General features: G+C 37.2%; 1 pseudogene; it reads right to left on the bottom strand.

Moving 5' to 3' along the window:
- Positions 1-7,711: 7,711 nt before the first annotated feature.
- Positions 7,712-9,721, bottom strand: LOC101145039 (ATP-binding cassette sub-family F member 2-like; annotated as a pseudogene).
- Positions 9,722-66,180: the final 56,459 nt, after the last annotated feature.

Here is a 66,180-nt window from a genome sequence, read left to right as displayed (position 1 = left end):
CAAAGCAATTTTTGGTTATAATATATTTTACACAGCAAATCAATAATACTATTCCCACAACAGAGATTTTTACACATGGCATAAAAGAATCTTTAGTTTTACTGATCCAGTAAAAAGTCTTTAGTTAAAAGAAAATTGAAGTTTTACCATGAACAACTGTCAAAATTTTAGAACTATTTATTATAAAGCTGTTGGACAGACAATACAAATAGGCTTTTGACTCAGTTATAGGACAGTATAACACAGGCAATATTTCTACATCATAAAAATAATAGTAAAGAACAATGATTAAAATCCAGAATATTTAAATCCTTATTTATATTTTTAAATAAAATTAAAACACATTTAGGGAAAGTACATACATACTTTTAAGGATATAATATCGATATCATTTATCCACCTGGATTTTGTGAAATTCTTACTCTTCATTGTCATATTAAGCCTTAAAAATTAGCTTTCTTTATTTCAGGGGGATTAAGTAGAAATCTGTCTTCACTGTTTCATTCCCTCTAGTGGTAGACACTAAATCTCCTTCTTGGAATTAAATGTCTTACGAATATGTAAAAAAAGAAAAAATATTTTTGGTGAACATTTTCTTGAATAACTTTGTGTTTCTAATGTAATAATCTGTATGTTATCTTTAAACCACTTTGGGCTGAAATTATCTTTGGGCTGAAAAAGGAAGATGGACAAAGATCTGTTTCAGTTCTGAAATGCTATGATATCACACTTCAAGTCTTTTTCTTAAATAGCCTTAAGAGCTCTTAACATACTTTATTCCCTAAAGTCAATGGAGATGTGATATCTTTTATCCATTGAGAATGTTTTTAAATTACCCGCTAGTTATCCAATACCAAACTTTATGCTAATTGCCAGTAACCAATTCATTGTCAATTTTAGACACATATGATGTGAGAAAACATGAAATAAAACTCTTCTTCCAGACCTCATAATCTGCCTTTAAAGGCAAATGCTGAGGGTGCTCTAAATTTGTTTTGTAAAATGTAATATTATTGGAATATTCACACAAAGTTACTACTTTAAAGACAAAAAAAAAATAGCATGGTCTATAAATTATGTACATTTGTTAAAATAAATATTGCCGCTGTAGAAAGAAGGTAGAATCACTAGTGGAAACAAGGGTGAGAAAGAACACAGGAGAAAGAAAGAGAGAAATCTGCACTGCATTCAAAACCCAATTCTACAACCTGCTAGTTGCCTTACCTCACAAAGTTCCATACCTTTCAAGCATCATTCTTCTCTCATATATTTGTTGTGAGAATGACAAAGAAACATATGAAAAACACTTATTATTACTGGGTTCTTTTACCTTAACACTGAAATAAACAATAATACTGATCCCATTTTTATTGAAGCTTACTACATACACACATTTTCAGGATTGTTTGTGTTTTTTTTTTTCAGTTTTTAAATTCTTTATAAAGAAGCTACATGGACTCATCTGTTTAGCAGCCAGTACCTAGAAAGTTGGTCATGTATCTTGAGTATGGGTTACTTTCTGTGCTAGTGAATCATAAATCTATATTAAAGTGAGTCCAAAGTAAAAACTGTCCGTATTAATGTACTGGTTAAAGATTTACAAAGTTTTGGGGAGAGCCGCCTCCATACGGTTTTGATTCTCCACTTCTTTATGTCTATGCCTCTCCGTGGAGCTTGCCCTCGTCTTCCTTCAAAACTCACCAAAGTGAAAATAAATCTCCCTTCTGAAACTGTAAGATCGCACTGAGCAAAACTCAGCTAGTGACTTTGAAACAAACTGGTACCAAGTAATTTAAGGAGGTAGGTCACAGATTTCTGTTGAGCTATCTCTTGTTTCTGCTGCATGACCCAGCCAGATCTAATAGTTCTGCTGCTTCTAAGCCATGCTTAGGGGCCATAGGAATCTTTGTTGACACTGCTCTTGATCCCTCCTGCCAAGCCATTCTACCCTTTGATCTTGCAAACTCTCCAGCAATGCTAATTGATACAAAGAGTAGATTGTTGCAAATCTCACTACCTTGAAATTTCTTCCTCAGCTCCTTCCCCAAACTTCTAAATAATGGGGAAATTTTTCCAGTGTGGAAGGGAAACACCACTCTACAGTACAACGTGTTCAACATATTTTGTCTATACCCTTGAATCACCTTTTTTTTTAACTCTTCCATCATTTCTTCAAATTCTTCTAGACTTCCGCTTTCAGAAAACAAAATCCAGACAGACTTGGAGTCTCCTTTGCATTCTGTCCATACCTGGTTTGGTGTCCACAGTGGAAAAATGCCTCCTAAACAGACCAAAGTAAAAGGAAAACAGAACATAGAAAAACATACACAGATTAACATTGTAAAATTGTATTAATCCACAAAGGTATCATTGCACCTTTTTTAAATTTCACTGAAATCATTGGAAGTATATGAAGCCTCTTAAGAACTCCTTACTGTTCTTATCCCAATGTATTGTTTTTGCTTTTGTAAGTAATTATTTTAGAACCAGCTGTGATACCCTTTATTAAAGTCTGTGATAAAAACGGCCCCTGGCTTAGCTGTTTTTTGCTTTACCAAATTCCACATTACAGAAAACTGGGTAGAGAAGCAAGTAACATGGTGAGAAAAGCCTGCCTTTTGCCTCAACTAGTCTTACCTCAAACAGAACTGCAAAGGATGCTCAATCCATTCTTTACTTGAAGTTCAAATTGTATATAATTCCTATACTTACAAGCCCATGGGTTTCACGTATTTCCACACCTAAGTATATTACTGTACATTGTGACTGTTCCTCCTGTATCTTCAACCCCTCTTTTTCCCCTGATTCCCTCTGTTTAGTATGTGAACTTGAAGTACAAGTCTTCCCTTCACCCTTAAGCCCTGTATTAGTCCATTTTGACACTGCTATAATGATACTATCTGATACTGTGAAATTTGTAAACAAAAGAGGTTTATTTGACTCACAGTTCCACACGACTGGAGAGACCTCAAAAAACTTACAATCATGGTAGAGGCGAAGCAGAAGCAGGCACCTTCTTCACAAAGCGGCAGGAGAGAGACAGAGTGAAGGCAGAACTGCCAAACACTTTGAAAGCCATCAGCTCTCATGAGAACTCACTTGCTATCATGAGAACAGCATGGGTGAAACCATCCCCATGTTCCAATCACCTCCCACCAGGTTCCCCTTCGATGCGTGGGGATTACAATTCAAGATGAGATCTGGGCATAGATACAGAACCAAACCATATCACACCCCATTCACCTTCAACCTTCACAGCAAAACTTAATGAAAATGTGTATAGTCTGTCTCCAAAATCTCTCCACCCCTCTTTCTTCAAGCCATCACAATAACTAATACTTTAAAGAAGCAGCTCCTACCACGGCAACTTCCTCATTGCTATATCCAGTGTAAGCTCTTCCATTCTCATTTCGTTTCTAACTTACTGTTTTCTGGTCTGTGTCCTCTACTCAACTATTGGCTCTACAAGGGCACCTATGTATAGTGACATGTAATGGTACTCCAAAACCCATTGTCTAATGAATGCACAATAGAAAGGAACAGAAAGCAGTATTCCTATATAACTCATAATTTCCAGGAAGAAAAATACATTATCTTGTAGAAAAAAAAAATAATTTAGACCTCAGCCTTAAAGTAATTCACATATGACTAGTATTTTAGTTTGTCTTATTTTTGGTTTTGTTTTCTTTTGCTGCTTTGCTATTGCTACTGCTCCTTGTTGATATTGCAAAATATTTCTTTCTGGACCTTAGGGAGGACTTTTCAAATATTCTCATCAAACTTCCATACCCAATATTCTCGGGAACTAATTCCCCTGTAAGAAGAACAGAACACCCTATCAAATCATTCAAAATATTTAGCTGTAACTACTGTTTGTCAGGCTCATCACGAAACAATCCTGATACTATAAAATTTCAAGCTATTTTTATCTTGGTGATTATATTACTTTTGCTTTTACAGTACAGAATTCTCATGGTATGGTAATGTCTCATGTTCCATTTCATAATACAAGTATTTATTTTTATAATAATTCAATGGATAGTACACATTTAATGGAACCAAACTGGTGCATATACATAGATACATATATATACGTATACTCAAGAAAGGAATCCAAGCTGGCAAAACTTTGTTTTTCATATCTATGAATATTATTTTTATATTTGTTTTCTGGTTACCCTTTTCATAAATAAAACTTTCACCATGTCACCATTAATTTGATAACATTTCAAAAGTAATTAAAAATAAATGTAATAAAGTATAATATTTAGGAGGAAGGAAGAAGATACTACAACAAAAGAGAGGGAATTTCAAATTCTAAAGAAAGAAAGATGCATTTTTTTAACTTCTGATTTGGAAATATAAGAACCACAATGATCAATTTTGTCTCTCAGATAAAAAGATCACCAAAATAATTTTAAAATAATATATTGACAGTAAATAAATAAATGTTTACAAATAAATTCATTGTTTCAGTTAAACTCTTTAATTCTAATTCCACCATGATCTTCTATTATCTCCCCAAGTTAGTGTTGGGGTGGATAGGGAGTGAGGTGGGAGAGAATTGTCTCCATCTGTGTAATCACTGTTGACCTCACAAAATGTGGAGAGAGAGAAAGTGAAGGAAGCAGGTTCATATAATTCATGAAATTAATATCATTCATAACTTTCCTTAAACAATTCCTTTTTATGATTTTCAACTCCAAAAAATACATAAATTTGATCATCTCATTTCTGTCGCTAGTGCCCCACTGTCTATAGGGAATCACAGCCCGAATTACAGACCCCAGGAGGGTTAGGCTGTACCTCCCTCTCCTATCCATATCCAGGGCTGCAGCAGTTTTAAAACATCTGCCTGGCTGCTTCAGGCCCTCTCACATTTTCCTGCGTCTCCACAGAGTAGAACTATTCAAGACATCTACCTTTCCTAGGAAGGCTTCTAGCCCTCACAAGCACTCCCTCTTCTCTGCATCCTTGCCAGACCTCTGTTATCCCACAGATCATGTTGCAAGACAAATGTTTATTTCCTGTCACTTAATTTCAGACCGCTGAAGGGAAAAAAAAGAGTGAAAAATGAATCATCTGTGTATCCTTGTGATCAACTGCAGTGTCCTGTGTAACCCAATAATATTAAAAGAATGAAGATAGCAAGTTTATGATCTACCTCACTTCACAATTAAGCTGATATGATCTAAACCAAACATTTATTAATAATTGAAATGTCAGTAGTCATAGATATAAATAACACTCAAATGTGAAGTGTAAATGATAAAAGGAAGCAGGTCATTGATAGAGAGGGCACAACGCTTCTCCTGCCTTTGGTCCCATATCCACTGTGATCTCCCCCTTAGCTTTTTTTCTTCTTTGTTACCCCTCAGAACAGCGTAATACTGTGTTTTCATGTGACCCTGAGCCTTCATTGAGCCACTGGTGAGCACTGTGTTAGAAGCCTCTTCCTAGACTCTATCATCACCTCGCTGGGCATTCACCACCACTGAGTAAGGCAACTTTTGGAACCAAAAACCCTGAGAAATAAGTCATAATATAACCTTTCAATTGTATTAAGTCCTCTTCACACTTTATTCAGATGTTGAAGAAATCAAAAAACCTAGAGTCTGAAAAAGCGACACTAGGACTTAGAGACTTTCATCCCTAGACTTAGAGAGTGATATGGTATCCCCAAGCCTCCTGTGTGATCCAACAAGGCAGATTCATATTCTAGTTCTCCATGCAGGAGGACTCAGCAGGGAGGCTTCATCTGACAGCCTGACACACTTTTGGTTACCTTTGTCCTCTAAATCTTACCTGTAGGTGTAAAAACAAAGGTCTTATACATTTTCTCAGAAGTCTGTATCCACGTGTTCTCTGCCTGAATGTATTTTCTCAGTCTGGCCCTAGATCCTCACCTCTCATTATGTCTCTTGACTAGCTGGATGGTAGAATAGATTCAGCTTTGCGTGAAGCACCATGAACAGCCTAACCCTAAACACCCCACTCACAAAGCTCCTCCAATTATGTGGACCAGGGCAATTTCTAAATAATCTCTGGGCTTACACAACACCACCACATCAGTGACCAATCAAGGCTATGCCACGTTTCCCAGACAACACATTCTGTAGTTATCTATTACCTTGTCTCGCCTGATTATCTATAACGTCCACATTGGCTTGGAAGCTCCCTTTGCTTTCTATGTCTCTTTCTGCTGAATGTGATTTTATTATTTTGTGCATTTAAGCAACTCCGACCCTTCTTGATTCTCTGTGGGGTGCAGAAGCATCACCAATGCCTCCCTTCACTACCAAGAGCATAGACCTCGCACCTTTACTACTCTTGTGATTGTAATTCACCAAACTTCGACATTTACTCAGTTAACCCTCAATTGTCTGAGCTTAGGGAAAGTGTGGGAGTAAGGTAAAGGTGTTCCTTTACATCAGTTCTTTCTTTTCCTGTATATACATACTTTCTTTTTTACTGTGATAAAATACATGTGGCCAGGTGCTGTGGCTCACGCCTGTAATCCCAGCACTTTGGGAGGCCAAGGCGGGCAGATCACTTGAGGTCAAGAGTTCGAGACCAGCCCGGTCAACATGGCAAAACCCTGTCTCTACTAAAAAGACAAAAAAATTAGCCAGATGTCGTGGCACACACCTATAATACCAGCTACTTGGGAAGCTGTGGCAGGAGAATCGCTTGAACCCAGGAAGCGGAGGTTGCAGTGAGCTGAGACAGCACCACTGCACTCCAGCCTGGGCAACAACAACACTCAGCCTAATATATAAATATATATTTTACATATATATGTGTATATATATATATGTATTAATAACATAAAATTGACCATTTTAACCATTTGTAAGTGTACAGTTCAGTGACATTAAGTACATTCACATTGTGCAACCACCACTGCTACCTGCAGGATTCTTTTTATCTTCCCAACTGAAACTCCATACCTGTGAAACAATAATTCTCCCTCACCCTCTTTTCCAAACCCATGGCAAACACCATCTGACTTTGTTTCTCTGAAGTTCACAACTCTAGGTACCTCATATAAGTGAAATCATACAGCATTTATATGATTAATTCACTTAGCAGAATGTCATCGTCTCATCCGTGTTGTAATATATACCAGAATTTTCTTTCTCCTTAAGGTTGAATAATATTTTATTGTATGCACAACCCACATTTTGCTTATCCATTTATCCATCTATGGGCACTTGGGTTGTTTCCAGCTTTTAGCTATTACGAATAATGCTGCTATAAATTATAACTATACCTATATCTGTTGGAGTCCCTGATTTTTTTTTCTTTTTTAGGGACCATGGCTTCCTCTTTCTTTATTGGGTGCTTTGTAGCTGTCATGCAGGTATAAAAGTTACACTGTTAAATAATTATTTAAAAACTGACCGGTATGAAAGTCCTTGTCCAGAGCTCCAAACCAGAAGCAAAAAGGAATGGGGCAGTGGAATGGGGGGTATTCCTCCAACATCACCAAAACCCAGAAAATGAGGATCCTAAGCTCCTCCACGGGCCAAATCTAGGGCTTGGGGCCTTGGGCTAACCCGCAGGTGCCTCTGACTGCATCACATTCAGAGTAAGGTAACCAGCAAGGGGCTGGAGGGAACGGCCAGCCGAGTCCAGACATGGACAGATGTAACTGGAAGGAGGACAGGAAATGGACAAGTACTGTCCAGCTGTAGGTAAGAGAGTGCAACTAAGGCAGGTTGAGGTGCAGGGGAGAGGCTGGAGGGGCGATATTGCAGCAATGCAGGATGCATAGCCCTAGGGTCCAGTCCTGAGCAGCTGGTCAGGGTAGCAGCTGTTAGTTCCCAGATGGAGATCCTGACGCGAGCCCAGGTAGAGGTCTCACACACTGTGGGTCCTCTTGGTGAGTTGGGGCTCCTCATCCACCAGCTTGGACTTGAGGTGCAACTTGTAAGCCAGGATGTCTCCAGGCCACTTGGTGATTGTCTGCTTCTCACACACCCAAATTTCCTGTGCAACCTGCTGAATGAGTCTGAAGTCATGGCTGACCAGCATCATACTACCCTCAAACTCATTGATGGCATCTGCCAGGGCGTTGATGGTCTCAATATCCAGGTGATTGGTGGGCTCATCCAGGAAGAGCATGTGGGGGTTCTGCCAGGCCAGCCAGGCCAGACACACTTGGTACTTCTGCCCATTTGACAAGTTCTGGATTGGGCTCACCTGTTGTTTCCCAGTGAGGCCATATGGCCCAGTGATCTTCCTCATTTCTTCCTTCTCCTTGATCTCTGGGTAGCACTTCATGTACTCCAAAGTCAAGAGATCTAAGTCCAGCTGCTCTTGTAAATGCTGATGGTAACGCCCTATCTTGACATGAGAGTGTTTTCAGATCATGCCATCTGGGGGTAGTAGCTCTCTAGTTAACAGCTTCAGAAGAGTTGACTTCCTTGCTCCATGGGGCCCTACCAGAGTCACTCGTGTGTCAAGGTCAATTCCAAATTCTAGATCATTGCAGATGCAAGGCCCATCTTTTGTACACTTGAAGCTCACATTTTGCACCATAATGACAGGTGGAGGGTTCTTGCCACATGGTGGGAAATAAAATGACAGTGTCTTGTCACTCACGACCCTCTCTGTCAGTCCTGATGACATCATTTTCTGTAGCATCTTCTCCTTGCTCTGGGCCTGCCAGACCAACTTGGCACTGCCATGACCAAACCTCGCAATGTAGTTCTTCATGTGTGCAATCTGATCTTGCTCCCAGTGAAACCTCTTCATCTGGTTCTCTCCTCCAGCTCTAGCCACATCTTCACATACTGATCATAATTACCCATATAATACTTCAGTTTCTTGTTGTGCATGTGAATGATGTTGGTACAGACACCATTCAGAAAATCCTGGGAATGCGAGGCAAGGACCAAGATATGCTGAAAAGTTTTTAGTTCTTCTTCCAACCACATGCAAGCATCTAGGTCCGGGTGGTTGGTGGGCTCATCCAGGAGGAGCATGAAGGGCCTTGCTCTGGCAAGGGGAACCCTCATCCTACAGCCCCCACTGAAGTCTTTTAGCTTCTTGCACTGCATGGCAGGTGTGAAACCCAGTCTGTGCAAGATCTGTGAGGCCCTCATCTCTACCTTATCGGCATCCAGCTCCTCCAGGTGCTCGTAGAGTTCCACAAGCTTCTCACACTCCACATCTTCATGAGCCAGTCACTCTGCCTCCCTCTCCAGCATGGCCTGCTCTCTGTCGACTTCCATCACGCTCTGCAAGGGTGTCTTGTCACTAGGGGGCATCTCTCGAGTCAGATGGTAGATGTCGATGTGCTCAGGGATGGGCACTCCACGTTTCCCAACAGCAGAGAGCAGCATGGAATTTTCAGTTCCATTTAAGCCAATGAGGCCATAATGACGGCCTGAGTTCAATTCCAGTTTGGTGTCACTGGGCAGCTCTTGACCGTGAAAGGTGAGTGAGAGGTTGATAATGTGAACGTCAGTACTGCAGGGATGGGAGGCCAGGATGCCAGTGACAGCTCGAGCAGCAGCTTTCTTCATTTCAAAGTCCTCTAGTTCCTTGGTCAGCAAATCCACTTCTGTGGTGTCTCTGCCATTGGCCTCATTTCTGCCACCTGTGGTTCTGTGACAGCATCTCAATTTTCTTCATGTCCTTTTCTGGGCTGCTGTAGAGCTTTGGCAGCCTCCTTCTATTTGGCAGCCTTCTTCTTGGCCAGGTCAGAGGGCATGATGATGACCCACAGGGTTAGGTTACTGTTATTTCAGGGAGATGGGCCTCGCTGCTCGGCCTCTGAGTCCCTGATTTTTTTTATTGTTTTAGGTATATATACCCAGAAGTGAAATTCTTGTATCATATTTTAATTCTATGTTTAATTTTTTGAGGAACTGCCATGCTGTTCACATTTCTTCTTGTATCCCCTGTACTCCAAAATGTCTCCTTAGGTCTGGTGTAAACATTTTAATATAAACAATGAGGGCAACTGTATTCATTATTTATGGCTGTGTGCCAAATTACCCTCAAAATGTGGCAGCTTAAAACAATAAACATTTATTATCTCAGTTTCTCTGGGTCAGGTCTGGTTTCAGCTTAGCCGGGTGCCATTGACTCAAGGTATCTTGCAATCAAGGTATTAGCAGAGACAATAATCAACCCAAGGCTCAACTGGGGAAGAATCTACTTCCAAACTCACTCATACATCTAGTTGGGAAGTCTCAGAAGATACATTTCCATGTTCCCTCAGATGGTCATTGGCATGCACCAGGTTCTCACTGGATGTTGATTAGAGATATCAGTTCCTTGACACATGGACCTCTCCATAGGCAGCTCACAATATGCCAGATAAGTTGTTTTCTTCAGAGTGAGGACTCCTGGAGAGAAGGAGGTCAGGAGAAAGCTTGAGCAAGGCAGTCTTTTCATAACCTAATCTTGGAATGGCATCGCATTTCTTTTCCTGTATTATAGTCATTAGAAGTGAATCATTAGGTTCAGCAAACACTCGGGGGAGGGTATTATACAAGGATGTAAGTACCAAAAGGCAGAGACCATTGGGGACCATTTTAGAGGCTGCCTACCACAGAAAGAAATGTGTTTTGCTTTTGTTTTCATTGCTGTAATCTAGAACAATTAGGATCTAGAAAATAACGGTTTAATAATGAATGAATATTTGTAGCAATGTAACATCTGAGCTTTCACATTTTTATATGGTGTTAGAAATCAGAGAAAACTTAATATAGTATACCCTCACTTATGATGCTTTTAAAAACTGAAATATATCTTTATCTTTTTTATTGTTACATTAAAAATCAGAATCAAATTTAGCATCTCTCCCAAAAGACATGAAGAAAACAATACCATGTACTGACTCCTTTTGTATATTTCCTGGTATTCTGGTGGAAACTTTGTCATTGTATGACCTATGGGAATAGATAATATGGCTGAAGATAATGCAGTCTATTTTAAGAATTTTACATCAGTTACTAAAAGGCTTTTATGCTCCAAGTTAAGGAAAGCAAAGAATATTACACTAAATATATGCATGCTTTTATTCTTGGATTCTTTTTTTCAAATGTCATATTGATCTTTACAGGGGACTTTTACATTACATCAGTAATAATAAGGAAAAAAATGTCTTTATTATCATAGGCTGCTATATTGGGTACCAAAGGTATACCTAAATATGCCCTTAGCCCCTTAATTTTTTAAAATAATGTTATTTGGTGTTCTTTTCTAAACGAATTACTTCCTATACTCAGAATTTTATAATTGGTGATAATTTATTAGGCTTCCTGAAAGTTGTTAGGTATGTTATACCATGTACTCCCTATAAATATGAAAGATGTATTATTGTATTTATTCAAGAGCCATGGGCCGGTTTAAGGAGAAATCTGAAGTGTTTAGCAGCAGTGCATTGGACAATCCCAGAGAAAAAGTTGTACAATACACTTTTCAAATCTTTCCAACAAAAAGGATATAATTCTTAGCCAGACAAGATCATAAGCCATGACATGTATGTTGTACTATGGATACAGAATGGTAAGTTCCACCTATTAGCCAACTCAGATCAAGTGAAAGTGATAATTTTAAGGAATGTATTCAAAGTATTATGAAACCACTCCCAGGTTTTAGCATATATATGTAGTTTTCAGTTAGTAGTGACTGCCAGTGGTGTGGAAAAAGAGAGCAATAGCAAAAGGTTTATTCCTCTTGCTGTTTGTTGTATGATAATGACCACAATAAAATGGCATCATATATTTATCTTATACTTCAGAGTTCCTAACACAGTTAATGATGAAAAATATTTTTGGATTTTTTATCTCAATATTGAGTACTCCTAAATATTTATTGTACTTAATTTATATTGAAGCAAACTCTAAAATCACCTCTAACTCTAAAAGTTTACTATAATATGATATAAACTTGTACCAATGTTAGTTTCAGTAAATAAAAACATTTCTTTCATTTTAACAATAAAATGATATTATTGCATCTAATAACTTCTCAAATTCTGACTTTGCTACTTATTTTTTAAATAATTCCACAAACACATTTTTTTTAGCTTCTTTGATATTCCTAACTCAATAAGACTTTTAAAAATCTATTGGCACATGCCTGTGGTCTCAGCTACTTGGGAGGCTGAGGTCCTGGGAGCGCTTGAACTCAGGAGGTTGAGGTTGCAGTGAACCATGATTGTGCACTACACTTCAGCCTGGGCAACAGAGCAGGACTCTGTCTCAAAAATAAATAAATAAATAAATAAAGTATTTGATCTCTTAAATCATAAACCGTTCTAAAATTTAGAATTCCAAGTATGTGAGTTATAATCCAAAATTATGCTAATTATTACTAAAATTTCTTTAGAACTTCCCAACTTTGCTATAAGAACACATAGATACATCTAGAAGAGTCCAAATTCAATTTGTTCTGTTCATAGGAAGTAAGTTTTACCTCTGCTTTCTCGGAGGGTTGATAGTTAATATTTCAATTGAAATGCTGTAATTGTTATTGTTTTAAATTTGGGGGCATTGATTTAAAAGCTGAATCACTCACGTATAAATGATTAAAGATTAAAGCCTTAAAATAAAAACATAATTCCTCAATAAATAATATTATGAAAGAAATGGAAAAGAGACATGACCAAGAAAATCCGGGTCCTTTATTATCGCTTAAAACTTAAAACGATAAGCATAATTCTTGAGCAACAGATATACTGTCATAGTTCTAAAGTCAAGAACTAAGAATCTCAAGCAAGGGTTTTTCAGACTCAACAAAGTTTATAGGATAATAGTGCAATTTCAAATTGTATAATAAAAATGTTCTTGGTTGCTGTTGATTAACCTACCAAAGTACGATTCCCAGTGCGAATTTTTGCTAACTTTCTCACATCTTTTTCTTGCATACATGGTAGTGACACTCTTTTCATATTGCAGTTGTAAATCAGCTTTAAAACCTGGTGAGCTACAGAAGCCCCATCCTTTGGTCATACTATGAATACCCAAGTTCTCTAGAATTGGTTAAGGTAGATCCGTAGTCCCTTGACTGACTCTTAAGTGCTTTCATGACTAATTTTCCACACAAGGCTTTCTTATTACCAATACTTGCAAAGAAAATGAGAAGTGCCAATTAAGGTAACATTTCTATTGATTAAAAGAACCAACTATTAACGTATCATTTATTTACTAGAAAATAATTATATTTTATTTTATATCATTTTACAATAAAAACTTTAAAACACATTGTGATTATAAACTTGGAAGAGGCATTTGATAGAGGTTCTTAAGCTAAATTACATAAAGTTTCTAGGCTTCAAGGTATCTGTGAACTTTCTGAAACTGTAAGATATTTTATGTTAAAGAACATGTTTCTAATAACATCCAGAGAGAGAGAAGAGAAAGACAGAAGTGAAGAATGAATGACTCCAAGGTTAGTAGCGTGAGCAACAAGAAGAATGGAACGTGCCATCAGCTAGGAAAGGATGATTTCAGGTGAGCCATTGTGGAAGGGTGGGTTCAGGTGTTCAGTTTTATATGGACTAACTTTGAGATGTGTATCAGATAAACTAATGCCACATGAACTAACTTCACAGAGAGGCACATGATGGAAAGAAAAATAAAACTCCAAAAAATTATGTAGTGTTCACATAAGTAATAATGCTATTAAGGATATGCTACGAAAATGGTAGGACACCTTTCCTGAGATTTGTGTACATGTTAATCTAGTTTCCCTCTCAGGTACATTTAAAGACCAAGAAATCAGTTTTGCCTTTGAAAAAGAAACCACTTTCTTTCTATATGTGTTTTTTATTATACCAATGATACACAGCTATTAAATATGGTTATAAATATTTAACCTATTAATGGTTGTGTTACACATTATAAATAGCTTTATGAGCTCACCAAGCACAGTAAGTGATATACTCTGGTTCCCCAAGGAACCATGGATAAAGTCACTGCCACAGTGGACGACATTATGTGCATTCACCAGTGACAAATGAGTGCTATGTCAGTTACAGATACTATATTGAGTTTATTTTAGTCAGGAAAGTTGGTGGCAAAGAGAAGATATTGTGTAAACTGATCTTGTCTAACTGATAGCACACTAAGAAAAAAAAAATCATTCTTTTGGAATTAATTTTACACCACAGTAACAAAATAGTGTGGCTTTTTTTAAAAACTCCTGAAATTAATGTAAATGAACGTGTCAATGGCGTTGGTTATTCAGGACCCCTACATACCACATTTTAAACTCTTCTACTCTTATCCATTTCTTTCTTCTTTGTCTGCCCTCATTTTTTTTTTCTCTTCCTTTTCGGGGGTGTGGTTTCTCTTGCTTATACTTAGGATCACTGCTAAAGGGTAAAATTAATAAGTCATCTCTGCAAACAGCTGTAGCATAACATGCAAAAGGGAAGACAAGCCAACTTGACAGAGGTCCAGGTCTCTAGGCACAAGTTTTGTGGCCTTGGGTTGGGTACTTAATTTTCATGAGTCTTGATTGTGTTACACACATCCATTAATCTCTCTCTGTATCAGTTTTCCCATTCGTAAAATAGAAATAAAGCACCAGCCTAGCATTGTAGTGAAATTAAGTGAATAAATGTAGAGAGTTGTTTAGTGTAAGCTACTATACTAATATAATTAATATAATACACTATGGTAATAATCACCGTTTTCTAATTGAGATAAATATGTGTAAAAGGACTGCCAGCTAATTATATTATTTAGCCCTCAATTATTGAGCTCCAGACTGTATATCAGCCTCTGCACTGTGTATTTATGGTACATTATCTGCAATCTTTACAGCAACCCAGAAAAGCAGGCTTTACTTCTCCATTGTACAAGAAACTAAAACCGAAATGCAGGTAAGTGATGTGCTCAAAGTCACACAAATAGAATGTGGCAAAGACAGAAGTTGGCCCCAAGCCAAGTCTGCCTAATTCCCAAACCTATGCTCAATCCCTCACCCACAAAGAGAGTGGCGAGATGACCAGTACACTTGAAGGAGCAGCCCACCAGCTTAGTCTTGTGCCCCAGCAAAATTACAGGAATGTGTTGAAACTCACTGGTCTCATCTATAAGATTACTCTACACAATCTTCAGGAACCCAGAAAAATAAATTCCCAGAATGAGTGGGGATTCTGGGATCTGTACTTTTTTTTAAATGTGGTTTGTTTTTGCAAAGTCAGTTACCTAATTAAATCCTTTGCCATTCTCAGATTATTCTCATGAAAAAATTGACGTCAACACAGAGAAAAAATGTCCTTAGATCTACAAAAGCACGAGAAAGCTGTCTAGGCTACATAAACTCTGTTTGCTCTTTCATTCTGTCCATTATGTGCTTTCAACATTTCCCCAAGAAAGTGAAATTACATGCTATAACAAAGACTGCAATGTATTTTTATGTATTTGAGTTATCTGTTTATGGTACTTTTAAAGAATACTTTATTTGCTATTTTAATAACAAGGAATTATTTTCTAGTTATCATTCCCTCATTTATACATTTAATATGGATGAATAAACTTGATTTAATGTGTCACTTCTGCACAAAGATATGAATGTCCTCTGGAATTTAAAGAAATGAAAAAGAATTTGTGTTTCTTACTTTCATTATCAGTACAACTAGTCTTAGAGTCAATATATCTGGATTATATCAAGCCTCTTTCAGTTGTTCTTAGATTACTTGTACTAGATATAAAAATTGTCTCATAGCACCTAAAATCTATATTACAAAATTCTTGCCACTTATTTTTATTAATGCAAAGCCATTTATTAGATTTTTGTAAAGATACAAGGATAAATTAATTGTAACTCCAGCCCTCGGATGTTCTTTGAAAGATAGCAGCGATACCTTTGGAAATTAGATGCTGTATTCACAATTCAGGACAGCTATGGAGACTCCATGACAGATTATTGTAGGAGCATTCACAATATATAAAATTAAAGTAGAAAGTTAAAATAAGAAATTTTTCTTGTTTTTGGTTAAAGATGAAAATTAATACTGGATACAAACTAAAACACTGAATAGATAAATCAGTATAACTCCCTGATCCCTGCTACATATTTATAATTTACAAAATTTCTGTTAATTTTGTGACAAAGTTTCAATTTCATAAGAACTCTCACATTAACTAAATTACTGTATTTGAAGTAGCAAGAGATTTTGAACTATAAAACATTATGTTGATTGATTGTGATACTCAAAATTGCTTAACACTTATTTAGCGCTTTACATTCTCAAAGCACTTTACAAACATTAATGAATTAATCATGTCACTGTGATGTCAGGGAGGTGGTAGAATTACCATTCCTGAGATGAAGGAATTAAATAAAGTGGCTTATGACAATGAAAGACTTTAAAAGTCTAAATATTGAAACTTCAGTAAATACCTAAATGACTAGAGCAGTGAGTTGACAGTATATGATATAAAGAAAGCAGTGCAAGTTAATACAATATTGCAATACAATCAAAGCCACCTTTCAACTGTGGTACATAGAGTATATGGCCATTGCTGACTACCCATACATCCCTACTAACCTTTGCTATTCTCAAAGAGCTATTATACAATTAATTCTGCTAACATTTTAAAATTATAACATCTTCATAAACAAAATGCCCTGTGAATTAAAGCAATTTGTTTATGAATTTTTGATTTTTCATTATTAATCATTTTAGAAAAAAATATCAACTACTAGAAACATTTTTTTAAAATCATTTTAAAAAGAACAATGGTAGCTAAGAAGTCTAAGTTATCTCCAAGGCAGAATTTGTTACTGACAACTTTCTAAAATACTATCAAAAAGTTTATAGATTCTTAAAATAATGCCAATCAGAAATAATTACTATTTAAGTTTTACCAAATATTTTTATTTATCAAAATCCAAACTGGTCTTCTGAAATCACAGATATATATTTTAGAAAAAAATTAAGTAGATATAGATATAAATATAGACACATGCATAACACATACATATACAGACACATATGTATGTGTATGTGTGTGTGTGTGTCTGTGTGTGTGTGTGTGTGTGTGTGTGTGTGTAGACTGGCCTCCAACTAGACAGCCACAATCAGAACATTTTCAGTAGTAAATTACAATTTGTGTGATTCCCTTCTTGTTCAAAAGTTAAATAGTCCTAGCTTTTGAACTTTGAGTGAGCCCTTAAGTGTCATCTGAATAAACCCGAAGAGAGGCGTTTACGTAATTAGCACCATCACGAAGTATACCCTCTTATCAATTCAGATGCAAAGTTGTTTCAAGTATTTTCTTTTTTAGTTTCAATTGGTTTCATATCCTAGCCAAATAAAGGAAGAGTTCAGATCTTGAAACCAGAGGAAAATAAAAGAAGTATTAAGAGCATTTGATTATTTTATCACAAGATTAGGAAAACCATCTGCATTCAAACCTTATTCTGAATTTGGGGGCTTCATAATGACCACAGAGTTACTGATATTACAGTCTCGTTTGGGTTCATAACACCGAAATAAATAGGAGATTGAAGGAAAAGGAAATGCAAATGGACAATATGCAAATATTTGGAAGATATTCTGCCTTATTAGTATTTAAAGACATGTAAAATAACGTTACTGTAGGATTGACAAAAATTGAGAGAATGCCAAAACTTAGGGATGATAAAGGTGCAAGGAAATAGGCCCTCTCACAGACTTTCTTTAACTGAAATGAATCGAAGCCTTCTGTTTAGTGATATAAACAAAAAAGCAAACAAACAAAAAGAAAGAAGCCCTCTAGGAGACAAATGTTTGTCCTAGGATGTTACTAAAGCATCCTTTGTAATGGAAAAGAAAACAAAAACTAATTATACACCAATAAGGAAATAGTTGAACAAATTATGGTATAACCATATTTATCAACACAATTCCATTTTTGAAAAGTGTATTATATTTGTATATATGTGGATACTTTTGAATAAAATTTTTAAAAATTTCAAATATAGGCACAAAATATTACTTATAGTTATCTCTGGGGGTTGAGATTTTAAGAATAGGAGTGGGCAGAGAAGCTTTTCACTTTTATTACTTTAATTATTTTTAAGTCAAGTTGTAGGTGGTTTTGGTTTGTTTGTTTTATTAAATAAATAAAACAGGGAAAACATTTTAAGACTAATATAATTTACATTATCTTCATAAGTTTGTGACTTGATTAAAATTTTGGAAATTGATATTACCTTTTATAAGTGGTAGAGAAAAAAATCTAATAATCCAGAAGGTGTAATTTGGGATTCTATTGGCCAACTGATAGCAACACCTAAAATTAAACTTTTTAATAAGGTAATAGAGAAACAAACCCCTAGTCTATTCATCATATTACCCTATTTCCCACATTAGCTACATTTCGAAGATCCAACCTGGTTTTATTTTAGTTTCTCACTTCTTACAGTAATAATTTGTCACTGAATTTTGGGGGGATGTCAATATGATGACGCAGTGCCAGGCTGCCATGGAGCAAATATACCCCCAGAAGACCAACTCTAAACAATAGAGAATGCTGACATGTTCATGCTTCTGTGAATTCCATGTCTATGTCAGCCCTAAATTGTACAAAATTAAGCAACAAAGCTAAAAGTTCGTTAAAAGTACTATTTAAAAATTGTTCATTTATTTCCTAATGAAATGGAAAGTTCTGTGCCTTTGATTTTTCAAATGCCAAAAATATGGCCCACTTAATTGATGTATCGATCAATGGCAATATTTGTTTTAAATATAGGTACTGTATTTTAAACATATGTACACGTGCATACTACACATTTGATTAGCTATAGAGACGAAAGATGATAGATAGATAAATAGATAGACGTAGAAAAAAACAGATTCTTGTCATATGACCACGAAAATCTAGGCACGTGGACACATTGTAGGGTGGGTAGGGCAGGGTTTATTGGGTGAAAGGAAGAAAGGAAAGAGGGACTCTCAGCAAAGCCAGACAGAGTCCCGCTGCAGGACTCCCGCCTCACGGTTTGATTCCCAGGTCACCACCCAGGAACTGACCAGGCCAGGCTCCTTCCCATTGCAAACGCCTGGAACTTCCCGAGGCTCCACCCCGTCCTCCCAGTGCGCAGGTGGGCATTATTCAGAGAGAATCAGTGGGAAAAGGGCCAGCTTCATCCCGGGACCAGCAGTCCGGTTTTTCAGCCTTGGGGCTATTTTAGGCTTTAAGGCGGGGTTTCACCGGGGATCCTTGGCTGTCTTCTGTCTCTATCACAGATACACTGAAGATAGATAGATACACAGATGAGCTATGGCTCATCTGAAATTTTTCAGCTGCTCCTTACTTTACTTTTCTATACCTTAAAATATCAATTGAGTTTTGACATTTAAAACTTTTTTAAATAAAGAAAAATAATTAATGCATACTACAAATTCTGCTCAATTTTGCTATTTCTTATTCTAAAATTCTAAGATAAATTCTGAAAAGACGTCTACAAATGTGTTAAGATGCACAGATTCTATCACAATGGAAAATAAATCAACAGATATTCTGAAGAAGAAAAATGAAAAGTGGAAGTTTTTTTTTTTTTTTTATGAAATGCCAGGAGGTTGTGTTTGTGTTAATGAGAAACATTATCTTACCAAAGAATGCTGGTATTCTCATTTCCATTTATATAGGAAATTGATTAATACTTAACTAATTGGCACATGCAAATGGGGATTAACTGAATTCACTTTTCTCCACAACTCAACGACTGTAATTTAGATCCTGACTTAGATTTAAATCTTTTATTATTTTTGAAGGTAATCATCTTCCTGTTGTTAGAAATAAAATATCAAAGCACCATGCTAATTATAGCTCATGTCTCACAAATTAGCTAATTAACATTACTGAAAAGCAAATGTACAGCGAGCGAAGTTTAAACTCCTGAATTGGAGTCAAGCCTTTATGCAATACAGTGGTGAGATACATGCTATTGAATGCCATTGGGTCAGATATACTTTGGAGCTAATAACTGTAGTCAGATATTTAGTTTTTCTTCAAATAAATAGCTTATTCTGATGTTTCCATGCAATTCCACCTGCGAACTTCTTGTGATTAACTCTTCTAGACGGAGATGTGAGGTGGGAAAACAGAATGATGCGCACGACTAGGAAAAGCCATCTTTAATAAAATCTCAAAAGTTCTCAAGGCATGCATGACTTGCTTGGGAAATTATAAAACCAGTTGTGTTCATAATTTTGTGTTTGCTAACTAATATATTTCAATACCTAAGATGCTGGCAACAATAATTCTTTAGATTCAGGGCAAAAAAAAAAAAAACTGTTTAGCAGTTAATTTAGAGGGAAATGGCTAGAAATTCAAAGTTCCTGAGTGATGTGAACCTAATTCATTTGTGTGCCAATTTAATCTATGGTTAGATAGTCATGTAGAATCAGGGCATGTTTGGAGGAGCAGTTCTAAAGTAAGCAGGGATACGGTCTTCATCAGAAGTATTAGAAACAGGGCTTAACCATGACTATTTGCATATTGAATGTTTATTAAGCAGTTACTACGTGTCAGAGAGTATATTACAATCTTAATACCTGAGAGTGAGAAAGACTGATGAGACTATGACCTCAAAAAGCATACAGACATACAAGAGACAGAACAAATGTGTAAACGGAAAAATAATTAAGTTAATTAACTGTTGGAGTACATGCAACAAACAAAAAACCAGAAGGTTGAAATAACACCAAAGTAAAAAGACTGACAAACAGAAAGATCTAGTCATGGAAGAAACAGAACAAACGTGATTTCAGTCAGATGTTCTAAAATGCAGAAGAGCTTGATGTGACCAAGGGGCTGAAAGAAGTTCATTATGCTGAAGTATAGTGAATAGTGAGCAAGAGAGAGAATAATATAAAATGAAGGTGTAGAAACAGGAGCAGAGCAAGGCCACATCAGGCCTTCTCAACTTTACTAAAAAGGCTGATTTTATTTTAAGTTCAACAGGAAGACATTGAAAGTCTTTAATATGGGGAATGATATGAGCCAAATTTACATTTGGGAAGGTCAGTCATGGGACGAAGTGAGAAAGAGATTGTGGAACAGCAAGAGCAGAACTGAGTAGACCTATGAAGACTGTATTCTATAGACTTGGTAAAACATGGCAGTGGTCTTGTCTCTGGTGGTAACAGTAAAGATACAGAAGAAAGAATGACTCCAGATGCAAAGTGTATTAATTAGTCCATTCTGAAAAAAAAAAAAAAAAACCAGAGACAGGATAATTTCTAAAGAAAAGAGCTTTAATTGACTCATAGTTCTGCATGGCTGGGGCGGTCTCAGGAAACTTACAATCATGGTGGAAGGCAAAGCAGAAGCAGGCACCTTCTTCACAAGGTGGCAGGAGAGAGTGAGCATGAGTAGGGGAAATGCCAGATGCTTATAAAACCATCAGACATCATGAAAACTCACTCACTGTCCTGAGAACAGGATGAGGGAAACACCCCCACAATCCAGTCACTTCCCACTGGGTCGCCCCATGACACCTGGAATTGTGGGGATTACAATTCAAGATGAGATTTGGGTGGGGCACAGCCAAACCATATCACAAAGTTAGCAGAAATCACTGAAAGAGAATGAATTAAAGGAAGCATCATACATATGTAGCTTGAGCAACTGGGTACATCATAGTGCCACCTGGTAAGAAAGAAAAATCTGCATCTAGTCAGGCAGACAAAGGAGCATTCAGAGTGAGGAATTAAGGTAGTCATGGCCAGCCCAGGAATAAGGCTTAATTTGAAACCCTAAAGACAAGACAGGAAGCTGAAGTGGCTGCAATTCTCTTTGCCCAGAAATTACACTCAGGTGGAGTGAGAAATGAGGACTGGGCTAAGGAGAGATGGCGGACACCAGTGGAGGCATACATGGGAGGTGACTGAACAGGGGAAAAGCTGGACATACAAGGCAAAGGGCATATGAGACCACAAGTTCTGGACTGTCACATGGGTCTAGCACATTCCATTCGGAAGAACACTGTGATGGAGCCCTGACATGTATCTTAGTGTACCATAGGCCCAGGCTGTATCTGAAGAGCTCACACTTTAAAGAACAGCCAACCTTTCTGAAACTCTAAAAGGTGTTCCATATTTTTGCTTATGAGACTACTAAGGTCTTGAACAATTTGCATTACTCCAACTTTGCACAATGTAGTACTAATGCTGCATCTTAATTCTCGGAATCCCTGATGTAGCCCTCTCATAGGCCAAATGTCTGGATGAATCAGACATTAGAGTGAGATTAGAGCCTCACTCTAAGCACAGAAACCCCAGTCAGGGTCGCACTCTAATCAGAGAAAGCCTCAGACATGTTTGTTATATGAACAGTTTGTTTTGGGGGTTCTCATCTCTCACCATCCTCTTTTTCTCATTTGCAGTCTTCTACCCCTTTGTAAGGTGTCCATTCAGCTACCTCCAATACATAGCACCCTGCTATTTTCTGACATCCAACTGGACAATGTACCACACTCCTTATTTGTCCTTTCCCTGTCCCCTATAAAAATGTATGCATCAGTGTTCATCTGTCTACAGCCTACTTTTTTTTTTGGTTTTTTTTTTTTTGTTTTTGTTTTTTTTAGTATTTATTGATCATTCTTGGGTGTTTCTTGGAGAGGGGGATGTGGCAGGGTCATAGGATAATAGTGGAGAAAAGGTCAGCAGATAAACACGTGAACAAAGGTCTCTGGTTTTCCTAGGCAGAGGTCCTTGTGGCCTTCAGCCCTGTTTGTGTCCCTGGGTACTTGAGATTAGGGAGTGGTGATGACTCTTAAGGAGCATGCTGCCTTCAAGCATCTGTTTAACAAAGCACATCTTGCACCGCCCTTAATCCATTTAACCCTGAGTTGACACAGCACATGTTTCAGAGAGCAGGGGGTTGGGGGTAAGGTTATAGATTAACAGCATTCCAAGGCAGAAGAATTTTTCTTAGTACAGAACAAAATGGAGTCTCCTATGTCTACTTCTTTCTACACAGACACAGTAACAATCTGATCTCTCTTTCTTTTCCCCACATTTCCCCCTTTTATTTTCGACAAAACCGCCATCATCATCATGGCCCATTCTCCATGGTTGCTGTCTCTTCGGAGCTGTTGGGTACACCTCCCAGATGGGTCGGTGGGGCAGAGGCGCTCCTCACTTCCCAGATGGGGTGGCCGGGCAGGGGCGCTCCTCACTTCCCAGATGGGGCGGCAGGGCAGAGGCGCTCCTCACTTCCTAGACGGGGTGGTGGCCAGACAGAGGCGCTCCTAACTTCCCAGACAGGGAGGCCAGGCAGAGGCACTCCTCACTTCCTAGATGGGGTGGCGGCCGGGCAGAGGCGCTCCTCACATCCCAGACGATGGGCGGCCAGGCAGAGACGCTCCTCACTTCCTAGAAGGGGTAGCGGCCGGGCAGAGAATGCAATCTTAGCACTTTGGGAGGCCAAGGCAGGCAGCTGGGAGGTGGAGGCTGCAGCCAGCCGAGATCACGCCACTGCACTCCAGCCTGGGCTACATTGAGCATTGAGTGAGCGAGGCTCTGTCTGCAATCCCAGCACCCCGGGAGGCCGAGGCGGGCAGATCACTGCTGGAGACCAGCCCGGCCAACACAGCAAAACCCTGTCTCCACCAAAAACACAAAAACCAGTCAGGCGTGGTGGCACGTGCCTGCAATCCCAGGCACTAGGCAGGCTGAGGCAGGAGAATCACGGGAGCCCCAGGCAGGGAGGTTGCAGCGAGCCCAGATCACGGCAGTGCAGTCCAGCCTCGGCAACAGAGAGAGAGGAGAGAAGGGAGAAGAGAGAAGGGAGAAGGGAGAAGAGAGAAGGGAGAAGGGAGAAGAGAGAAGGGAGAAGGGAGAAGGGAGAAGGGAAAGGGCTCTACAGCCTTTCTAGATAATCCAATAAACTAATCCGTGTTCAAGCTGCCAATGGTTTAAATCAGAGGATGTTAGTAGTGGCCCTCTGGAGAAACATGGCTTAACCAAAATGTTAAGGGCTAATTCTGGAAATAGCTCTTTGTAGGAAATTGAATGGTAAGTGGAAAGCAAGCCTTTTACATCCTTAAAATTAACCACATAGAAGGTTGTCTCACCCTGCTTTGGGATGAACTTTAGCCTTAAAAGTAAGCTTCCCAAATTACGGAATGCTTGTTTGAAGAAAGACCGTTTGCCCTAAAAAAAAGAGAAGGGCTTTCAATCATCATGTGAGGGCAAAGAAAAAAAATTGTTACTGGAAAAGGAGCGAAGGCTTTGTCTTTGACCCAGTGTCCCACCGAGTGGAAACGTTTACTTGGGATTCCATGCACAGGTCAATGTACCACAGAAGCCAAAATCAGTTCTTAAAAACAATAACACTAACCACAAGCCACCCAAGAATCAGAGACACTTTTATACAGCCCAGTTTCTTCCCTTGCAGGCTCATTTTCAAGGCCACATGGGTTGGGGGAAAATTGTGCATCCCTGCTAAAGTGGTTTTTAGTCTATAGTGAATGCATTTTAGTCTTGACATATTTTCCAATTGGTAAGGGGAAAAAAAGTCAAGCAAATTTAAATGTACAAATAAAATTTGCCATCGTCTTCAAAATGTTAAGAGAGAGTGCTTAAAGAGCAAGCTTTATTTTGGCTATTTGCACTTTAATTCTCCTTACCTAAATGATGGGGGTGTTGTTCAAAAAGAGTAGAAAATAGCCTTCCTATAAAAGATCTCAGCATAAAAGATTAAATATGCATCCTACCTTTAATACCTGACTGGTTCCTAGCCAATGCACAGCATTCATTTCTTTCAACTTGACTCCAAGAAGACTTCCTGACCACCATAAATCATTTGCTTTTGTTGCACTGTGCTGATATTGCAACTTTATTTTCTAGGTACTCTGTTCATTACATCTCTCCCCAAATCAGTTCCTCAGCCAATCTTCTACTTCTCTTATATATTTTAATACAGTATCATTTTTTAAATATAATGAATAAATGAGCAAATTAATGAATAAAAGAACAAATAAGGCTGGATGAGATGGCTCATGCCTGTAATCCCAGCACTTTGGGAGGCCCAAGCAGGAGGATTGCTTGAGGCAAGGAATTCAAGACCAGCCTGGGCAATGTGGCAAGACCCATTCTCTATAAAATTTTTTAAAAAGGAAACTTAGCAGGGTGTGGTGGCACTTGCCTGTAGTCCCAGCTATTCAGGAGGCTGAGGCAGCAGGAATGCTTGAGCCAGGAGGGTGGAGGCTGCAGTGAGCCATGATTGTGTCACACACTCCAGCCTGGGCAACAGAGCAAACACTAACTCAAAAAAAAAGAAGAAGGAGAAAGCATAAGTGAATAAATAAATGAATCAAGGCCATTAACTGCCATAAATTCAAATGAACAGCTGTTTACATAAGTGTTACTCTTTGATTTACAAGCTACCTAATTGAAAATAGAAATAAAACATAAGAAGAGTGAGTTACAGAGTTCCATTTTTTTCAAGATTAGTCAGACAACTAACTTCTCTGGGTACATATTAGATACTTTGGAAAGGTCTTTCAGACCAGTAAAGTACCATTTGGTATGCTGAACTAGTCATTTACTGAGTAATACCCTGTATACGTAAAAAGTCATGTAACGTTTACTCTTTTGTAATCATAGAGCAGCTAAGGCTCTGGGAAGCACAAACTGTCTTTCAGAACTACAGTCAGCAACAAGCTACATTTCCAATTTTGCAGATCCACAAGAAAAAAAGGATTACTTTTGTAAAATGTTAATAGTGCCAAATGTACCTGTATGGTTGCACATCCAATGAAGCTTCCAATGTATTCTTATTTTAATAAAATGCTATTTTTAAGGCGATAACATAAATAATTATCTAATACTTTAAGTGACATAAATTGCATTTAATAAGTTCTAGAGTATTATTCATGTTATTCTCTTCAAAAGCATTAGGTCACTTAATTCCCACAACAGCCCTAAGATGATGGTACCATCATTATCCCTAATTTACAGATAGGGAAACTGAAGTGTAGGGAGAAAAACCAAGCTAATTAAAGCTAGAGCTGAACTTTGACCCCAATTCTATTCCATTTTTGAGCTCAAGCTTACAATCATTAAAATATATTCTTTGTTACATGCATGGTTATATACATAACCACAAGAATGTTAAGTTTACTTATCTGTTTGGTACACCAATGGATCACAAGTGTTTATATCAATGCCTACCACACATAGTGGGTACTCAATAAGGATTTGTTAAGTGCAAGAATGATAAATAATGAGGACTACCTTGGATCAATACTATGTTAATAATCTCATATCAGTTCTGGACTCAATTAAGTTAGAAGCAAGATATTAACCTGAAACAAAAAAGTGTTAAGTTGTATGGTAGAATTCCTCCTGTCAATCACATGTTTTGATAGTTGCCTCGTCATCTATATAGAGTAAAACTTTTTAGAACATTGATGGTAGGTTAATTTATGATCTCTGTCCAGCATTTATGATAAATGTTAGAAAAACAAGATTATTTTTGCTTTTGTTGAACACAATGATTATTATGGTAGGCTTAAAACACATACAAATAATCAATTAAGGACAAAACTCGATATAGTGCAAATAGCTATTAAATAGAGAAGGAATTTAATATACTGAAAAAGAAGACTCATGAACATAGTTTCTTTGAGCCAAAATGACACATTTTTCACATTTCTCTAAATAGTTGTGGTGAAATGTATTGTGCTATGCATATTATCTCAGCTATCTTTTATTATTTCATATAACCAAACCATTTAAGAAAAAGAGCACACTTTAAATAGCAGAGCTATTAGGTACCAGCAGCCTAAATGGATCTCTATTTTGTAGATTATATTCAATTAATCTGCTACTGTTTATGCAAACACACCTCGTTCTTTCTTGCTTCTGTAACATTTCTCATGCTATTCTCCTGCTTAAAACACTCTTTCTTTTCTTCAGGTATCTAACTGAACTTCAAAGCTCAGCTAGCTCAAACATTATTTCTATGAAAACTTTCCCAAGAAAAATATTGAATTAAAAGTGTGGGAGCAATCTAACAAATAAAATAACCCATCTCCACCAACATGAACTTATGCATAACTTTTCCTTCTACTACTAATTGGTATTGCAGCCTAGACTTACACATCTGAACAGACAAAATTGTGAGACTGTGATCCAGGCAGTGAGACTCCAAAGTCTAGGTATTTATCGCTAAGCGAGATAGATATAGATAGACAGATGATAGGCTGGGTGCCGTGGCTCACGCCTGTAATCCCAGCTCTTTGGGAGGCAGAGGTCTGCCGATCACCTGAGGTTAGAAGTTCGAGACCAGCCTGGCTAACATGGCGAAACCCTGTCCTATTAAAAATACAAAATTAGCTGGGCATGGTGGTGAACGCCTGTAATCCCAGCTGAGGCAGGAGAATTGCTTGAACCCGGGAGACGGAAGTTGCAGTAAGCTGAGATCAAGCCATTGCACTGGGTGACAAGAGCGAAATTTTGTCTAAAAAAAAAAAAGATATAGATAGATGATAGATCGATCGATCGATCAATAGATAGATACACAGATAGATACATAGATAGATGATAGATAATCACATAAATATAAATAAAGGCATTTAAAATAATGAACACACACAAAGAGCTTTCTTGGCCAGGATTTGTCTGTGAAAGCTTTATCTAGGCTTCAGCAAGGCCTGGAAGAACATGTAAGATTTGAACAGGCAGAAAGCAGAAGAAAAGGCATTTTAAGCAGGAGGAAAATCATGTGAAAAGTTTCAGAGGGGAAAAAACGTAAGTTTGGATAAGTACTCGTAGGGAAATAGATTACAAAAAGCAAGAGATAAGTAAAGAAATGAAGTTGTTTGTGGATGAAAAAACTGCCGTGGCAAATAAATGAGCTAGTACTTTTTGAGATAAGCTTTAAGATACACTTAGTTTTTAACTGTGGGAACACCATGATGAAAGTGATTTTTGTTTGTCAGCAACACTTCCTTCTTATCTTTCATCTCCATCTAAACCCTACCTTCTCTTCAATGCAGAAACAAGACCAGTCAGAGGATATTTGCAGGAATCATTTTGAAGACAAAAATTTCCAAGCAATCAACTCCAACCAATAAAAAATCTGAATTTAATTATATGAGAAAAAATCAAAACTTGTATAAAATAAAAATAAATGTTAGAACTGGCACAGAGTAAATGTAGAAAAACTCACTTATGAAAAAAAAAGTACATTTTTTTCAGGCAATAAAACTTAGCCAGTACTTACGTGGTGGAAAATCTCAACCTACATCCACTTTGTCAGTATTATGGGGTAGTTTTAATTATCAAGACTCCAGAGGCTTTCCTCATGTAAGGAAAATATTACTAGAGATATAGGATATCAACTTTCACCCTATATATTATAATACATAGGGGTTATTTTCATGGGTTTTCACCATGGGGGGAAATACTTTCAAACAAATTACTTTCCAGTTTAGAATATTTTCCTGTATATCAGGAGCCAACTCAATAATTTCGAATGCTTCGAGGAGTGAAGCACAGGAAATTCTTTCATCTCTGAGTTGGCATGTTTCCTCTTTCCTCTTCTACACCATAATATTACACTTAGCACTGGTTGGTTAAGCTCAGGCTGGCTGTCCCTCTGCCCTCCACAAACCACATTTACGACCATATTTATCTTATTTGGGACACCAAGTTCAAGCAAAAGGTTCTCGGATCAGGGTCAAAGGCATTAGCAGGTTGGCAAAATTGATTGTGGTGAAGTAGAAATGCCCTTTGTAAAATACCATAGAAGCAAAAATATTGATTTACTTTGTGTTTTGGCTTAAAAATAATTTCCTATGGTAAACCAGTTCCTCACTAAATACCAATATCATATAGTAACTAAATTCACCAAGTCAAACAATATTTGAACGCTTTTATTGTTGTCTGCATTATAGTTCATTTCCAAGCCAATAACCGTTGACTTATTGTAGCTTCTGAATCATATATTCTAAATATCTTTGTAGACCTGAGGTTGAGTTTTGTCATCAAGCAATACTGAGATAGAATTATTTCCACAGAGAATTATTTTGTTCTACTAATTAGTAAAATATTAAAATCTATCAGGGTTGTATGAGTACATACTAACTTGTATACATAGAAAGCTTAGTAATTCAAGTGCCAGAATGTCATCATTTTTTTAAAGTTTTATATTACATCTCAGGAAATTGCACTTTACCTCCAAGGATGTAATTGTTACACAATATCTTAAACCTAGCACACACTTAATAACTACTTATTCATAGACTTATTGTTTATAACATTCTAAGAGAAAACAAGGCAAGGAATAAAAGTCAGGCTGATATGTATTTTCAGAAATATTTCTAATATTTTTATTTAGTTCAGGAATATGAACAGAAAATGAATCTTATCATTTATGTTAAATAGATATGTTATAAATTCAGAACATATTAGAAATAAAAATATTATAAATAAGTAAATAATTTTGGCCCATAATCATTTGGCCATTTGGGGCTTTTTCTAGGCTTAATTGAATTTGTAGTTAACAATAAAAGATGTGTTCTAAAAATAAACTGTCCTCTTCAAAAATAATCTGGAAATGGTCAAGAGTCTTCACCATTTATTCTGACAAAAGTGATCATATTCTTATTTCGCTTTCAGTTTAGCTTCACATTTTGTTTAAAAGCTAAAAAAATCTCTCTAGTGTTCCTTGGGAGAATGATTAGCCACCATTAAATAAAGAATCTCAGGAGGCTGGGCTCTCACTCGTAATCCCAGTGCTTTGGGAGGCCAAGGCAGGAGGATCATTAGAGTCCAAGAGTTCGAGACCAGCTGTGGCAACAATGCAAGACCCTGTCTCTACAAAAAATTTTTAAAATTGCCAGATGTGGTAGTAAGTGCCCGTAGTCTCAGTGAATTAGGAGACTGAGGTGAAAGGTTCCCTTGAGCCCAGGAGGTCGAGGCTGCAGTAAGCTATGATTGTGCCACTGCACTGTTCTAAGGCATCTGTTCCAAGATTTCTCACATGAGATTCTGCTTGCTTTCTGTGTCTAAGATGTCTCAACACAGGCTTCTACTATGGGCAGCCACTTGGGATTTTTGTGGGACCTTAGTTTCAGTTGCTCTCAAGAGTATAAGTACAATATAAACTTCCCAGAGTTTAGAAGATTCTACTGTTCACAGAGAATAGAAGATTCATACACATGAATCTTCTATTACATGTACTTGAAGAAACCCTGGGAAAATTCTAGTTGAAACCACTGCTTTAGCATCTTCAATTAAAACCATTTGAACAAACAGTAAGTTGAAAGCTATGAAAGAATTTTTTTTTTGCAAATAGGCTTCTAAACAGAGCAATATTGGCAAAGGAAACAAAAACACAATTTGTAGTGTTTAAGAACTGCCTAATCCATTTAAAAATAAATACAGGGACAAGGTTTTCCAGAGAATCGGGTTTATAAAATTTTCGACTGACAGAGAGAGGTTGAGTTGAATAAAGGGAGTAGGGGAGGAGGGATCAAATTTGCCAACTTGAAAGAAAATATTCGTAAAGATTTTCCAAAGGTAAAAACCAACAGATCTTTCTTCCTGGATCTGCAAGCTACCAGTGAATGTGCCTACTAAAGAAGCATTGCCAATTTATAAGACAATATAAATAAAAAGTATTTGGTGACAGAATCAAGAGACATTCCCTTGTATTCTTCCTAGAATCATCAGATACCCAATTGTTGAAGCCAGATCCTTAGAATTCTTCCTAGACTCTTTCTGTCTATCATTCTGTCTATTTAGTAAATTATCAGATTTTAAATCCCTTGAATCTCTGGTAAGATTCAGATGTGAAAAAATAAAAAGAGGAGCTGGTACCATTCCTTCCGAAAAGATTCCAAACAAATGAAAAGGGGGACTCCTCCCTAACTCATTTTATGAAGCCAACATCATCCTGATACCAAAACTGGGAGAGACACAACGACAGCAACAACAAAAAAACTTCAGGCCAATATCCCTGATGAACACCAATGCGAAAATCGTCAATAAAATATTGGCCAACCGAATCCAGCAGCACATCAAAAAACTTATCCACCATGATCAAGTTGGCTTCATCCCTGGGATGCAAGTCTGGTTCAACATACACAAATCAATAAATGTAATCCATCACATAAACAGAACCAAAGACAAAAACCACATGATTATCTCAATAAATGCAGAAAAGGCCTTTGATAAATTTCAACATTCCTTCATGTTAAAAACTCTCAGTAAACTAGCTATTGATGGAACATGTATCAAAATAATAAGAGCTATTTATGACAGACTCATAGCCAATATCATACTGAATGGGCAAAAGCTGGAAGCATTCCTTTTGAAAACCAATACAAGACAAGGATGCCTTCTCTCACCACTCCTATTCAACATAGTATTGGAAGTTCTGGCCAGGGTAATCAGGCAAGAGAAAGAAATAAAGAGTATAGCAAGAGAGAAAGTCAAGTTATCTCTGTTTGCAGATGACATGATTTTATGTTTACAAAACCCTATCATCTCAGCCCAAAAACTCCTTGAACTGATAAGCAAGTTTAGCAAAGTCTCAGGATACAAAATCAATGTGCAAAAATCACAAGCATTCCTTACACCATCAATAGGCAAGCAGAGAGCCAAATCATGAATGAACTCCCATTCACAATCACTACAAAGACAATAAAATACCGAAGAGTACAACTAACAAGGGAAGTAAAGGACCTCTTCAAGGAGAAAGAACTACAAACCACTGCTCAAGGAAATAAGAGAGTACACAAACAAATGGAAAAACGTTCCATCCTTATAGATAGGAAGAATCAATATTGTGAAAATGGCCATACTGCTCAAAGTAATTTAAAGATTCAATCCTATTCCTATCAAGCTATCATTGATATTCATCACAGAATTAGAAAAAACTATTTTAAATTTCATATGGAATCAAAGAAGACCCCATATAGCCAAGACAATACTAAGCAAGAAGAACAAAGCTGGAGGTATCATGCTACCTGACTTCAAACTATATTACAAGGCTACAGTAATCAAAACAGCATGGTACTGGTACCAAAGCAGACATATAGACCAATGGAGCAGAACAGAAACCTCAGAAATAACACCACACGTCTACAACCATCTGATCTTCGAGAAACCTGACAAAAGCAATGGGGAAAGGATCTCCTATTCAATAAATGGTGCTGGGAAAATTGGCTAGCCATATGTAGAAAGCTGAAACTGGAGGCCTTCCTTACACCTTATACAAAAGTTAACTCAAGATGGATTAACAACTTAAATGTAAAATCCAAAACCATTAAACCCCTAGAAGAATACCTAGGCAATATCGTTCAGGACATAGACATGGGCAAAGACGTCATGACAAAAACACCAAAAGCAATTGCAACAAAAGCCAAAATTGACAAATGGGATCTAATTAAACTAAAGAGCTTCTGCACAGCAAAAGAAACTATCATCAGAGTAAACAGGCAACCTACAGAATGGGAGAAAATTTTTGCAATCTACCCATTTGACAAAGGTCTAATATCCAGAATTTACAAGCAACTTAAACATATTTACAAGAAAAAAACAAACAACCCCATCAAAAAGTGGGCAAAGGATATAAATAGACACTTCTCAAAAGAAGACATTGATGTGGCCAACAAACGTGTGAAAAAAAGCTCAACATCACTGATCACCAGAGAAATGTAAATCATAACCACAATGAGATACCATCTCACGCCAGTCAGAACGATGATTATTAAAAAGTCAGGAAGCAAAGTTGATGGCAAGGCTGTGGAGAAATAGGAACGCTTTTATACTGTGAGTGGCAGCATAAATTAGTTCAACCATTGTGGAAGACAGTGTGGTGATTCCTCAAGGATCTAGAACCAGAAATACCATTTGACCTAATAAATCCCATTACTAGGTATATATCCAAAAGAATATAAATCATTCTCCTATAAAGACACATGCACACATGTTTATTGCAGCAGTATTTACAATAACAAAGATATAGAACCAACCCAAATGCCCATCAATGATAGACTGGATAAAGAAAATGTGGTACATACGCACCATGGAATACTATGCAACCACAAAAACGACTGAGATGATGTGCTTTGCAGGGAGATGGATGAAACTGGAAGCCATCATCCTCAGCAAACTAACATAGGAACAGAAAACCAAACACCACATGTTCTTGCTCTTAACTGGGAGTTGAACATTGAGAACTCATGGACACAGAGAGGAAAACAACATACACCAGGTCCTGTTGGGGGTTGGGGGGTGAGGGGAGGGGACTTAGAGGAAGGGTCAATAGGTGCAGCAAATTGCCATGGCACACGTATACCTATGTAATAAACCTGCACGCTCTGCACATGTATCCCTTTTTGTAGATGAAATAAAGAAAAAAAAATAAATCTCTTGAATCTATCTCTCATTTCCCGCATCCTCAAAAATTATCTCTGCCACTCCTCGTATCATCAGATTACTCACTGCCTCTTATCCTTTTTTTCACTGCACCTCCTCTTTCTCTGGAGTAAGGCTTTTAATATATTTTTAAATTTCAAATAAGCTCATGTCACTGTAGTGTTTAACATCAATCTCATCTTTCATAGCTCTTCCATATGCACTTTCTAAACACAATGCACTCACCACAGTTTCTCAAAATCATGCTTTTGTGTCTTGGAAAAAAATAATTTCTTTTGTTTTTCCATTCTTATTGACTAACAAGTTTCTAGTAATCAATATACAGCTCAATTGTCACCTTCTTTCAAAGCCTCCAGCCCCCACCTCTTGCAAGACTTGTTCTTCCTTCTATCATAACACATCACTTTCTTCTATCATAACACCTCACATCATGTCATGATCTGGCACATATTCTCACCAGGCTTTGAGTGCCTGAAGAGGAATTATTTCTTACTCAATTTTAATATGAATGCACAATGTCTGTAATAGATATATGTTAAATAAGGTTCTAGGATTGAAGGAGTGAAATCAATGCTGTCTTAGATACAATTGCCTAGAAGCACAGCCTGAGAACTGGATTTCCAGGCAAAGGATTTATTCAGGGAGTGCTCTCAGGAGAAGCCTGCAGGATGGCAAGCAAAGGACAGGTAGAGGAAGAAACTAAGCAAAGGTGTAGTGTTCGTTGATGTCTAGCCTCAGCCTAACCCTATTTGGAGTTCTGAAACAGTAAGGTCATTTCAGAACTGGGTCTCTTTGAGCCAAGAGAGTCAGGCTTTGAGACCTCTATGTCAGTCATTCGTGGCCAAGGGTTGGAGGGTGTTGATAGTGGGAAGTATAGCCTCTCTATATGCTATTAAGTGTGCAAAGCTGCACCAAAGACTTCAATGATTTGTCATGCAGTTACATTGTTGTAGGAGTGCAGTGTTTCTTCCAAGGGAACTTCTAAGCAGCTCAAAAAAGAGAAGAATCCTTAGAAATTTGTGTTTTAGTATAAGTGTTATACTTAGAAAGAGGCACTAAATCCCTAGAAAATACTAAGAATATCTCTTTAAAATGTGTACTTTTTAAACTTATCATAAATTACTTTTTTATTGGGGTAGTGAATCCTTTGTGTTATGTCTGAGATTTGGTCTCTTTAACCTCACCATACATGAGAATAAATAAAGGTTTCTCAGCAAACCTACTAAAGGCCTAATACAGCTGTTAAGTCTGTGTGAGTCTTTGTAATATTTCCTGGACACTTGGAACCAAATAAATGGTATCTTTTCATATTCTAGGCATTTATCTTAGAATAGAAGTGTTTTATAAGTATGCATATGCAGGCCATGAAACATTATTTTGAATAGTCATTTATTAATATTCATGCAATATTTATACAGCCTGCCCACATACAGATAGACAAACAAAACAAATGGAGATTATCTTTCAACCATATTTTAGTATCTTTTCATAAATAGTGCATTATAGTAAACAACTTTTCCAAATATTTTCTAAAATGAACAGTATGAGATGTCAGAGAACACTGGAGATAAAACTAAGTCCCCAAAGCATATTTTTCTTCTTGATTGCTAATAAACAGAGGAATTAAAACTAAGACAAAATTCCTGCTAATGCACATGCAAATTTTAATCAATAACAATACAAAAATATATGTAGCAATAAGAAGCTGCTGACCTTCTAAAATTTCATTCTGCACATTTTCTGTTTATTGTGCTGGATTCTAACCACACATTCCCTATTAAGATAATCACATGTTAAATGAAAGAGAATTCTACTTGCTTAAAGCTAATTTTGAGAAGTGTTTGTAAAAGTACAATGGCATCATGTGGCACATTAGTAATGGGTATGAAAATGTACACAAGAAATGTCAATGGCTGTCATGTGTAACTGAGGGCAGAGAAGAGTGCATATTAATTCAGAAAAATTTGGCCCCACTCCAAGGATTTTTACAATCCCAAGACTATTTTTAAGAAGTTCTCAAAACTGAATCACACATTTAAAATGGAAAAAACAACTAACTGCCTCCAACTCAGGTATGAAACTAAAGATAAGGAAATTCAGGCAGCCCTTGGCAGTGTGGTTTGAGCAGATAAAAATGGAAAATGTCCAAACCCTTTGACTGTAGAAAAGTCTCAACATTTGCATTTTGTTCTATTTTATTCTTCAGGCAGTATATTAATGCACAGGGGATTACTATTATAATTTTCATTAACATTGAATGCTCTAGATTCCGGTTGAACACATAATGTATTATTGAAATCCAGATTTCTAATTTTTAATGGTTGAGAAAGCAAGTGATTATACCCTTCTCTGAAACAATTTTTTTAAACAATCTTCTATTAAATCAGTTAAACAAAGAAGAAGTAATTTAGTAATAAGAACCAAATTCAGGCTGTTTCAATACCTATGAGATGAGGAGATGGGTGAAATGAAACAACAGAACGGCTGGAATATTCAAACAAATTTTGTTTAGCTGATATTAAGGTAAATCTAGTGGTGGAGTGAATAGAGCCTAGAAAAGTGTTAATTGGATAAATTAAGTTTCAGACAAGTGGAGACTTGGTACTTCAAATTCTGGAACTTTCATTTTAATCATTTTTATGAAAACATTTCTAAAATATATTACACTCTTTATTATTCTTTTATTTAAAGAAACTGAGCATACTTATCTTTCCTTAATGAGTTAGAATTACTTATAGATGTTAGACATTTTCATGTACTAAGAGAATTTTTAAATTTGTCCCTAGACTGATCAAATATTGCTATAGCATTCAAATGTGGCAAGGTTACATGCTCAGAATTATGGAAGTAAGTATGATTTTTCTTTTTCTTAAACATCCCCAGAGCTCAATATTTTTCGGGCCGGTGTTTCTTCTTTCACACATGGGCAGCTTTTTCATTCATTTGTATTTTTTATAGTAGCTATCATTGCTTTTAATTTCAGCTGTCATTTCCCTTTCCAAGTAGTTTTTCTTCTACCCACATTGCTTTTTTCTTTATTTTCCTTTATATTTTAAAAAAACTCATATGTCTTTAGTTTTACCTGACAAAAACTGATTTTGAAAACTAACATGATAAATGTAAATGCTGGTTTTTTTTTTCTCCTGTAATTTTTGCATTAGAAAGATTTTTGGCAAATTTTGTTGATGTTTCTACTCAGTGGCCTTATTTTCAAAGTATTACTATTTTTTTTTTATTAAGGCAGTTGAGAATGCCAAACACCTGAGGGGCTCTGTCTACAGTGACTAATTTCTTACCTTTTATAATAATGTAAATGTACTTTCCTCCAAGGGTTTTTAAGTATTTCCCAACTCTTTTCCTAGATAATTAAATTTCCTCTTTCATTTTTTATATATGTTTCCATGACACTGTCCTGCATACTCATATTTCATATCAAAACATAAAAATACTTAAAATTTATCTCTCTTAATTATATAGCCTGTTTTAGAAGAAAGTGTCCCTAAAAGACATTTTAGGGGGCATGAATAAGTCAGAATTATCATTTCTTTCTTTTTTTAACTTTTATTTTCAGTTCAGGGGTACATATGCAGACTGTGCAGGCTTGTAAATAGGCAAGCGTGTGTCCAGGGGGTTTGTTGTGCAGATTATTTCATCACGCAGGTATTAAGCCTAGGAAAACTAACTAATGGATACTAGGCAGAAATATCATTTCAATTAATAAGAATTTACTATACACCATTCACACTGTCAGAAATAAATTAGATGTCATTTAAAAGCAGGAAAATAATCTAGAGTCATGCTCAAGATTTTAAGAAACGCCAATATAAGATCATTTCCTTAGAGATAGCTTTTGCTTGAAATAGGTTCTATTTCATCGACTGATATTGATCGATTAATTTATTATTTTTTTCTGAGTGTTGTTATATACAGAATCAGTTCATTATAAAAAGAAAATACAGCATTACACTCATAAAATCTCATTCTTATTTAGACACATAGAGATTTTGATGTCTTATTTCACTTCAGTGACTTTTGTCATAAAATCCAACTGCATTAGCTCATTTAAAAGGCCCTTCGGCCCGAGTGTGGTGGCTCACGCTTGTAATCCCAGCACTTTGGGAAGCCAAGGTGAGTGGATCACTTGTGTCCAGAATTTGAGACCAGCCTGGGCAACATGGCAAAATCCTGTCTCCGCTAAAAATACAAAAATTAGCTGGGCGTGGTGGAGCGCGCCTGTAATCCCAGCTGCTTGGCAGGCTGAGGCAGGGGAATCACTTGAACCCTGGAGGCGGAGGTTGCAATGAGTTGAGATCTCGCCACTGCACTCCAGCCTGGGTGAGTGAGATCCTGTCTCCAAATATCAATCAATCACTCACTCAATAGATTAATAGCCCTTTGAAGCGCATCTCTGCTTACCTGTCTGGGCTTCTCTTTCATCTTCACTTCCAGCTCTATGTTCAAGCCTTACTGAATCACTTTCAGTCACACCAGCCTGTCATATTTATTGTCTCTTGATTTCTTTTTCATTGTACATCCATAATATCCATAATAGATGTACATATTTTCAGGGGTACATGTAATAATTTAATACATTCATACAACCAAATCAGGGTAATTGGGGTATCTTTCACATTATATATTTATCTTTTTATATTTATATAATTTATATAATTATGCTGGGAACATTTAAATTATTCTCTTCTAGCCGTTTTGAAATGTACAGTAGATTGATGTTAACTATCATCACCCTACTGATCTATGGAATCACAGGTCTTATTTTTTCTATCTAACTGTATATTTGTACTCATGAATTAACCTTTCTTCTTGATTTCTTTCTACAGTCTATTCCCTTTATTATAACTCTCCTACCTCCCACCTTCTCTGACTAACTTTAGTCCTTCAGATCTCAGTCTAGAAATTATTTCTCTAAAAAAATCTCTAAAAAATCTCTAAAAAAAATCAGTTCAGGCCAGAACACACGTAGCATAAGCAGCATTACAGCTACATCACTATCTTGACTTTCTGTGCAGTGTTTTCATTTCATAGCTAGCACAACCAGCCAAAATTGAGACCTTTCCTAAAAGGCACATTAATGACAATTTACTTAAGATTGGACGATTTTCTTAAAGAAAAATCTAGGCTAATATTTACATAAGCTTTTTATCCATTTTATTGTAAAACTTAATGAAAAAGGTAAGAGGTATAATTTTGAGCAAGGGGGAAAGCTGTCATTTATGAGTAAAGATCTTGCAAGAGTAGATAACAGAAAAAAGAGAGGTGGGGTGTTAGATGAAGAGAGAGAGATACATGGGAAATGTTCCTAACGAGGTGGCTTTGACCACATTCTGACTAAATGTAGTGGGAATACATTTCATTTTCAACTGAATTATTTATATGTTAATAAGGTATCAAGAGCAGTGATGTGGCTACCAAAGAAATTAATCATGTGTTCTCTATTTAATCCAAAGACACTATGGGATATGCAAATATTTAAATGTAATATTAATTGAAGCAAAATACTATGACCCTGGGAAAGTGGTCAACCAGAAATTAATGTTTATGTATCCTAAAGCTCCATTGTTTGGAAATATTATACCGATGAGGAGAAAGGCAGAGACTTGATTCTACCACACATTTATGGATTAAAATCTAAGAGTCTCTGAAGAAAAATACCCTGAAAAATACCATGATGCCAAATATAAATAAGAAATTTAGAGTTTATAAAAAAGATGGTGAATACAGACTATGATTTCTTTTTTTTTCTTTTTTTTTTTGAGACGGAGTCTCACTCTGTCGCCCAGGCTGGAGTGAAGTGGCGCCATCTTGGCTCACTGCAACCCCCGCCTCCTGGGTTCAAGCAATTCTCCTGCCTCAGCCTCCCGAGTAGCTGGGACTACAGGCGCCTGCCACTACGCCCAGCTAATTTTTTTTTTTTTTTTTTTTTTGTATTTTCTGTAGAGATGGGGTTTCACCATGTTGGCCAGGATGGTCTCGATCTCCTGACCTTGTGATCTGCCCGCCTCGGCCTCCCAAAGTGCTGGGATTACAGGCATGAACCACCGCGCCCTGCCTGGACTATGATTTCTTACTAATGAAGTATGGAATACCTAAATGAGGCTGACATCCATAGTGCATTCCATAGAAATAAATGACATGGATAAAGAATAGAAATCTTCAGGGAGAAGGAGTCACTTGCACCCACATGGGCAGTGATCTAAAAAATGAAGGAAGATTAATAGATATATTTATTTATAAATATCCCCAGGTATTTTTAAGCTTTGGATTAAGGTCACTAGAGCTATTTAATAGGCTGTCTGTATAACGTCTGTTTGTCTATGTATGAGTGTAGATAGATAAGTAATAGATATGTACATACATCTGTAGACAAAAAGAAATGTAGATAGGTGATAGATAAATAGATATGAATGCATACATTTTTACATATTTATGCACACACATATACATATATCTTATACTTTTAAAGATAATTTCTATTAGATGTGATGTAAACTTCTCAGGGCTCAACGAGATAGTAAAATCTACTTATGAGGTCATTATTCTGATTAACTTACGCACGTACGTGAGCTCAATCCCAAAGTCATTCCTATCACTTTTGACCTTCATACATAACACAACTCACCTGTAGCCATCAATGTATCTCTGATTCTCAGGTCTATATTCCTCTTGTAAATGTACTAAACTAATAGAAAGCATTATTACCCAAAGTTTATAGATCCACAATAATTTCCTAAGAGCTGTTTTTTAACCTCAATCTTTCCTCTAAGCCATTTGTCACATCTGTTATTATAAATTCTTTGAAAATAAGAAGGGCCGGGCGCGGTGGCTCACGCCTGTAATCCCAGCACTTTGGGAGGCCGAGGCGGGCGGATCACGAGGTCAGGAGATCGAGACCATCCTGGCTAACACGGTGAAACCCCGTCTCTACTAAAAATACAAAAAATTAGCCGGGCGTGGTAGTGGGCGCCTGTAGTCCCAGCTACTCAGGAGGCTGAGGCAGGAGAATGGCGTGAACCCGGGAGGTGGAGCTTGCAGTGAGCCGAGATCGCGCCACTGCACTCCAGCCTGGGCGACAAAGCAAGACTCCGTCTCAAAAAAAAAAAAAAAAAGAAAATAAGAAAATAAGAATAATGCCTGAAAGTTTGTTGTATGCTCACCAACCTAACAACAGCTTTGAATTCATAACAGGTGATTTCTAAATACTTACCGACAGACGTAGCTTAAGATTCCTCTTTAAGAATCTAGGCCAGCCAATAAAAGACATCAAAATGATAACATTTAGCTATGACTTTTGAACTAGTAATCCATGGTCATAATATTTTTAGAATTTTATGTTAAACATGAAGCCAATAAAATATCAGTAGCATGGCAAAAGTACTAGGGGTTGGAGAGAAAGGAAGACAGAGAATTGTTTGGGGTGTGATGGAAGGATTGCCTAATAATGAATCTTTAGTCTAAATTGAACTGTATCTTTGTGACAGTTATTTAAAAATTCCAAATTTTTCATGGTTTTCCTAAGTATGGGGTCTGGCAATAAAAAATAATCTGGCATTCCTCTTGTGGAATTCAGGCAGCCACAGAAGCCCAAATAAATCTAATTTCCATGGTTCTTGTAATTTTCATAGCCATTTGTAGCATGGAAACTGTGTGTTTGCTATTGAATTAGGACTATAAATATCATGTAATCCGTACTCTATAAATATGTAATAATTCTGAAATGACCATGTGACTTTCATTGTTGCAAATATAATCAGGGTTATGAATTCTCACTGTATTGAGGAATCAATAATTTTAGAGGCTTGAGGTCATACGGGGCAAAGGTAGTAATTTCTCTGCACCCTTCCCTGAGAACCAGCCCACACACTTTTTAAAGTAGAGTAGGAAAATAGAAGAATGTGACCCAGTGTCACTTTCATTAAAAACTTTAGATTGTTCCTATTTCTCCACATCCTCTCCAGCACACTGTTGGTGGGACTGTAAACTAGTTCAACCATTGTGGAAGTCAGTGTGGCGATTCCTCAGGCATCTAGAACTAAAAATACCATTTGACCCAGCCATCCCATTACTGGGTATATACCCAAAGGACTATAAATCATGCAGCTATAAAGACACATGCACACGTATGTTTATTGCGGCATTATTCACAATAGCAAAGACTTGGAACCAACCCAAATGTCCAACAATGATAGACTGGATTAAGAAAATGTGGCACATATACACCATGCAATACTATGCAGCCATAAAAAATGATGAGTTCATGTCCTTTGTAGGGACATGGATGAAATTGGAAATCATCATTCTCAGTAAACTATTGCAAGAACAAAAAACCAAACACCGCATATTCTCACTCATAGGTGGGAATTGAACAATGAGATCACTTGGACACAGGAAGGGGAACATCACACTCTGGGGACTGTTGTGGGGTGGGGGGAGGGGGGAGGGATAGCATTGGGAGATATACCTAATGCTAGATGACGAGTTAGTGGGTGCAGCGCACCAGCATGGCACATGTATATATATGTAACTAACCTGCACAATGTGCACATATACCCTAAAACTTAGAGTATAATAAAAAAAAAACTTTAGATTGTATTTCTATCGACACCAAAATGTTTTCACTAGTGGACAGAGAAGTGTTTCTGGAATGGAAACTAGAGCAAAAATTCCAAAATCTTGCCCCTTGTCAAACCCCAGAACTTCCTTGCTGCTCAATACCATTTAAAATTTGCCCAGCAAACTTTTTACACATAATGCAAGCACTGACTTACTATGTTAGCAAGTATCACTCCCAGAGATGAATCAGGACTTTATATCAGGGCACCTGCAACATCTCTGAAGAAAATGGATGAGATAGAGACAGGATGAGAATCCCTGCTCCTATTCACAAATGCTGGGACTCATACAAAGATCTGTGCCAATGGGAAAACCCGTGTATAAACATTGATGCTTCACATTAAGCAAAGAAAGCTTCAACTCTCCTTATGAGAGAAATTGTATTTTGCCCCCCTTTTTATATCTCTCATTATATCTCCTTATCATATCTCCCCTTATTACACCTCCCCTTATTATGTTTCCATTCTAGCTCAGAAATTTAGGTACTATTTGTAAAGCCAAAAAAGGCACAAATATTTCTAAACCTTCATATAGAATCTTAATACTTTAATTCTGGAAGAGACCTTGAGCATTGACTAACAGACCAGCAGAAGCCCGTAGGTGAAGCCTACATTAGGAAACGGGAGAGCAGGAAAAATATTCTAACAACAGCCTGACTATTCCAAGCCTATAATCCAGAACTGTCTAAATAAGGATCTGCGGAGCATTTAGCCAAGGAAACAGAACCAATAGGCAGCACAAACCATGTCTATGGTGACTTAAGTGATTTTTAGCCTGGAATTTTCCTCAAGTGATTGTTTAAAAAGCCTAAAATGAAAAAGGTTTCGCTTTCAGAAAAGCAGGATGTGAAGATACTGGGGACTACAACTATTTCATCTCCAGATATAAGCCAATCCTAGAATTTTCTGAGAAAAAGTTAGCTGAAGTCTCAGGTTCAGGATAAATGGTCTCTAGGCCTGAAAAGTAAGCATTGGTTGGAATGTGAATGGTTGAAGAGCCCACGAGGTTTGTTTTGACAGCAAATGCCCATTTCTTGTAATTTTCTAGGATTCCTTATAAAGGAGTCAATGGTGTTTCTTCCTTAATATAGCTCAGGAATTTTATTAATAACAATCTCACTTTAACACCCTCTCAAATTTCTCAATTTTATTATTCACAAATTCTTCTAACCCCAGAGATTTTGACATAGCTGGAAGGGTTACAGTCTTATACTACAAGTTACATAAAGTTATGAAATTAATAACAGTTCTTTATTATCCCTCTTCAGAACTAAAATAACATTTAGAATTTTTATCTGACTGCGAGCTTCAGAAGAGGCAAGGGGAAAGGACAGCTCCTACCCAGAGAAATATCAGGGACCCCTAACATAATCTAACTCTCAAAATAAGGAAATACTAAGATTAAGTATTTTGCCCAAGGTCACAGTGCTAGTTAGTAACATAACAAGACGTAGTAACCAGTCTTTCTAAAGTGAAAGCCTCTCTCCTCAAACAAAGCATCTAAAAGCTATTAGATCTATGGTTCAATGATCAATCTCCAAGTTAAAATCCTGCAGATATATACATATGCATAAGAAACTAATCAGATGATCTTCTTACTTTGCCCCACTGCTCATAAAGCTATGAAAGACAAGGTCAGAGTTCTCTTCACCACAGGCTGAAGCACAGTAATTTGCTGCCTGCTAATATTTATCTTCCATCTCATAACTCATCTAAGGAGATAATAAAACCATGATTCATCCAGGTTTTCAGATTTCCTAAAAATTAGTTTCTGTAGAATATTCCATGTATCTTCATTTAATTCACTATCAACTTACTTTGCTGTGGTAACTTTGAAAGAAACTTTTCCTCCTTCCTCATTCACACACAGCCAACCCTGAGAACCCAGAATGTGAAAACGTGACTTTACAAGGCTGCTCCTGGAATGGGCTGTGTTTAATGAATTGAGTGTTGAAACTAATATGTGTAGATAAAACATAAGCATACCTAAGTACATATCTCTGAGTCCTTACTCATTCTTCAAAGTCGATTTCAAATCAAAACTATTTCATGAAGTCTTTCTTAGCAAACCCAACCTTAGCTATTTCTCCCTGCCAGGACATCCTACAGTGCTGAGTTTAAGAACTGCATGTTCAGCACTTAACACACCCTGTATTTAGTTCAGGAACATTTCAAGTGTCCCCTTAACTCTACCACTTCTTACTTTGCTCTACTGCTCATCAGACAAGGTCTGCTGGTCCACTGGGCAACGGGGCAGCTGCAACCCACACACTGACCCTGAAGACACTCAGCTCCCTTTTGTTCTCCAAGTTTAAGTGTGGAGAGGAAGAGATTTTTTGATCTTATAGCTCAATCAAGATAACCTGGAATTTTCCAAGGGGTCTCACCAAAAGGAGACTAGAATATTCAAAAGGATCTCTGCTAACGGAAAAACAAAATTAAAAACAAAAAAGTAGCAAAATCAGAGAAACAGTCCTATTTACAGTGCACATTTTTTACTCATAACATAAAGTGGGTTTAACCACAGACTGGTTTGGCTGGTTTCATTTCTGGGCATGCAGGCCCTCCATTCCTATCCTCACCAACCCCATCTACGCTAGATGCCACAAGCCTAATTTGGAGAATATTCACACTGGAGCTTTTGTGGGTACTAGGTTACCCTGATACTTCTCTGAGTTCACACTGCCCTGTCTTTTATCTGGTCAGCTACCTCAGCGTAAAAACCCAAGTTGTAACTTTCTGTGCCTTGAGAAAAAACTTTTACCCTTTGGCAAGTCGCCATGCCTCTGGTCATTCCCCACCAACCTTCCTTCCAGAATTCAAACATATTCACGTACTAGATTCTCAGGGAAATTAAACAGAAAATATTGTAAGCTTTCTCCAGGCCCTCCCAGATTCTTGAAGCTCATTTTCAGAGCCCATATTTGAGAATCCAGTGACCTCACAGACTAAGATGGGAAGCCCCCCTTCCCAGAGGTATTTTTCCTTATGTGATTATCTGCCTGCTCTTCCTTTTCCCCATTCTGTTTTTCACCCAACAATAACAGGGGCATATTTCCACCTTCCCCCTTCCATAAACCACCCACCCTGACTTGGCACTTTCATTGAGTTCCCCTCTGGAAAGAATACTCTTAATTTTCTGTTAATTTGTAGAGCGGTTAAGATTGGCATCCTCTCTAGCCCTTTTCAGAAGAGGCTGACAATTCTTCCTGCTCTCTCAGACCCTCCGAGTTGCCTCCTCTCAAGGCTTTGCAAGATTCTACATGTTACAGTTATGCAGTGTTAAAAATGCACTTATAATTCTAAACAGACACGCGCATCCAGTAAAAAACGATCATTCTCTTATGTTTTCTATTGTTTTTTAGCCTTTAATAAAATCAAGTTATTTGAGATATTAATTTTGGTCTCAGTGTATTTCCCTCTCCCTTCCATTCATTTAAAGAAGGCAGCAGCCTCTGCGGTTCATTGCTTCAGGGGAGGCCGACCAAGAACTAGCTTGAAAGTCTTTCTTATTTTGATATTTCAAAACCCAAAACCCAATGGAGAACTTAGAGAGCTTGCAAACATAAACAGAGTAGCTTTAAGGAAATGTCAAGGGAAAATGATTTGCCCCAGACTAAAGATATATCCTGGGAAAGAACAAAGAGGCAACATCTGCAATTTTTCAGAGCACGCAGGTCCCTTTAGAATGCAGAAACATCCCAGGAACTCAGAGAGTGTTGCCTGTATGGTATACGTTGCAGATGGGCACAGGAAGTCTTGAAGACACTCTCCATGTCCCAAACCTGGCAAGGAAGCAGCAGACCATCACAGGATATGAGGAGGCCATCCAAGCTGGGACCCTGAATTTCCTAACGTTAGCTTATATATATATACATAACTGGGTACCATAGTCTACCCTTGTTTGGCGTTACATGAGCCCCCAGAACTGTGTATGGCACAATTCTGGAGAAAGGCAGGGAAAAGCCCCAAAGTAACAAGATCACAGCTTTTACACGACATTAAGTTACTTTTTTAGAAAACAAAAAACAATCCTTATTTTTCGTACAGGTGAGTTTGTGGAATGGAATTTATACGTTCTCATTTATCTCTACACTCCATTTATCCAATTACTTTTATGATATTTGAAGACAAAGATCAATCTTGTATCACTAGAATCTTTAAAGGGCCTTGAATTTAATTAGCACTCAATGTTAATAAATTTTGTTGGATTAATATTACCAAATCATAAAATCTTTGAACTGGAAGCATGAGAAAATCAATTATTCCAATTTCTATTTCACAGATGAGGAAACTAAGCCCAGAGAGTTAAATTTTCCAGGTCCTACATAAAGCTTTAGGTTTGTTTTCCTTCCAGAGTAATGTTTATCTTCTAAAGATTGATGTTCATATTGTCATATCCTTCTTGAAGACTAGAACTCATTAACTGACACACCAATAAAGTCACTTAAATAAATAATGCATGTTTAAAATTGTTCTTCCAAATCCCACCCAAGCATTCAGCAACTTTTAGAAATACTAAGGACATTGGTTTGGATTATGTTTTGCACTTTCCACTCTCCTAAGGATGTTCCTTCCCTCTGGACTACTGATTGATAACCCTTTATATCTGCTTTTATCTCGAAGCCATCACCTCTACCCTCAGAAGAATATCAAGAGCATCACATTTGTTAGGTCTATTCCACTCGGGGAGGTCCCTGGGGAGCAGTAAAACTAGATTGAGAAAGTTCCCAGGCCTGGAGGGAGAAGATGCGGCTTTGCCAGATGATGCTAAATAAAAGCCTGAATTGTTATCTGAACACTTTGATGGGAACCAAGTACAAAGATAGACCTATCTCAGTGTTAACTAGTATCATTTTGTCCTCAGAATGCCTGCTGCTTCCTTGCTGCTCTTTTTCATTTTCTTTTCTTCTCAATGTTCTACCCACCTTCATTTTAATCTGATTTAACATATAGGAAATATTTAAGGGGGTCAGAGAAAAAAGTAAGAACTCATGAATTTGGGGCTCTGTTCCTCATATTTTCCCCTTTCCTTGTCCTCTCTCCTTTTGGGTTTATGTCTAATGTGAGCAAGTCTCCCCAAACCTTGCAGTCTTCAAGAGTCATCTTTCATGTCTGGGCGCAGTGGCTCCGCCTGTAATCCCAACACTTTGGGAGGCCAAGGCAGGTAGATCTCTTGAAGACAGGAGTTCGAGACCAGTCTGGCCAGCATGATGAAACTCCATCTCTGCAAAAAATACCAAAAGAAGCCACGCGTGATGGCATGCACCTGTAGTCCCAGCTACTCAGGAGGTTGAGGCAGGTGAATTGCTTGAACCCAGGAGACAGAGGTTGCAGTGAGCCAAGATCACGCCACTGCACTCCAGCCTGGGTGACACAGCGAGACTCCATCTCAAAAATTAAAAAAAAAAAAAGGGGGTCTTCTTTCCGTTTCATATCTATATAAATAACAAGAGCTCTCCTTTGTACACTGCAGTGGGATATCCACCATCTCTACAATATTCCTGAAACTTTTGATTCCAGCTCAGAATTTTGAGGCCGCGTTTAGGTCTCAGTCCCATCATCTTGCACACTGCAGCTTCTGTACACTCTACATAGCCCAAGTGAAGATAGAGCTCCAACTCCTCCTGCATCTCCCAGCACATCAGTGACTCAAGTTAATTATATCTTTTTTTTTTTTTTTTTTTTTTTTTGAGACGGAGTCTCGCCCTGTTGCCCAGGTTGGACTGCAGTGGCGTGATCTCGGCTCACTGCAAGCTCCACCTCCCGGGTTCACTCCATTCTCCCGCCTCAGCCTCCCGACTAGCTGGGACTACAGGCGCCTGCCACCACGCCCGGCTAATTTTTTGTATTTTTAGTAGAGGCGAGGTTTCACCGTGTTAGCCAGGATGGTCTCGATCTCCTGACCTTGTGATCTGCCCACCTCGGCCTCCCAAAGTGCTGGGATTACAGGCGTGAGCCACTGCGCCCGGCCGATTATATCGATTTTTAATAAAAGTGTAGGGAGATTATGACACAGGACAAAATGAGACAACTTTAAAAGGAATGTTTAGACATCATTTGTCTTTCAATGTTCCTTAGTTATCACCACTACAGGGAATTTCTTATCAGTCATCTGTCTTCTTTAGCCCCTGTCTAGTATTAGGGCCCACTCTCACATGCGTTGGGTCCCACTCTCACCTTCTGTTGCAATACCTGTCTCTGCTCTGCTCCCCACTTCTAGACCCATTCAACCTATTACCCTGTCCAGATGCCATATTAGAGTCCCCAACTTCTCCTACTTAATTGTACAGCATAATTTATCTCACATTTATGTTATTCTCAACTCCAGACTAAATTGTAAGGCCTACTTTTTTATAACCAACAAGGCTTGTCAATGACATTTCTTAAACAAAAAGCCACATATCCCTAAGATTAATTATGACATTCCTATGAGCATGCATTTATTTTTATAATAGCCACTATTTTCTCCCAGTGTGAAAACGTTGAGCCTCTGTGTGTCTACGAGAAACAAAACCATTCTAAGGCGATTTCCAAGTGAAAACACCTTTAGTTCAAGCTTTATATTTCAGCTGAGGAATGAGCAAACCAATCTCCACTGTGGTCTAACTACAACCGTGCCTCTCAAATCAGCCTTGCATGGTGGACCACAGTACAAAGCAGATGCCTTAGATCATTCAAATAGCCAATATTTTGACTTAAAACTTTCCTTCATTTTAGAAGTTTTGAGGTAGCTTATCAGAAGTCTGGAATGAAATCTTTAAAATAAGGTGGCATCTCCTTGAGCCAAGGCCCACAGTGGCAGAATAGTGCACTGTGATTGGTATAAGCGAGGCAACACTAGCTCCTCTCTAAGAGGCAGGACTTTGGCATGAAGGACATCGCTGGACGGGAGGCAGGCAATTCCTATCAAGAAGTGGCCTAAAAACTGGTTGTGTGTGTTGAAAGGTATCCATCATACCCAAGGACAGTTTCAGGCCTTTTCAGCTACCCACAACAATAATCTAAGGAAATCTTTGCCTCAATGACAGGCGGCCAACTCCCAGGCAACTTTAATGCCATAGTGAATGACTGCAGACAAGTGCGTTCTGAGTGTGTTTTCACCTCCAATACTTCTTGGTGCTAAGGAAATTATCTGCTGTTCAGCTCACCTCTTTTATGAACAGGCTCTAAAGTAACCACATTGCAGGCACATAGAAACCAAATAAAGGAATATTTTGAGCAGCATCTTCAAATGAGTTAGCCCTAATGATGGCGTTTCAGTGCACATGCGCATTGACACTCGTGTCTCTTATCTTCCCTCAAGTTGTTGGTTAGTTTGTCTTCTCCCTCCTGGGCACAAGGCCTATCACAGAGTAAGACTGTGTTCATATCAATAGAATGGCCTACTGAACGGGACTTTATTCTTACCAGCAGAATAACCACTGGAAGGCAGTTTTCCTTGAACTTGTTTACATGTCAAGTGCATACTGTTTAGTTAAAGTATTTCAATACAGTAGTCTCCCCTGATTCACAGAGAATATGTTCCAAGACCCAAGTGGATGCCACAAACCACATATAGCACCAAAACCTATATGTACTATAAAGTTTGAGGTATGACAGAAAAACTAGCACTTATTTCTTTTTTCTTCTCCACAGATAGATTTGTTCTTACCTTAGATCTTAGCAAGCCCAGCACACCATTATTTTTCTTTCCTTATTAAGTCAAGAACTTTCACCATGTTACTTAAAGGAAGCAATTTATGGCTTCTCTTTGGCATATCTGAATTGTTAAGATAATTACTCTTGCTTTTCGGAGCATTATTTAGTAAAATAAAGGTGACTTGAACACAAGCATTGTAATACCTCCACCTTAGTCGATCTGATAAGTAAGATGGCTCCTAAGTGATCAACAGGAGGGTGGACTACACAGTGTGGCAATGCTGGACAAAGGGAAGATTTGTTTTCTGGGCAGGATGAAGCAAGACAGTATGAAATTTTATCACACGCCACAGAATAACACACAATTTAAAATTTATGAATTTGTATTTCTGAAATTTTCTATTTAATATTTTCAGATCCTAGTTGACCACAGGTAACTGAGACTGCAGAGAGAGGATCTATGGATAAGGGAAGATTATTGTAATACTTTCTTCATAGAAAAGTTAATTTTAGTTTATTTAATTTTTCAAAAGGCTTATTCATCATGAAAGAAAGTTTTAATTCAAATGACTAAGTCAGCTATTCATTTTATTCTCTGTGATTTAAACTTATTTCTAAATCAGTCATGAATATCTCCAAAATAGCCAGTGTTTGAAAGCAGCCGGTTTTCTAAATTAAAAATTTCTTAGAACATCTTTTCTAATACCAAAGAAAGAGAGTATTTACTTTTTCTTCCTATTTTAAAAAAAAAATTTATTCCTCCCAATAGCTAATGGTTGACAAAGCCAGGAATCAATTCTAGCATCTTTGCCATGTTATATTATCTTCCATCCATTCATTTGTTTATTCTGTGAAAGTTGTCAGATTCAAAATGGAGTCATGAATGCTAAGAAAACCCTGACAGATAAAGCCAGGAAAAGGGGGTTCTCACGTTTCTATGCCTCACAGCGAAAAAGACTATACAATAACCACAACCTTGCACAAAGGCCATCACAATCTTACACAAAAAATGCTTCTGCAAAAACTTCTGCCCAGCAACTGTCTGTCCAATCTGAGACTGTTGTTACCTTAATTATTAATCTGTGTAGCCAAGGATAATTATTTCAAAACAGTTATGTAATCCTTATCATTAAAAAAAAAAACCTTTTATCCCTGAGTATACACATAGTTCACTATGGCATACATATTTTCACTGCAATGCTCTATTCCCAAATAAATATATTTTAGCCTCTCTCTGTTTTTTATTTAGGTTGATAATCTATACCTTTGATATCTATTGAGATTCGACTACAAACAGGGTATAGCAAGGTAGTTGTTCCACTGTAACTGGGAAGAACAAGTTACTTTTCCAGTGATGGTCACAAGACTGCTTCTTCCAGGCTTCAAATGATCAATTCTCTGGTTCAAATATAAGCTTTAATGCATTAATTACAGTGATATAACTGGGGTTAGTTATTCAATCAGGGCCATGGAAAACAAGAGAATGAAGAAGGAAAAATATTGTTGCTTATGTCAATCTTACTAATATAAGTCAATAATTAAATTTATAAGCATCAAAATAACTTCCCAATATTTTCACTTCGTCTTCCACTGAAAACCTGAAAGGTTAACTTTTGGGTGTTTTTTTTTTTTATTTTTGCCTAGGCAAGTGGAAACAATCATGACAGCAAACTTACAAAGTAATGTATTTGTCACTGTGACTCATGGAACTCAGCATTTATGGAATGTTGCTCTAGAGAGGACATAGCAACCAGAGACAGAAAGGACCCAGCATTGAAATGATAAAAGCTAACATGTCAGCAGGTGATATTTTTATTGCTTCAGTTTGTGAAGTAAAATGACATTTTTTTGAAACATATCAAACACACAATATAAACACATGAGCAAGATTGCACAGCTTAACTAATCCATGTAATTTATAAGCTAGTACTCATTGTTTATGCACTGTGTGAAACATGATTTGGTGCTACTGTTGCTGGATGGCTTTACCCTAATCTGTAATTGCATTTAGACAAGGATTTGTGGTACAAACATCATGGTTAAGCAAAGTTCTGCTTGAATTAATACTCAATACCTCAAGGTTGGATTGTTATAATAACCTCCTGATTGTCTTCCAGCCTCTCCACTACAACAATGCTCAGACCACTGCCTGACTAATCTAACTAAAACACTGCTTACTCTAAAGGACCCCCATTAAATGGCTCCCCAATGTCTAATAAATAAAGTAAGAAGTCTTTATTCTGGCATTTGAGGTTCTCCACAATATAACACCGAACTCACTGTCTATTTGATATGCGAGGCCGCCACTCCAGCTGCACGGGGTTTCTCATGGTTCCCCATATAAACAACGCTGATTCCTTTCTCCATAATCTTGTTCATGCTGTGGTTCTCCAGATGTAACCATGCCAGGGGTTCCTGGAAAAACAGTTCCTCAGTAAAACTTTCCCGATCTTTTCTTTCCATAGTGTTTTTTATCTCTGAATTTTTAGAGCAGTGTTTCTCAGTCTCAACATTATTGACATTTTGGTCCAGGTAATTTTGTGTTTGCAATTTTTTTGTGGGGGCTTTCCTGTGCCTTGCAGGATGGTTGGCAACATTCTTAGCCTCTACCCACTAGATATCAATGGGAGTCACCCCCAAATAGTGATCACCAAAAGTATCTGCAGATATTATTTTCAAGTGTCTCCCAGGGAGGCAAAATTAACCCCAATTCTTCCAGAATCTTATCGTATGTATCACTCATATTCACATTTAAAAATATTTCATGTGTATGTCTTGCCTTCATGGCTAGATTATTTTGGTGCAAGTATTAGATCTTATTTTATTTTTGAATCTCCAATAAAGAGTAAAGCACATTGAATTCTTAAGAAATATTAAAATTTTAATTTAGTATCTAAAAATCAGAAGAAATATGAATTACATCATTTGATCTAATCTCAATTATTTTAAAGTGTAAATTAAGAACCATAAAAGTAAAGCCATTTGCCCAAAATAAATGTGTGTTGGTGGGACAGTTTTCTTCCCAGTCAGGTAGTATAAACACTCATCTACATTGTAATAAGAGAATTAGTTAACTTCGCATCAGCTGAGTAAACAGTAGCCTGTGGTTTTATTGAGAATTCTTTATATTACTTTGCTTTAATAATGCACATAAGTTTTAGTAATACTCTTATATTTTTACATTTAATTAAAAAATAATTCTGAAATACTGTGGTATAAGACAAGGGACCCTGATCTTAGAGTTAAGAGACTAAGGAGTTAGCACATACCACTGTGTGATCAGCAAGCCACTTAACTTCATGGTGTCTCTGCATCTCGTTTTTAAAATCCTTATTCCACTAAAATAAATAAACTCCTTGACAGAGGAAATATTGTCTTGCAGCTACCACATCCCTAGAGTCTACCACAGAGTAGGGCATTTAACAAATATTTGCTGACTGACTGTTCAACTGGGAATAAAATTGCCAATTTTCACTTATTTTGAGAATAAAATGTAATTTTTTACATCCTGAGAAGTGTAAAGTTTTAGACAAATGCAAGATATTTTTCTACCACAAAATGCTTAAAGAATTTAAATATTTAAAAATAGTGAAGTGGAAAGTTGAAATTAAAATTTGTGAGATGTCACCAAAGCAATAGTAAGGGGGAAATTTTCAGCATTAAATGCCTGTATTAGAAAAGATGAATAGTCTTGAATTAATGAATTTAGCTTTCACCTTAAGACCTATAAACAGAAGAACAAATTAAATCCAAAGTAAGGAGAAAGGAAATAATAATAGAGCAGAAGCCAATAAAGTAATAAAGGAGAAAAATCAGTAGAGAAAAAATAATGAGGCTGGGCACGGTGGCTCACACCTGTAATCCCAGCACTCTGGGAAGCCGAGGCGGGCAGATCACTTGAACCCAGGCCTCGAAACTAGCCTGGCCAATATGGCGAAACCCCGTCTCTACTACAATTACAAAAATTAGCCAGGCGTGGTGTAGCACGCCTGTAATCCCAGCTATTCAGGTGGCTGAGGCATGAGAATCACTTGAACCCGGGACCCGGAGGTTGCAGTGAGCCATGATTGCGAACGTGCCACTGCACTGCAGCCTGGGTGACAGACTTGGTCTAAAAAAAAAGAAAGAAAGAAAGAAAGAAATCAAAAGCTGATTCTTTGATGTGATCAGTAAAATTTTTATAACTCAGACATATTGGGAGGGAAAAAGAGAAATACACAAACCAATATTAAGAATGAGACAGATGACATCACTACAGTTTCTATAGATATTAAAATGATAACGGGGGTTATTATAAATGAATTTCTGCCTATAAATTTGACAACTTAAATGAAATTGACAAATTCCTGAATTAATAAAAACTATCAAAGCTTAGTCAAAAAGAAATAGATAACCTGAATAACCCTATGTCTATGACATATATTAGATAAGTAGTTAAAAATCCTCCCACAAAGACAATTTCAGGCCCACTGGCTGTACTGGTGATAACTATCAAACATCAAGGAAGCAATAATTCCAATTCTATACCAATTCTTTCAGGAAATTATAAAAGGGTGAATTCTTCCCAATTCTTACTGTGAAGCCAGTATCACTCTGATACTAAAACCAGGCAAATACATTACAAGAAAAGAAAGCTACAAATCAATATCCCACATGAACACAAATACAAAATTTCTACACAAAATGGTAGCAAATAGATTGCAACAATACATAAAAAGGATAATACGTTATATCCAAGTGGGGCTTATCCCAGGAATGCAAGGCAGTTTTAATATTTGAAAACTAATCAACTTAATTCACCAAGTTAACAAACTTAAAAAAGAAAATCCATATGATCAACTCTATAACACAAAAATAGCATTTTATATAATCCAATATCCATTCTTAACTAAAAGTGAAAAGACAACTCTTGGCAAACTCATAATAAAAGAGAATTTCTTCAGTTTGATAAAAGACATCCATGGTAAGCTGTAAGCTAACGTCATACTTAATGGTGACACATGGAATGCTTTCCTCTTAAGATCGGGAACAAGACAAGAACATTCACTTCCACATTTCTATTCATTATTGTGCTGGATATTTTGGCCAATGTAATTAGGCCAGCTAAGGAAATAGCAGGTATCCAGGCTGAAAAAATACAAGTAAAATTTCTTTTATTAAAAAACAACCTAGATGTTTAAGTAGAAAATCTGATGGAATCAACAAGAACTAGTAAATAAGTTAAGCAATGGTGCAGCATACATTGATGTGGAGAAATCAGTTGTATTTCTGTACACTAGAAATGAACAATAAAAAATTGAAATAAAAAATACCATTTATAATAGTCTCAGCAAATCTGATATACCTCGGGATAAATCCGACCCAAACAAAAGTGCAAGTCCTGTGTATTACAAATTTCAAAATATTGCCAAGAGAAATTTAAGATCTGAAATATCATGTTCATAGTTCAGATGACTCAACAGTGTTAAGATGTTATTTATCTCCAATATCATCTATAAATACAATGCTCTCGGGGTAAAAGAAAACTTTTGGAATTGATGGGTATGATTATTTTTTCACCGTAATGATCATTTCACAAGCATGTACATGTCAAAACGTATGAAATTGTGCACCTTAAATATGTACAGTTTGTTGGATATGAATTATACTTCAACAAAACTGTTACAAAATAAATGTTTTTCAAAAATGCCATTATGTATCAACAGTTATAAATATATTTATGTATTTGACTCGGACTTTATATTTTTGGGATCTATTCCAGTACAACATGGCTCATGGAAGGCACACGTGCTTGTTCCTTTACCACATTTTACTAAAAGAACAGTTATACAATTTTAAATTTCATAAATAAAATTTAAAAAATTAATAGCATCAATATTTTTAATATCCTGAGATACAAAACTACAAAATGGTCAACAAAAATCTGATTAATTAATAAGTTGTTCTCCCATAATATAATACTATATATCCTTGAGAATAAACAATTGACAAACACAACCATATGGATTTATCTCAGAAACATAATATTAAAATTAACAAACCAAACACAGAGTATATATACTGTATGATTCCATAATAAAGTGAGCCTATAGGCAAAACTATTAAAAACATTATTAACAAAGTAAATGAGGCTTTTTTTAAATGCCAATATAAATCAACAGTTTTAAATATATTCACGGTCTTGACCCAGATTTTCTATTTTGGGGATGTATTCCAGTAAAACATGGCTGATGAAAGACACATTTACTTTGTTCACTAACCATATTTTACTAAAAGAGCAGATATAAAGTGTTATAAGCATGGCAAGGGAGTGGTAACCCAAAGGAAAAGAAAATTGGAGAAAAGTCAACTAGAAAAATTTGGAAATCTAAGAATAGATTGATTTCCTACACCAGAAAGCGAGAAAGAGAAACCAAAGTCTGCAATGGATGTGGTCTCAGTTGCCAGATGATTGACTTTACAGAACCCCAGGATATCCCAGGAACTGGAGGCACTGGATACCTCTCAAGGAAAGGATGGAGGGTTTGCTGCACCCATCAGACCTCCCTATCCCCCATATGCAACTGGGTGACTGACTTTCTTCCACCATAGAAGTCAAGAGATGTCTCCTCTGAAGAAGCTGAAACCTAGCCCCTGGGACTGTGGGTAGAGCTGAGGGTGGGCTACCACACGGAAACCTAGGTGCTTCAGTGAATGTCTACATATGAAGGGACGACTCCCAAATCACTTTGTTTTTGCACTGAGAACACTAAAAGCCAGACTAATACACCTCAGATAGAAGGCTGGAGAACTCCTCCCTCAGGAAACTATCTCAAAAGAAAAAATAAAATAAAAACCTTCTAATAATGAAATAGTTCAGTGAAACAGTACAGGCTGAGCGCACTGTAGACTAAATAAATTATTCTAGCACATTCACACCAGAGAGAGAATTTCTAATCAACTTTTTACTCCCTAACTTTCAAATAGTAGCAGACAGCAAGAAATCACCCAACATTAGAGAAAACTCTCTAACAAATGAAAGAAAGAAAAAAATTGGAAACAAACAGAAAGCAGAAAAAACTTAAATAAACTATATTTAACATCCTCAGAGATCGAAGAGGCAATCGCTGAAACAGGAGAAAAACATTACAGAAAAAATAAAACCAAATTTTAAAAAATAAACTCATAAAAAATAGGATATAATAAATGAAATAGTCAAATGCATTCACAAAGTTTCAGAGATCTCTTAGAAAATGTGGTGGGGGGAAATAAGACACAGGAGGTACATACACTAGAATATCAGCATGGATGTATTAGTCTGTGCTCACGCTGCTAGTAAAGACATACCAAAGACTGGTTAATTTCTAAAGGAAAAAGGTTTAATTGACTCACAGTTCAGGATGGCTGGAGGGACTCAGGAAACTTACAATCATAGCAGAAGGGGACACAAACACATCCTTCTTCACATGGCAGTAGCAAGAAGCGCAGAACGAGGTGGGGGGAAAGCCCCTTATAAAACCATCAGTTCTTGTGAGAACTCACTCACTATCACAAGAAAAGCATGGAGGTAACTGCCCCCATGATTCAATTACTTCGCACCAGGTCCTTCCCAAGACATGTGGGGATTATGGGAACTAGAGTTCAAGATGAGATTTGGGTGGGTACACAGCCAAACCATATCAATGGGGAATTCAATAAATAACAAGAGCTCCAGAAATAGAAAATAAAAAATTGCAGAAAATGAGGTTCAAAAGGTAAGTCAATAAATTTTCCAGAATTAAGAGATTTCAGTTTCCACATTGAAAGGACCTCCACCTAAAGACCAAACCACGGGGTGAAAAAGAAGTCCAATACCAGGTCGTATAACTGTGGACTCTCAGCATATGAGAGCATGGTATTGGATGGAGTACATTTTATTGATTTGACCAAGTATTTATAACATAAGGTATTACATTAGTTACCATCAGACATATGAAAACAAACTAAAGACCATCCCTATGCACAAAGGTGAAAAAAAACTAATATGGGTAGGCAGAAATCTCGTTATCTATAATTATGGTAATAAGACTTCAGCCACTAACTCTTCTTCTTATACTGATTCCTTTCTTCACACTTCTTTTTAAACAAAAGCCACTTTGGAATGTCTTGGCATATGTATTCAGCATGTGCACTGGCTAAGGAAAGCAAGCCCTTTTGTCTTGTGAGTCTTCTTTACACACATACATACACTCATATACACATGTATGCACAAACTTATGCACACAAACATGCACACATTCATATACACAAGTATGCACACAAACTTGTACACACATTCTCACACTCACACACACTCATTCTCACACTGAACACAGTCATATATGCACATATAAACACATGCACACAAACTTGTACACACATTTACGCACACATTCTCTCATATATACACTCACATACACACTTATAGACACACACAAACTTGTACATACATATACTCACATACACTCATATCCACATAGATGCGCACAGACTCATACACACATTCTCACACTCACAGATGCATTTATCACATGTTCACCCGCAGACACACACACACACACACACACACACACACACACACACAGTCTTAGGTCTTAGGTCTTTAAAGAAAACTCGTTTTGGTTGTCAGGGAAGAAGGCTTAGATTCTTAGCTTTCCAGAATAGAAGAGGATCTGTTTTCCTGAGATTAGAAATGAGATCTATAATTTATACTCCTCTTATATTTTGCTGGACTTTCAGTTGTTTATTTGGTATTTAAATAAGCCAATAGTTCCTGTTTGGTACCCTGCCTCTTTAATGTCCTTTAATAGCTTGCAATTTTTCCCCAGTGCTTCTACTACCAGCTTTTCAGCAGCAACCAAAATCAATTCTTCCCCACTCTGGGCATGGCCAACAAGCTCCCCTCTGCCATCCCACTCCTCACTGTGAGAGCAATTCAATGCCCACAGCCATTTGCAGTTGCAAGAGATGCAGCTCCGAGCACCTCTGAAGTAGGACTTCACAACCTTTCTGTAGCGGAAAATGGGTGGACTGAGATCTCAGCAGGCAGCTGCCTCTGGTTTCCTTTCCTGGCTGCAATCTGGTGGATGGGTGCTAGCCAGACTTAGGGGTTACTGCAAAACGGGCTGAAAGGAGTGTTTGAGAAGCCAGGAGTGCCAGCCACACACATGGAATGCTTTACCTAGAGTGAACACACGTCGTGTTCTTGCTGTACTGCGTCTTTCTTTGCAATCCAACTTTTCTCTATATAAAAGGAGTGGGGAGAGGAGGCAGTGTCTTTTTATTGTTGTTGTTGTTGTTGTCATTCTGCTACTGTGGGGAGATGACTCAAGATCCTTGGACAGTGGACTATTTTTATTTTTAAACATCAATCAGACATTTACGAAGACAGCATGTGCAATGGACTTGAAGCTTGTACAGCCTTCAGTCTATTTCCACAGACATGACCTCTGCATTATAGATAATGCCAAGCTACTTCTCCAGCCCATGAGAATGTTTCAGATATCTTCCACGTTTATGACTACTTTAGACAATCTAAATTTTATCCCTAGGCACTTGTGAAAAGGCACAGCTGTTACCCAGTAAGGTTAACAGAAGAGCCTATCTGTTTGTAGAGAAAGCAGGCCCCTGGCAGCTTGTCACAGTGTTTACCTGTAAGGCAGCTGTGTGTTGTGAAAAGAGGCCCTCACTCGGGCACGAGCAAAGCTATGTTCTGCCTTGATGCAGAACTTGCTTACTGATGATAAGCCTCGGTTTCCTCAGATGCATTTTCCTACCAACAAGAAAGAGAATTGCACTTTACTGACCTCTAAGATTTGGATCCATCTTAAAATTTAGTGATTCTGCATTCTGAACATACTATATCCCCTGAATCCTCAGCCAACAAGAGCAGGTTTTGGTTTTTTAAAAAGAATAAATATTGTATTTTAAGTATCCATACAACGTATCCACATACGTAATTTCAAAAAATTGTAAATAATTTCAGCTGGATAAATTTAGAATGCTTTTATTAAAACCAGTTCAACAATACTCTCTGGCACTCTTCCCAGAACACTTCCATTTGATTGGGAATTGCTTAAATTTTAATCCATTTTAAGTTCCTCTCTTTCTCAATTGTGCTCTTCTTAAAATATCGCATTTGAAATATTCACTGCAATATCACTGACTCTTTTATTAAATCAGGTATCTCAGCAGTGATACTGCTAGCGGTTGGATGTTTTGGGGGCCACATGTAGTGTGTGGTGTGGTGGGGAAAATGCATGGATGATTATGGTTGTATTTCTGTGGATTTCCCTTTTTTCCCAAGAGCACCTGCCAGAGGCCTACATCTCCCCCATATCAGCATTAATACTATTTACTACTCTGGTCTTACTACTCTTATCTTTCCCTTTCTCCTTTAAAACATTTAAGATAATACAAAACTATCTTCCTAAACATGTGTGCCAACACGGGCAAACTCAGAAAAATAAACAAAAAACAAATTGTACATATTCCCTAAGTCAAACAAGCTTCTTTTCTGTAAGTTCATCATCACACTGCTTTTCCTTTCCTGACTAGGGCTGCACTGCTATTCCCTTTTCTTTTTTTTCTTTTTTTTCTTTTTTTTTTTTTTTGAGACGGAGTCTCGCTCTCTCGCCCAGACTGGAGTGCAGTGGCGCGATCTCGGCTCACTGCAAGCTCCGCCTCCCGGGTTCACGCCATTCTCCCGCCTCAGCCTCCGGAGCAGCTGGGACTACGGGCGCCAGCCACCACGCCCGGCTAATTTTTTGTATTTTTTAGTAGAGACGGGGTTTAACCGTGTTAGCCAGGATGGTCTCTATCTCCTGACCTTCTGATCTGCCTGCCTCGGCCTCCCAAAGTGCTGGGATTACAGGCGTGAGCCACCGCGCCCGGCAACTATTCCCAGTTTTGTATGCGGGCTGGATCCCAAACTTCACTGGCCTTGCAAAGAGAAAATGGAAAAGGCGATAGCTAAGAGTAGGAGAGGGGCTTCTGGCAGGACCCTCAAGGAGGATCAAGCCTTGTCTCCCACCCAGAGCCCTCCTGAGCCTGACATCAAGTTTTCACCACTCAATACAATGACCAGCTACACATTTTCTTAACAACTTTCCCTCCACCCACTCCTTTATTGACTCAAATACTGCTAGAGACCCTGAGATTTACCCTTTTCTAATAAGACATACCACACCTTAAGCAACAACAATGTACAAAGTATACAAGTTACCCACTTCATATAAACTCTATCACTTAATTCTTACACAGTTTTATAAATTAGGTTAGGCATTATCTTGTTTGTTTTAAAACTAGGGGAACCGAGGCACCGGAAGGTTAAATAGCTTGCTTAATATCCATGGGCGATAAGAAGTTCAGTCTAGATGTGCACCCACGTCTACTTCATTTTACTGTTTAAAACATATGAACGTTTAAAACTAATAACAACCAGAAGGTAGTATTGGATGAGCACAAAAGTAAAGCCTATACTAGGGTTTGATTACAACTACAGCATCTGTTCTTTTGTACAGGAAAGACTAAGCAATGACTTCCATGAAGCTTTCAGCCATAACCACCAGCCCAAACTTTATTGGCCTAAATATAGCTTTTTTCACACAAAAAGAAGTGGAGAGAAGTGCTGCCCAATAGAAATATAATGTGAGAAACAAGCACAGGCCATATATAGAAAACATTCTAGCAGACACATTTAAAAAAAGTAAAGGAAACAGGTAAAATTAGTTTTAATAATACCTTTTATTTAACCTAATATATCCAAATATGATCATTTCAACATGCAATCGATATTAAAATTATTAAGGTAATTTTCTTCCTTTTTTTCATACTAAGGCTTTAAAATTCAGTGCACATTTTACACCTGCAGCCCATCCCCATTCAGACTAGCTGGACTTGAAGGGCTCATTAGCCAGCTGGGGCTAGTGACTACCATATTGGGGCACACAGGTACAGGGAATTGGCTGCTGGGGTTGGATTCCTAGTACTCTGGATCTTTTCCTCATATTTACTACCACAGGTTCACAAAATAGCTTCCAAAGTACCAAACATTATATCAGTATCAACAAAAAGAACAAGGAAGGTGTGCCACCAGTAAAATCTTTCCCAGAATACCTGTACTTGCATCTGTGAACTGTGTCCCATAGTGACTCTTGATCATAGGGGAAGCTAGGAAAGTGAGAATTAAGATTTTTTCTGATTCCTTTTTTTTTTTTAGGGGAGTTTCACTTTTGTTGCCCAAGCTGGAGTACAGTGGTGCAATCTCGGCTCATTGCGAACCCTGCCTCCTGGGTTCAAGCGATTCTCCTGCCCCAGCCTCCCAAGTAGCTGAGATTTCAGGTGTCTTCCACCACGCCCAGCTAATTTTTTGTATTTTAGTAGAGACAGGGTCTCACTACGTTGGCCAGGCTGGCCTCGAACTCCTGACCTCAGGTGATCCACCCATCTCAGCCTCCCAAAGTGCTGGGATTACAGGCGTGAACCACCATGCCTGGCCTGATTTTTCTGATTTCTAATGGATGCATAAGAAAGGGGTTGGAGATAGAAATGTATTTGCCAACCAACTAAGATTGCCACGGGCATTGGTTTTAAAACATATATATATATTTAAAACTAACAAAAATTTCCAGAATCATGAAAATGTGCTCTCCTTCATTTTACAATATTTACATAGCATTAAGTAAATAATAAATATATATTTCTTTCAGAATATACCTGTCTATCTCACTTAAGCCATTTTCCCGCTAACATATTTGAAAGAAGAGATAGCAACGAAGCGTGAGGAATGGAGCATGTGGGGGGAAAAATGGTTCTCAGGAGACGAGCATACCAATCTAACCTCCCCACAGATCTTTCCACGGTGAGCCCTCTTTGTGCATATACGAGTGAACATATTGGACACCAAATATAACACTATTTACACAAATTCTTATTGAGCAAATCGGTGTTCATTTTAATACATCAAAATGTAAATATATGCTTCTCTAACAGATTATAATTTTTCCTAGTCAATGCTTTCTAAAACTAAATTATAGCAACAAATAAATCTAAACTAACGCAATCTTATTATCAACAAAATTTCATAGTTGCCTTAATGGAAAGAAAAATGAACTTTGATTTCAGAAATAATAAGTCATATATATCTTTTACATCATAGTTGTGGGAATTTGGTTAGCAAAAAAATGGAAATAAATTATCCAATAATTTATACTGTAGGTAGGATGAATCTCTTCATAAGATTGTACAGGTACTAAATATTATGGTAAAATTGGGTGTTTTATTCTAAAGTATTTCTATCTGTTTTCTCTTCTCTCAACAATCCTAAAAACATTTTCAGTTATCTTAAACCATGATATGACATGACACAGATAGTAGAAAACTAATCTATCATGAAATTATTCAATATAATGTAAATTAAAACTAGCATTTATATTTATTGTTTTAAATACGTACACATACATGTATATGCAGGCATTCATGTAACTGATTCTGTAATTATTCATTCAGCCCACTAGGTCATCTAATGGGATGGTATGGAGCTGAGTTGTCATAAAGTAGAATATTGAACATACTGCATAAGCTTACAATTATAAGCATAAAATTTTGCAGATAAAAATATAAATGAATTTAAACCATCGGAGAAATTAGGTCAATAACACAGTGTTTAACTGTAATCTCCTGAGATTTGCATTTTGAAATCCAGGGATTCTGCATGTGAAAGAATAATCCCATTATAACTTTACGACACTGTAGCAATTGAGATGAACGCTGCACCACATTACAGGAAGGACACACAGTGACCTCACTACAACTAAGCCCCAGTGTTGAGAGATTACAATTGCTGGTTAATACATTAAAAACCAAATAAAAGAACAGTCTGTGCAACCTAGTATTACCGCTAATACCATTAATATCACTTGAAATCCTCTTTTCTTTTCAAATGCTTGATGAGGTGTCAAATGGTTGCATACCCACTATATGCAAATGGGTGCCTGACTTCTATATTCTGTGACACAGGGTAATAATAGTGCATACTATAAATCAGTTAGTGACGTAAACTCAGCCTGTGAATTGCCAATGGATCATACTTTCCCATCATTATGGTGTTGTGTAAATGTGCACTCAGAGCTGTTAACACTACTCCAGGCTTTGACTCACACCACCGTGCCGGGTGCTGATGACCAGCTGCATGAACATTGCCATTGCCATGCATTCCTTGGAGACTTAAAACGACCCTTGTGTCACTTGAAAATGATATAAGATTGCTGTGTTCTATTTGTGAATACTGTAATATTAATGTTTATTTCAAAATTTAAGAGGTAAAATGAGAATAATGTTTTTATTCTAGTTACTAAAAAAGAATGAGGAAATGAACGTTAAATTTAAATTACTATGACTTCACCTCTAACCCTTCTCCTTGATCTACACTCATACACAAAAGTCCTTTGTTGTTGCAGACTTTAATAAAAATCTTGGAGAGAGGAAGAAGTTATACTTGAAAGCAGCAAAAAAAAAATTTAAATTCAATGTTAGAGCCTTATTCCTAAGAACCCTTCACACACCCCATCACGTGACTCAGCCCTCCTTTTTACTGTCTACTCTGTCTACTCTTTCCTCTTCCCCTTCCTCCTTTTCCCTGTGCCCACCCTTTCAGAAGAAAAAACAAATTCTGTCTTTTTACAGAGTAATTCAGACATCGGCAGCCCCTGAACTCAATTCAACAAAGCAATGTCCACTGTATATCTGAAGTTATATTAATGTGCTCTGCTCTCTTTTACTTCCTATGAATATTTGCAGGAATAAACAAAAAGTATAGTGATTTTATGTCCCCATTGATACAACACCACCTTTTAAAAAGCAGATTTTTTTATTTTGAGGCAGTGTCTCACTTTGTCACCCAGGCTAGAGTGCAGTAGTGCAAACACAGCTCACTGCAGCCTCAACCTCCCAGGCTCAAGCGAGCCTTCCACTTCAGCCTCCTGAGAAGCTGGGACAACAGGCACATGCCACCATGCCTGGCTAACTTTTGTATTTTTTGTAGAGTCGGGGTTTCACTATGTTGCCCAGGCTAGCCTCAAACTCCTGGGCTCAGGCAACCCACCCACCTCAGCCTCCCAAAGTGCTGGGATTACAGGCAGGAGGCACCATGCCTGGCCCTAAAAGGCAGAATATTTTTAAATAATCAATTTTTCTATTATAAGTAAATCAGGTGTTTAAATAAACAACTTAAAATCTAATTGCTTGTAGTTTAGACTTGTGTTCATTTAAAGCATATATTGGTTTAAAATGTAAATCAATAATTGTATCACTCAAAAACAAATCTAAACAAATATAAAAGATAAATTATAATGCCTAGAATATGAGAAATTTCGAAAATTAAAATGAGAATAAGGAAACTAATTTTTCTATTATAATCTTCAGAAGACAGTTTACTCAATTTTTCTCCTATAAGTGAGGTATCACGATGAAATAACACGGGGTAACAACTGAGAATGTTGATCTATGGACACTGCAAAATCTAAACTGTGTATGACAACTTAAAAGTCCACATGGAGTTTATTACTTTGATTATATAGAAGTAGATAATTTTAGAACTAGCCATACAAGCCCAAACACTGATAGAATTGTAAATAAATATTTAATACATACTTATTATATATTTAATAAATAATATATAATATATATTTATTAAATATATATTTATATATTTAATAAATATTTAGCCAAAAAACATGTCCCTATTAATTTCTAGCTTCTGTCCGTAAATGCCTTGTGCTTTCTGATTCAAGACATATCCAGGTTTCACCTTGTGTTACAAGAGAAATAAAAATAGAATTCCACTTCTTCTAATTTCTAAGATTCTGAGAACCAAAGAAATCACTTGCAAAATAAGTTATTTTGAGATAGGTGGTGCTTAATGTATCAATTGTCAATTAGTCACCGTTCTGCAAGGACACAGAAAACATAAGTAATATTATTTTACTTTAAATATTCATACCTCTGGTTAACAGAAGGAAATATTGGAATGGAGAGAGGAAGAAAACATATATAATATTTGATGTTCTACAACAAATAAGATCCATTACATATAAAAATTACTATTTATAAAAGTGGCTAAATCTTATTTTTAAATATTATGAATAAGAATTGCACGTACCAGAAGACAATAAGTTATCTTGTGATTTAAGAAATCATAAGACCATTATCAGCTAATAGCTCGGCAAAAGTTTAAAAAACTACCTAAAGTGGAAATTATTCCAGTAATCTAATAATAATTATTGAAATCTTTTGAAAGAAAGACCTAAAACCATAAAAACCCTAGAAGAAAACCTAGGCAATACCATTCAGGACAGAGGCATGGGCAAGGACTTCATGTCTAAAACACCAAAAGCAATGGCAACAAAAGACAAAATTGACAAATGGGATCTAATTAAACTCAAGAGCTTCTGCACAGCAAAAGAAACTACCATCAGAGTGAACAGGCAACCTACGAAATGGAAGAAAATTTTTGCAATCTACTCATCTGACAAAGGGCTATTATCC

Source organism: Gorilla gorilla, chromosome 2 (genome assembly GCF_029281585.2).
Source record: "Gorilla gorilla gorilla isolate KB3781 chromosome 2, NHGRI_mGorGor1-v2.1_pri, whole genome shotgun sequence".
NCBI lineage: Eukaryota > Metazoa > Chordata > Mammalia > Primates > Hominidae > Gorilla > Gorilla gorilla.
This window is presented reverse-complemented; position numbering and strand designations above follow the sequence as displayed.